Source organism: Schistocerca nitens, chromosome 2 (genome assembly GCF_023898315.1).
Source record: "Schistocerca nitens isolate TAMUIC-IGC-003100 chromosome 2, iqSchNite1.1, whole genome shotgun sequence".
Lineage (NCBI taxonomy): Eukaryota > Metazoa > Arthropoda > Insecta > Orthoptera > Acrididae > Schistocerca > Schistocerca nitens.
In genome coordinates, this window is record NC_064615.1 from 1,051,296,099 (window position 1) to 1,051,368,187 (window position 72,089).

Sequence of the window (72,089 nt, forward strand, 5' to 3'; positions counted from 1 at the left end):
CTTTCTCCTGATAACGATGTCCTCCTGAGCAGTCCCCGCCCGGAGATCCGAATGGAGGACTATTTTACCACCGGAATATTTTAAAGAGGACGCCATCATCATTTAATCATACAGTAAAGCTGCATGCCCTCGGGAAAAATTACAGCTGTAGTTTCCCCTTGCTTTCAGCCGTTCGCAGTACTAGCACAGCAAGGCCGTTTTGGTTAGTGTTACAAGGTCAGATCAGCCAATCATCCAGACTGTTGCCCCCGCAACTACTGAAAAGGCTGCTGCCCCTCTTCAGGATCCATACGTTTGTCTGGCCTCTCAACAGATACCCCTCCGTTGTGGTTGCACCTACGGTACGGCTATCTGTATCGCTGAGGCACGCAAGCCTCCCCACCTACGGCAAGGTCTATGGTTTTTAATTTAATAATTTATATTCAAAGATTTTCACATTACTTCCATCCAGGCATCCACATGTAGATACCTAATAATTTCCATAATTCTCATAAAGCAAGTGCTCTGATGGTTCCATCAAAATCATTAGGTTAAACTCCTTCCATATCCTTCTGCAATCCGCACTTGTACCCTATGGGGAAGTTGCCCCTAAGATTTCTCCATATTTCCAGTACTTGCTAAAGAAGATGCTTACTGTCGTCGAATTTTCGTATGGGCTAATCGAGCACGTGCCTCATATATACGAAAGAATAAACTCTGTTTACCCTTTATTCCATCTTGAAACAAGATGCAGTTCTCTGAACAGCATATTTATAATGGGATTCATCTCTTCCTCAGGAAATTTGATTGCGCTTTTAGTGAGGTTTGAACTCGTAATTAGTACTCATATGTTCCTTCATTAAATATTTCTGTCTTTATGCAGAATTTATTTTCCTAATGGAACCTGAAATGTTTGGGACGCATCTACAAGGAAGTGATACCTTGTCCAGTGCAGCAAATCTCCCATGGTGCTACGTTGTAGTTAACGTTTTACCGTATCCAAGAAAGCCTTTACATATTATAATCAGAATCAGATAAGAAGCGTTTGTATAATGATTGGAGAAATGTCCAAGTCATCTAATTACTGTACATAGCTTTGACACCAGCTTAAGAAAGTTCTGCTCCCTTGTCTGACTGTTAAGGCCAAATGATTAATAAATATTTCGGACACTATGATAAACAGTTCACGTATAAATAATAAATAACCAACTGTGATTATGAGTTAACGTACGTGCAGGGACTGTATCAGACGTCTGGAGACGCCCCGGACAGCTTTGGGATACCATCCTGATTGTCACACGTCATACTGAACGACTATTATGAGTGATTATCTTGGCCGGCTAAAGTCTGACATTTTCTATAACCTCGTACCTCGATTTTGATTTTATCCATTTATCTAGGCGCTTCAGTTTCCAACCGCGTGACCGCTACGGTCGCACGTTCGAATCCTGTCTCGGGCATGGATGTGTGTGATGTCCTAAGGTTAGTTAGGTTTAAGTATTTCTAAGTTATAGGGGACTGATGACCTCCGATGTCTCATAGTGCTCAGAGCCATTTGAATTTTGATTATCTTGGGTGCCATGTTATTTCATAGCAGGACCCTTTTCGTTGTCAGCCGCGGTATCCTTACAGCACATTGGTACGTTATTCTACACCCCGTTTTGTTGCACTTCACTGCAAGCCTGCCTGCGCTTACATTTCAGCAAGATAACGCCCGCCCGCTCGCGGAGAGAACTTCCACTCTTTGTCTCTGTGCTCCCCAAACAATAGATTCGCCAACAAGATCACCGGATCTTTCTCCAAATGAGACCTTTTTGAATATTATGGACAGTGCTCTTCAACCACGATGGGATTTTGATGATTTACTGCACCATTTTGATATAATTTGGCACCATATCCCTCAGAAGGACATCCAACAACACTATCAATAAATCCAAACCTCTATAACAGCTTGCATAAAGGCCAGGGCCAATGCGTTTTTACTTGCTCAATTGGTGAAGCCCTTTTTCCTTTAGTCATAAAGCTTTTTTTGAATGTTAATCATTCCTTTGTCTTTACATGTATATCACATCAACCGATATCTGTCCCATTCGGATAACTCCTTCGTGGTGTGCTGTTTTTTTTTCTTAGAGTGTATTTGTAATGACTTGCGAATGTATACTGGAACTGCATCGCACCCTAAACATTTGCCTGTCACTGTCAGTGTTCGCATAACAAAGTCATTGAAGCACATTCCACTAACCACAAAAACAGATGCCTCTGCAAAGACAAACTGCTTTTAGCGACAACAAACCTGTCACCACCAACTGTATCTATTCCACCCTTTCCGAATACCAATGGCAGCGTTGTCAGTTTAACGTAGGAGACAACCTAGTACTTACATTCTGATTAGTTATCGCAGATAACTTCTCGCAGCACATGTAATATGCAAATCAGTCCACCAGTCCACATGCGGAGCCGCTTGTAAATACTAAATTTATCTGCATTAAATAGACATATAAGTGCATATTACATGACGGAGAGCCACGTATAATGTAACTTAACCACGTATTGATCAACAAATCACGGAGAGTCCACATCATTTCATCTCGTCTTATCTTCCACAGGCAGGTTCCAGTACAAAACGCCAGTTCCAATGTAGGGCGAAAATGTTATAAAGACTTTAAACGCTACAAGATATTATCGATACGGCACACGAATGACATGTATTTAAATACACATTGGTTCATAGAGTAAAGAGCGGGGATAGTAAAATACCTAATTTCCAAAAGTGCAGTACACGTAACAGTGGTTACTAAGATATTGTTAAATAAACTTAATAATGACAATCAAAGTAATTTTGGATTACATACAGTGAGGAATATAAAGCCCACATATATACACTACTGGCCATTAAAATTGCTACACCAACAGGAAATGCATATGATAAACGGGTATTCATTGGACAAATATATTATACTAGAACTGACATGTGATTACATTTTCACCCAATTTGGGTGCATAGATCCTGAGAAATCAGTACCCAAAAGAACCACCTCTGGCCGTAATAACGGCTTTGATACGCCTGGGCATTGAGTCAAATAGAGCTTGGATGGCGTGTACAGGTACAGCTGCCCATGCAGCTTCAACACGATACCGCAGTTCATCAGACGAAGTGACGAGCCAGTTGCTCGGCCACCATTGACCAGACGTTTTCAATTGGTAAGAGATCTGGAGAATTTGCTGGCCAGGGCAGCAGTCGAACATTTTCTGTATCCAGAAAGGCCCGTACAGGACCTGAAACATGCAGTCGTGCTATATCCTCCTGAAATGTAGGGTTTCGCAGGGATCGAATCGAGGGTAGATCCACGGGCCGTAACATATCTGAAATGTAGCGTCAGAAGTTCAATGTGCCGTCAGTGCGAACAAAATGTGACCGAGACGTGTAACCAATGGCACCCCATATCATCACGCCGGGTGATACGCCAGTATGGCAATGATGAATACACGCGTCCAATGTGCGGTCACCGCGATGTCGCCAAACACGGATGCGACCATCATGATGCTGTAAACAGAACCTGGATTCATCTGAAGAAATGACGTTTTGCCATTCATGCACACAGGTTCGTCGTTGAGTACACCATCGCAGGCGCTCCTGTCTGTGATGCAGCGTCAAGGGTAACCGCAGCCATGGTCTCCCAGCTGATAGTCCATGCTGCTGCAAACGTCGTCGAACTGTTCGTGCAGATGGTTGTCGTCTTGCAAACGTCCCCATCTGTTGACTCAGGGATCGAGACGTGGCTGCACGATCCCTTACAGCCATGCTGATAAGATGCCTGTCATCTCGATTGCTAGTAATACGAGGCCGTTGGGATCCAGCACGGCGTTTCGTATTACTCTCCTGAACCCACCGATTCCCTATTCTGCTAACAGTCATTGGATCTCGACCAACGCGAGCAGCAATGTCGCGATGCGGTAAACCGCAATCGCGATAGGCTAAAATCCGACCTTTACCAAAGTGGGAAACGTTATGGTACGCATTTCTCCTCCTTACACGAGGCATCACAACAACGTTTCACCAGGCAACGCCGGTCAACTGCTGTTTGTGTATGAGAAATCGGTTGGAAACTTTCCTCATATCAGCACGTTGTAGGTGTCGCCACCGACGCCAACCTTGTGTGAATGCTCTGAAAAGCTAATCATTTGCATATCACAGCATCTTCTTCCTGTCGGTTAAATTTCGCGTCTGTAGCACGTCATTTTTGTGGTGTAGCAATTTTAATGGCCAGTAGTGTAATTCACATATAAAACTCCATGTATGTTGCCGGTGTCGAAAAATAAGTAAACTGCATGTATCTAAAAAACCTTTAAGCGTATATCCGTGTTACAAAACAATAAATGTGCATCTAACTCAGCTAATGAACAGGCAGTATGGAAATAGGAAAGGAGTGAACGTCATGACGGCCGAGAAGCCTTGTGTGACATAGCCCCAAAGCACAGAATCGCGAAGTACGTATCAATTAATGTTGCAAAACGTAAAGTTATAAAAAAGCTTATGCGTTAACAGCCCCTTCGTTGTGATTACTATGGGGTAATCTAAGGATATGTGGAAGATTATAGGAAACGTGGGGAGAGGAATGAACACATACCGAATGGTCAATCAAAGATGTAAACAATGTCGAGACATACATGATAAAGGTAAGAACATGATCCTACAGTGTCAACTCAAAGCAACAATAGCATCATTATATTCATAACGTGAAACAGAGCCTAGTATCACCAGGTACATGGGGAAATCATCTAGTTAAACAAAGGCCGAACGCATTTACACAAATTATCAAGAACGTCATTCGTACTCATGTAGCAAGCAGTGGTATAAACATCTGGGGTGGGGTATGGGATAGGAGGAAGAAGGAAGTGGGGACATGCTTAAGTGATTATACAGGAACCAGACTACGTTTTGAGATAAACGTCCATCACGGTGGAACATCATACTCATCTATGCTGACTACATGCATTCTCCATCAACTACGAAACTTTTACTTTTTTTTTAATTCTAGCTGTTACCAAACATGGTTGTTCGAAATTTCTTCACCGAGGAAGAGGAAGTATATATTCCATAACTCGAATCAAGAGCTCTTACCAAAATAACTTCGAAGTAGATATGCTCGGAGTAGTGAAGCAACTTCAATCACTTAATAAAAGCAAGTCTTCTGGTCTAGGCAGTATGCCAATTACGTTCCTTTCAGAGTATACTGATGCAATAGCTCCATACTTAACAATCAATACAGCCAGTCGCTCGTTCAAAGATCCGTATCTGAAGCCGGAGAAGTTGCTCAGGTCCTACCATTGCTCAAGAAAGGAGATATAAGTAGTCCACTGAATTAATACCCATGTTAATGACGTCGATTTTCAGTAGGATTCTGGAACATATAATGAGTTCGAACAATACGAATTACCTCGAAGAGAACGATCTGTTGCCACACAGTCAACACGGATTCAAAAATACCGTTAGAAGTGTCCAAGTGGTGCAGGAGCACGCTAGAAGATATGGAAACCCAGATAGCCAGGACAATAGAGCCTTATTTACTATATGAACAAACAGATCATCTGCACTCGCTACAAAAAATAAAACAATATTTCTTGGGTGCGTGGCTTGGTGATAGCATTGTTTCCGTCACTATATGATGGAATGTCCTTGGATTGGTTGTCGCTGATGTCCCTCGAAGTCGGTGGTGACGTCCAGTGACGTGGTGCAGTAGAGATACTCGATGAGAGCCTACGGTTTGGATACGACAGATGATGTACCCCTTGGACTGCGGATCCGGCAAACGTTCGTTAGGGGGGGGGGAGTGTTGGTCGGAAGGCGCGAAAAATAAGCGAAGTTTACAATTACTTTTTTCATACAAGGTTTGTTTTTATTACACTGTCGGTTTTACAACTTCATTATACAGATATTCGTGTATGAAAAAAAGTTATAACAAATTACAAATGGCAGCTGCAGCCCTTGTGAAAGTATGTGGCTCATGTCGCGTCATGATTTGCACGAAGTGTTGTAGAGACTCTTGGCTATTTCTGAAACCCATAGAAATTATATATTGGTAAATTATCTGGGGGCTATGACGATGGTGGTTTGGAAAATATCACAAAAAATGGCAGCTCTTTGAAAAAAATGTCAAATTTTTGGCATGTTTTTCTAAGTCAAAATGTTTTAAATAAGTATTTAAAATACGAATAATAAAAACGCTCGCTAAGGTACCCTAAATGTAATTACCTTTCATTTAAAAATAAACTAATGAATCGATCAGTCAGTCGAGGCTCTAGAGTGCTTGACGCTCTGAAAAATGGTGTTTCAAACAAAAAGCGATAAAACTTTGGAGAACCGAAAAGGACTTTCACATTCTTGCACGATACAGAAGTGAAATATATGATCCTTTGCTTCCTCGAAAGTATTATCTAGTGCTAAATTTCAATCGACTTGTCATTAACACCATACAAGACAAGTAGCTATCACACGATATCGCAAAACCATTACTTTTCTCATTACAGTTAATTGCTACGATGCTGATGAACTACCAGAGATAAGCTTAGATGCTAATCATATCAGCTAATCATCATGTCCGCCAGTATAATACAAGGTCACCAGCCATGGATTCAGGCGTGCAGATAAACCATCCAAGCTGTCCTGACCAGTACTCTTCAAGATGCTGAGACAGACGCTCCTCGTCTTGGCATTCGTTGCCTTTGTGTTGGGTGAGTACTTGCAGCTGAGCAGTACACAGCAATGTGATTAAAAGTCAGTGGGGCAGAAGCTGAGCTCAGCTTTTACGACAAGTTGAAACGGACAGTAAATCAGGTCTAAAGTGTTGGAAGAATCCTCTTGCGTACAGTGTTTCTGCAGTGAGGTCTTCGAGCAGGTCTCTAACAGTACCCTGCAAGATCATCAGGCACTGATTTGTTTCATCGCGTACATACACTGAAGCGACGAAAGTCGTGGGATAGTGATATCCATGTATACAGATTGTGATAGTGTCATACACAAGGAACCGCAAGACCGCTACGGTCGCAGGTTCGAATCCTGCCTCGGGCATGGATGTTTGTGATGTCCTCAGGTTAGTTAGGTTTAACTAGTTCTAAGTTCTATGGGACTAATGACCTCAGCAGTTGAGTCCCATAGTGCTCAGAGCCATTTGAACCATACACAAGGTATAAAAGAACAGTTCATTGACGGAACTGTCATTTGATGGGTTGGGTTGTTTTTGGGGAAGAGACCAAACAGCTAGGTCATCGGTCTCATTGCATTAGGGTAGGACTGCGAAGGAAGTCGGACGTGCCCTTTCAAAAGAACCATCCCGGCATTTGCCTGGAGCGATTCAGGGAAAACACGGAAAACCTAAATTAGGATGTCCGAACGTGGGATTGAACCGTCGTCTTCCCGAATGTGTCATTTGTACTCAAGTGATCCATGTGAAAAAGTTTCCTGTGTGATTACGGGCGCACGATGGGAAGTAAACGACTCTGAACGCAGAATGGTAATTGGAGTTAGTCACATGGAACATGTCACTTCGGGAATCATCACGGACTTCAGTATTCCGAGGTACACAGTTTCTAGAGTGTGCCGAGAATATCGCATTTCAGGCATTACCTCTCAACACGTACAACGCTGTGGAACGACGGTCTTCACTTAACGACCGAGAGCAGCGGCGTTTGCGTTGAGTTGCAGTGCGCTGCGTGAAATAATCGCAGAAATCGACGTCTGTCGTACGAGGAACGTATCCGTTAAGACTGTGCGGCGAAATCTGTCGTTAATGGGCTATAGCGGAAGACGACCAACGTGAATGCTTTTATTAACAGCACGACATCACTTGCGGCGCCTTGTCACCATACCGGTTGGATCCTCGACGACTGATGAAACCCGATTTCAGTTGGTAAAAGCTGATGGTATGGCTAGAGTGTGGCGCAGACCCCACGAAGCCGTGGATCCAGGTTGTCAACAATGCAATGAGCAAGCTGGTGTTGGCTCCATAATGGTGTGGCCTGCAAAGCTACTGATTCAGTTAAGCATCCCGTTTTTAATGGTGTGAGCTGTGTTTACACGGAATGGACAGGGTCCTCCGGTGAAAATGACCCGATCATTGACTGGGAACGGCTGTGTTCGGCTATGTGGAGACCATTTAAGGGTTCACGTTACCGAACAACGATAGAATTTTTAAGTTCCATGTCATCGGGCCAAAATTGTTAGCGACTGGTTTGAAGAACATTCTGGACAGTTTGAGCGGATGATTTGGCCACGGCGGGTCCATGCCATGTCTAATTGCTGTACTACGACTGGTAAAAGGAGGCCCGACGTGGAATTAGGAGGTATTCCATAACTTTTGTGACATCAGTATATAAGCCAAGTCAGTGTTCTACATTTACAAAAAAACTGCCTTGAGAAGGATGTGCTATATTTATAAAACATAGTCTGTAGATAGATTTTATTATATAATTTCCGAATTATTTTTTTAAATAGTTTTAATAATTCTTAAAAATTCTTTACCAGTTTCTCTAAGCAAGATCACAAATAGTATGACAACCAATAATCATTTGCTAAAGTGATATAAAAAGTTTTAAATATACATTATGTTTTATGAATGTTGCACGTGATTTTACAGACTGTTTCTTTGAACTGTTGAATACTGTCTTGGCTTTTATGTCATGATAATAATTTAGGCATATGTAGTTATATGGAATAGTAGGTCCGTACGTTAATCTAATGTGAGATGATAATATAGATTTGTACCACCACTACGTCATCTAATGTACTTATGTCACTAAGAGTGTTTACGCTAGGATCTGTCAGTTGTAAAGTAGTAATGAATGAGAGCAGTTGTAATTGGTGCAAAAACTGTGTGGCTATAGCTGTTATTGTAAAACTAACTTGTCAGCTTCTAATGTAGTTCACGATACCAACAGGGACATTCATTGTTTAGCATCACTTACTGTAAAAAGGTGAAGATTGTGTAATGATGTAAACCTAGGTAAGTTGTTATTCCATGCATTGAACATTTAGGACCTGATTATGTATGCTGTTTTGTTAGTTGCTGTATCATACCTCTTTTGGTCCCATCTTTTGCAGATCCGAAGACGGAAACAAAGAATTACCGAAACAGGTAATTTGTATAAGACGATGATTTTATCGATCTTCGCCGGCCGGGGTGGCCGAGCGGTTCTAGGCGCTACAGTCTGGAACCGCGTGACCGCTACGGTCGCTGGTTCGAATCCTGCCTCGGGCATGGATGTGTGTGATGTCCTTAGGTTAGTTAGGTTTAAGTAGTTCTAAGTTCCAGGGGACTGATGACCTCATAAGTTAAGTCCCATAGCGCTCAGAGCCATTTGAACCATTTATCGAACTTCGCAGCTGAAAATTTATTCAGTTTTAGCAACCTACAGGATCACCCCTCACTGATTTTTTCTATCGTATTCATCGTTTGCATTCGAACGCGTCTCCCTACGATGCTTGTCTCATCCACTGTGATAGACCGCCAGGGGAGGCTGGGTGGAGTGGGCAGGAATGACCGGCAGACATAACTGTTGTGTTGATTGCTGAAGCTTACTTCAACGGTTAAGTTGCAAGAACGCTTCCCTTTAAGATTCCTGCTCTGATTTCCGTTCAGTTTATTTTTAAGTTAGTATAAACACTACGTAGACTGCGTTTGGTGGTTGATTCAGAGTCTGAAGAGTTCGCTAAGCGATGGGTGCTTTGTCTGCAGGTGGGACACTGCCAGTGCGTCGTCTGCCTCACACTGGACCCAGCAGGCGCTTCGCTGTCTCCAGGGGTCGCATCGTCGGGGGATACGACGCCAAAAGTGGTGAGCTTCCATATCTTTAGGCACTCCCCCCTGCGACAACCCGTCAAGTAAAGCGCAGGAGGCAGGTTATACAGGACAGTGCATCCGACTACGTAACTGCGATCAGTAACATAGCAAAAAGCCGGTGTTGCCGATTCGATTTTGTCACTAGAATATCATCTGCTGGCCTCCATATACTACGAGGGTCACTAAAAAAAAAAGTACACTATTTTTTAATCCATCTTTTATTCTACACGTTTGAAAGTTTTACAGTGTGTAGATACTTCCTTCAGGAACAATATTTTCACTTCTCCACATAATTTCCATCCCTCTCAACTGCCTTACGCCATCTCGTAACCAGCGCATGTATACCCGCACGGTAAAATTCTGGACCAACCTGTTGGAGCCCGCTTTCATCACGTAACCTGCTTACCCACCGACTAACGGTACTGCGATCGACAGCAGAATCTCCATACACCTTTTCCAACCTCTTGTGGATGTTTCCCACTGTGGTGTGCGTACTGTAATACCTTCGGTACACACACCATCAGATTATTTGACTTGTCGCTCTAACGAAGTAGGCGAGTGTCAGCAATATGTCACGTAGTCTTATCGTGGCGTGTTTATCTTCTGCCGTTAGGTCAGACGATAGAAATGCCACTTGCACGCTTGGAGTAGCAGAATGACGGTGACCAACTTTTAGCAGAACTTGATTAATTTTCACACACATTTATTAAAATAATAACAAGCATAAAAATAACTTAACTTGGTTCTGGATGCTATTTACAATTGACAATCTGAAGTTACTTTGGTCTTATACGTTAATCTTATCCTCACATATCTCTGATACTTGACAAAGTATCTATACATTTATCTTCATGGCTATGTACAGGAATATGGTAATCTTATTAGGTGCAGACTGATCCTTGACTATAGACTGGTACAGACAAATGCCGACTAATGCAGCTGAATCAGACTGACTACTCGGAGGTCTGTACACTCGTTATAATACCTCGAGCTTTCAGGTATCACTGCGCGAGTGTGATCCGCGAGGAGAAAAGGTCCTACATTAGCAGCAATCTCATTGGCTGCGTTACATATTAATACGCGGATCGGCGGAAGCGGAATTTGGTCCGTCTCTAAGACAGCGCCATCTCGTAGTGCGGAGACGGACGAGCGCTGCGCCTGCGCTGTTGTGCTTAGCGGGGCGCGCTCTATTCGGAAAGTTGTGTACGCGCTGACTACGGGGAACTATGTACACAACAACCACTGTCTCGTTTTCACAGCACAGGAATTCTATGACAGAACGTTGCTTGTGACGAACGTCAAGTGTAGCAGCCATCTTGAAGACATGATGTAACGGCGCCACTCACGGCAACAGGTTGAACTAAGTTTGAAAACAAGCGGGAAGGATGTATCTACACACTGCAAAACTTTGACACATGCAGAATGAAAACTGTATTTTTACAAAAATAGTGTGCATTTGTTTTGGAGTGACGCTCGTAACTGCAAAACACTGCTCAGTATCTAGTAACGGAATCTAAGTCACACACATGCGTCGTACTTGGGCTGTTAAACGTAGGAGGGTTTTGCGGCAAGTAATAAAATAGATTTTTTTTCTGAAAGCAGATTGGTTTTATTCAGAATTCGATTGCACCATATTATTCCCCAGTGATTGGCTACAAACTCCCATTTTTCAACACAATCTTCGTTTGATGAGACGTTCTTACGTCTCCTTACTGAGAGAGCCTGTATGCCCGCTGGTACCACTTTACCGGTCGTCGCTGTAGCCAATGTCTTGCTGCATTATAAACCTCCTCATCATCTACTTACTGCTTCCTGTGGAGTCCCTCCTTCATTGGGCAAAACAGTGTAACAGTTGTGTTACTAAATGTGACACTTCTGTCACTAAATGTAACTGGGTTTTCTCTTTTGATGCAAGTCAATTGTCAGGATGAGCATTCTAAAGCATTCTGTCAGGGTGAAAATATTAAATAAATTAACTTTTCTCTCTTAACAACATGTGGGCAGGGTGGGTTCTTCCTTGGCTCGGGTATGATGTCGAATGAAACATCATTTTTACATAAGATAACTTTTATTGAAGATTTGTACAACTGTATCTTACAGAATGTTCTGGTTCGGAGAGCGGCAGCTGTGTCGTTTGTGAAGTCTTCTGCTGCGGCAGCGGCGGCGGCGGCGTCTGATTACGCGTAGCGGTGTGTATCTCGTGTCACCGTCTCGCCCAGTTGACTGGAGACGCGCAGCGCGAGGTGGCCCATTTAATTATTGCGAGCGAAATCGTGCATCGGATGATACCTTGGGTGTCGCGTCCCAGTGTTTCTCTTTTCTAAGCGGCCGCGTGTGTTCTGCGTCGGCCAGCGGAGCGGCGCGGCGGGGGAAGGCCAGTGTGGCGGACTCGAACCACGGACTCCCGCTTGCCAGTCTTCGGCTGTCAGGTCTTCATCCCAGCTCACAGATGACTACTGATGTGAGGCCGTCTCCTTCCCGTCCTCACGAGTCACCCGGGTATGTAAAAACCAGACTTCAAATACCTTTTAACTTCTGTCTTCTGGCGCCGCGGCTGCTGCTTGCTATTCCATTACAGCGGCGGACTTGGTGCGTCTGTGCATGATGTAGACTCTTCTTGCATGTCGGTCTTTAGCACCGAAACTGACTGAAAACTACTGCTACTTCTTCGTCTTCTTCGTCTCCGTCTCCGTCTCCGTCTCCCTCCGTCTTCATCTCCGTCTCCGTCTCCGTCTTCGTCTCCGTCTTCATCTGTCTGGCCCACTGCGTCTCGCGTATTTATTCACTTCAATTTACTGGAGGTGAACGACTTTACGGCCATTGCCTCTTCTGTCACGTTGAGAAGCTCCTCGAAGAATCTTCTTAACGTCGGTCATTGGCTCTTGGAATGTAGGCGAGGGCCTTTGATCCCATGTGACGACTGAGAAACACGTGAGCCGGTCATTGCCTCTTCTGTCACGTTGAAAAGCTTCTCGAAGAATCTTCTTAACGTCGGTCATTGGCTCTTGGGATGTAGGCGAGGGCCTTTGCTCACATACGACAACTGAGAGACACGTGAGCCGGTCGGGCGATGCCCTGACGGCTAAATCGACAGCGCCCACTTATGTGGAACTTGCTGACTTCACGGTCATTGTCTCTTCTGTTCTGCTGTTCTGCCCGCTGTTTGCGAGTATGTAACTCTCTAAACTAAACCAAGTTTTTCATTTATATTCTAATTTCTAGTTCACTTTGATTTCACTAATTTATTTACTTAAGTACCACTCAACAACAGATGGAAGTGGGAAGGTGCGAGGTCCGGGCTGTAGGGTAGATGAGGAAGAACAGACCAGTGAAGATTTTTGAGCTGCTCTCGAGTGCACAGACGTATTTGAGGCCTTGTCGTGGAGAAGGTGAACTTCTTTTGCATTTTTTTGTGGGAGCGAACACACTGCGTAAGTTACGGTAGAGGTTGAAAATACTGCTTCAGTTGTAAATTACTTTATTTTAACACGACCGGTTTCGGACTGTTATAAGTCCATCCTCAGGTGTCGTAGCTGTGCTGTGGTCCCCGAGCGCCGCGTATACGAGGCGCGGTGTGCTGCCTATGAGCACATTTACGACACCTGAGGATGGGCTTATAACAGTCCGAAACCGGTCGTGTGAAAATAAAGTAATTTACAACTGAAGCGGTACTTTCAACCTCTGCTGTAATGCTCAGTTGCGGATGTTCTACCAACAGGATTGTTTGCGTAAGTTTCAGCTGTGTGCGACCGGCCGGCACGCGGAAGATGGGATACATTTGCACAGCCTTTCTGCGGTGCTGACTAACGCTTAGCCCAACAACTCACATGCTTTCGTTCACTACCAGCTCTCCGTAGACATTCTGCAAGCAGCTATGAATATTTGCCGTGCTCTGGCCTTCTGGTAAAAGAAATTCAGTGGCAGCTCTTTCCTTGTAATGCACCTCCATTACAGACGTTATGTTGAAGGCTGCGTATAGTGCCGCCATCTGACGGAAATTCATGAAACTACACAGACTGAAGCGGGATATTCCACGATGTCCCACAAGAAATTCCGGATTTTTCCAATCGAAAACAGCCGAGGCAGAAAAGTGTTGGTTTACATACTGAACGCTAGTCATGCTACTGAGGCAAGTTTTATGGGACAATTTGCGACGCTTAAAATGTAACTGATATGCCGTGTTAAGAGCGTCACCGTGAGTAGTACCTAATAGACATATTTCATAGTTGTTGTTATTTACGCACTGAACGGACAAGCCCATGATCTCTAACGTGGGATTCTATGGTACAATCTGAAGACTCGATGGGCGAATGGAGTCGCGTAGCAGGCCTTCGACGGTTACGTTAACTTGTGGCTTACACCACTGGTGAATGGGTTGCTAGAATAACTGGTCACATGCTGTTCACAATTTCTTACTTATTGACGTGTCTCGTGCACAACAAAACTGACTTCTGATGCTGACGGGTGATACATGTGACTCTATACTCGGCTTTCCTATGTTCTCATGATCAATTTGGCTGTACGAAAGCTAAAGATAAGAGAGAGGCAATTCTGACGTTGCAGTTGACAGTGGAAGCAAGGCTAAAGAAAAATCAAGACACGTTTATACGATTTATCGACCTGTAAGAAGTGTTCTGAGAAAAATAGGGGTTAGTTGCAGAGAGGGTCGGGTAATATACAATATGTACAAGTGTCAGGAGGCATAATAAGAGCAGACGAACAAGAACGAAGTGCTTGGATTAAAAAGGGTGTAAGACAGGGATGTAGTGTTTCGACTCTACTGTTGAATATGTACATCGAAGAAGCAATGATGTAAATAAATGAAAGGTTCAGGAATGGAAATAAGATTCAAGGTGAAAGAATATAAATGATACGATTCGCTCAGGACATTGCTATCCTGATTGAAAGCGAAGGAAAATTACATGACCTCCTGAATGGAACGACAGTATAATGAGTAGAGAATATGGATTGAGACTAAACTGAAGAAAGACGAAAGTAACGAGAAGTATCAGAAACGAGAACAGCGAGAAACCTAGCATGTGAATTGATGGTCACGAAGTAGATGATGCTACCTAGAGAGCAAAATAACCAATGATGGACGGAGCAAGGAAGACATCAAAAGCAGACTAGCACTGGTAAAAAGGCCATTCTTGTTCAAGACACAGGTCTTAATTAGAGGAATTAATTTCTGAGAATGTACGTCTGGCATACAGCACTGTATGGTAGTGAAACATGGACTGTGGGAAAACCGGAACAGACGAGAATCGAATCATTTGAGATGTGGTGCTACAGACGAATGTTGAAAATTATGTGGACTGATAAGGTAACGAATGATGAAGTCCTCCGAAAAATCGGAGAGGGAGGAATATGTGGAAAAAATGCCTACAAGGAGAAGGGACAGGATGATTTGACAAGTGTTAAGACATCAGGTAATGAATTCCATGGTACTAGAGAGATATATTGAAGGCAAAAACTGCAGAGGAAGACAGAGATTGGAATACACCCAGCAAATAATTGGGGACGTAGGTTACAAGTGCTACTCTGAGACGAAGAGGTTGCCACAGAAGATAAATTAGTGACGAGCCGCATCAAACCAGTCAGACGACTGACGACAAAAAAAAAAAAATCTGATGATGTGCTGTGCCCGATTTGCGTCAGTGAGCGGTAGCGTTCTCGCTTCCCACGCCCGGGTTCCCGGGTTCGATTCCCGGCGGGGTCAGGGATTTTCTCTGCCTCGTGATGGCTGGGTGTTGTGTGCTGTTCTTAGGTTAGTTAGGTTTAAGTAGTTCTAAGTTCTAGGGGACTTATGACCACAGCAGTTGAGTCCCATAGTGCTCAGAGCCATTTGAACCATTTTTTTGCGTCAGTGAATAAGAATTTTTGAACAGCAAGTTATAAGTAATTCTAGTGATGTATTTAGCAGTGGCGTAAGTTTCCTCACAGTCAAAAGAGCAATAAACATGAACCAACAAAGATGCAATTGAATGCATTTACACGATCTATCTGAAAGTCTTAGACACCAAGAGAGGAAAGACGTTCGATTAAAGAAAACACCCAAACAAATAAAGTTGCCCCTCCGCAATAAAGCTCAACAAATGAACATAAAGTATACGAGCTCTTCGTTCAGGTCCTGAAGACCCAAGGGATGTCGACCGGTCGCCATGTCATCCTGTGCCATTCTGCGGCACGAGGCTGCGATAGGGAAGGGCATGTGGTCGACATACCGCTCTCCCTGCCGTGTTGACGACTTAACAGTCCTTGGAGACGTTACTTCACATTCAGATAGCTCCTCAGTATCGTAAGTCATGGCATATGCCGTAACAGTCCTCTGAACACGGAAGAAGCCTTGGCAGTACCGGAAACCGAAATCGGGTCTTCCGCATGTTAGCCATAAACGCTGAAAAATCAGCTGCGGAGGCGATTGTAGGGGTTCACCCTGTGAATATAGATGATGCCTATCGGGAGGAGATTTATTCAAAAGATGTCATTTCCATTCTGTGGCTAGAAGGCGGTACACCACGCTAGATGTGTGTTTTCAATGATAGCAGTTTTCCCCATCACTACATCTCCTTCGAATGCAGACGCAAGTTTCTCCACTGAGTGAAGGTTACACGTTCCAACAATTTGCCACTTCAGAATAGCTGTGGTGCTGCATCTACCATTCTATTGCCTTAAATTCTCATGTATCAAGTGACCATCACATTATCACATCATGACTGGAAGCCACGGTATAGTGAGTTCGAATGAGAGTATCAAACACAGGGTTATTCTTCTTGTAACTAAAATTATGAATAATTGTCCGCACTTAAAATCACTCAAACTTCTGTGTTAATCTCATTGAGACAAAAATTAGGTGTCGAGAATAAAATTTCCAGCAGATAAAAATACATCACTGCATGCAGCAGTGAAATCGCTGTTATTTGTAACTGGATGTTCAGTTTGATAAATGCGTAGTTTTTTTTCCTTTCAAGGTTAATTTGAGGTGTATTATAACGGCGGAGGGTCATCTGTGGGACAATTTGTGGTGTGGTAATGCGTTTGGAGTATTCGTGCCAATCACCCAGAAGGAACACACTGCGAACACTGTGTTGAGAAATGGTTGGATACCCTACCTTAGTAAGTCCCACGAAGACCTAGCAAGCAAGCTAGTGACTCCATGTTGTTGTCATCCTATTTAACAAATTACAGTGACAACAGAAATGACCAACGCATCCTCTGCATTCAAGCACAGGTATTGCACCTCATGTGACGCGGATCTTTTTTTCGCAGGTGAGTATCCATACATGGTATCACTGCAGCTCGTTGTGTCGGGTTCCCGGTTCTACAACTGTGGCGGCTCTATCATCTCTGAGAGCGCCGTCCTCACCGCAGGACAGTGCGCTGTTGACAATGGATACTACATCGTGAGTATGTCTACAACAGAACGCTACGCTGTAACCGCGTTATGTTTCCTCCTCAGAAATTCGCTAGTGTTAAGGCTTTATACAGACCTAATGAACACCATGTTCTGAAATTATGGAATATTATTTTATTATTCAGAGAAAATACGATACCACTTACGATTTTATACAGACGGTAGTACTTGTGAGCAATTTCACGTTCTCCATTAACTTGGGCGTAAATACGGGTTGACAACAACTGAATTACATGAAATAAAATCCTTCTAACTTCTGAACTGTTTATGTTAGGACGTTCAAACTGCGCGTTTGGCCTCGGGGCATGATGGGGATTAGTATGGACATGTGGATTTGGTTTAGCGCCGAAGCCCACTTTCATTTGGAGGGGTTCGTCAGTTACCAAAATTTGCGCATTTGAGGGACTGAGAATCCGCATTTCACGATAGAGACGTGTTTTCATCCCCAACGGGTGACTGTGTGCCGTGTAATGTCTTTTCACGGAATTACCGTTGATATATTCCTTGACGACACAGTGACTACCGAACGCTACGTGAAGGTTTTGGAAGATGATTTCATCCCCGTTATTGTAAGTGTCCCTGATTTCGACAAGATGGAGCTTAGATTAGATTAGATTAGATTAGTTTTTCGTTCCATAGATCCGGGCTGAGGAGATCCTCGTGGATGTGGAACATGTCAATTTTTTTAAAGCTGAAATAACAATACTAATAGTATGAATATATACAATACATCATTTGTTTCTATTAAAAAATTCGTCAATGGAGTAGAAGGAGTTGGCCACTAGTAAGTCTTTCAGGCTCCTTTTAAACTGATCTTTATTTGTAACTAAATTTTTTATGTTTACTGGCAAATTATTGAAGATGTGTGTTCCTGAGTAATGGACCCCTTTTTGAACTAAAGTAAGTGCTTTTAAGTCCTTGTGCAGATCATTTTTGTTCCAGGTATTGTATGTATGAACTGAGCTGTTTGTTGGAAAAAGAGATATATTATTTAGGACGAATTTCATTAAGGAGTAAATATACTGAGAGGCAGTAGTTAGTATACCCAGTTCTTTGAAGAGGCTTCTACAGGACGTCCGTGAATTTACTCCACAAATAATACGTATTACACGCTTTTGGACTCTGAAAACGTTTGTTTGACTTGAAGAGTTTCCCCAAAATATTATACCATATGACATTATGGAATGAAAGTAGGCAAAGTATGTAAGCTTTTTCATTTTTATGTCGCCTATGTCTGCTAATACTCGAATTGCAAATACAGATTTGTTAAGGCGTTTCTGCAGTTCTGTGGTGTGCTCTTCCCAACTGAATTTATTATCAAGTTGTAATCCCAGGAATTTAAGACTGTCAACCTCTTCTATCTGCTCTTCTTCGTATTTTATGCATATGCTGGGTGGAAACCTCTTACAGGTTCTGAATTGCATATAGTGAGTCTTTTCGAAGTTTAATGTCAGTGAGTTGGCTTTAAACCATTTATTAATATCCATGAAAATATCATTAGCAGATCTTTCTAGAACTACACTTGACATACTATTTATTGCAATACTTGTGTCATCTGCAAACAAAACGAACTCTGCTTCTGGCAGTGTAACTGATGAGAGATCATTAATGTACACAAGAAAAAGCAATGGCCCTAACATGGATCCTTGTGGGACACCACATGTAATTTCTTCCCATTCTGATGATGACTGATGACTTAATTCACCAGTCCCTTGCACTGACACCCTTTGTTTCGTGTTAGTGAGGTATGACTTGAACCATTTTGCAGCACTGCCCGTGACACCATAGAATTCTAATTTACTTAAAAGGATGTTGTGGTTCACACAATCAAATGCCTTTGACATATCACAGAAAATACCTGCTGCTTGTAATTTGTTATTTAATGAATTAAGTACATTTTCACTGTAGGTGTAAATAGCCTTCTCGATATCAGAACCCTTCAGAAATCCAAACTGTGTTCTTGATAATATGTTATTTGTGATCAGATGGTTGAGCAGCTGCCTGTACATTACTTTTTCTAAAATGTTTGAGAATGCTGGCAAAAGTGAAATCGGTCTGTAGTTTGATGGTATCTCTTTATCCCCTTTCTCGAATAGAGGCTTAACATCTGCATATTTTAGCCAGTCAGGAAATTTCCCAGTTATAATTGACCCAGTTATAAGTTACACAAGTAACTTAGAATTGTACTAAACTCACAAGAACATGCCTTAATTAACGTTGTTGATATTTCATCGTACCCACTACGATGCTTTGTTTTTAAAGATTTTATTATGGAAGTTATTTCTTTTGGTGAAGTGAGTGATATATTCATGTACTTGAAGCTATTTGTGAAGGCTAGTTTCAGATATTCAATGGCACTATTTACTGATCCTGAAAGTCCCATTCTATCAGTGACGGATATAAAGCTCCACGCCATCGGAGCAGGAGAGTGTTTAACGTCGTGGAGGAGTACTTTGGGGACCGCATCTTGTGTCTGGGGTACCCAGAGGCCACTAGCATGGGCCTCAATTGGCCGCCATATTCTCCGGATCTGAACACACACGAGTCCTTTTTGTGGGGCTATATTAAAGACAAGGTGTACAGCAATAACCACAAAACCATTTCTGAGCCGAAAACATCCATTGAGTAAGTCGGCGAAAGCATCGATGACTCGACACTTCAGGGTCATACAGAATATGGATATTCGACTGAGCCACATCATCGACATTGATGGCAGGCATATCGAACATGTCATAATCTAAATCCCAATATCTCTAGTGACGTTAACATGTTGAATAAAGTGTGTGCATGCAGTAGTTTGTAACTAATTTACGGTTTTTTTTCATGCAGTTCAATAATTACCACCCTGTATCTAACGGTTTACAATTTTTTTATCCATTTGTAAGATGTATTCCAGTTTTTAGACCAACGACCAACTCTATCTTGTAAGTTAGTTTCTGTTTGTTGGCAGTGGGCTATTTTAGTGATGATAGAGTACTGAAACGAAGAGTTAAATAACAATAAAGGGAAAGAGGTAGAAGGTTAAGTGTACACTTACCAAACATCCTTTAGTAATATGCAGCCCTGCCAGCCTACACTAAGTGACATAAAACTATTACCTGATTGTCGGTGTAACATTTCATTCACAGGCAGTGGCCGGAGAACTCGACATGAGTGTTGACGAAGGTAGCGAGCAGGAAATTCGAGTCTCGGAGCAGATCGTGCATCCTGACTATCCTGGGTGAGTACGCTACATGGGAACTATCTCTAAAAGGTCGATGACAAAATTTCGTTATTTTCATATTCTATGAATGATTGATCGTGAAAACTACCTTTTGATACATTTGTCGATACAAATCAATGCTTTAATGCCACTTCATCATTTTAGGGTCACTGCAGGGAAATACACCGATGTCCAACATTAAAGAAACGAACCACTATTTCCCCGTCCTGCGTGTAAGGCACGATATAATCATATCAACGGATGCCCGTACGACCGTGTTCTGCACAGCAGATGACACTCCCGTCAACAGACAACCTCGCCAGTGATGACGTCACGGCGCCCAACAAACGGGGTAGTACTTGTCGGGTAGTCCCACATTCACAATCGAGTCGTACACAGTCACAGTCAGTGCCGTATAGCACAGAGAAGGTGCCTACAAGAATCCCTGTAGTGGGGAGCCATAGGAAGAAAGAAAGCAGGATAGTCATAAACTGATATGGCGCGATGGCTTCATGTGAATCGTTCTATTGTTTCTCGATTGTGTCGACATGTTGTAGAGATGGAAACTGAACCCCAAAGTGCAGGGTCGATCACACACGGTATCAGAAAGAGAGGGACGTTATTTGACTGTAAGGGCACAGCGGTGCCACCTTAGTACAGCACAGACACTGGGATCTGACCTCGCAGACTCCATTGGACGCCTTGTACTGAGCCAAACGGTGTAGAGGAGCCTTCGGCAGAGTGGTCTTCAATGTCGGAGACTTCCTGTAAGTGTACCTCTCACGCGTCTTCTCAGAAGAGGTCTACACTGGAGTCGTCAACATGCCACCTGGACTGTTGAACAGTGCGCCAATGTTCTTTTCACAGGTGAGTCATTTGGTCTGGAGAGTGATTCTCGACGTATTCGCGTCTGGAGGGAACGTGGAACACGATTTCCGGACCGAGACTTTGTGGGAAGACACCGATATCGAGCAGGGTCCCTAATAGTGTGGGCAGGGATTATCTTGACCACACGAACAGCACTTCCTGAAATTGTACGGGTGAATCGGCAAGGCTTAACTGCTGTAGGGTATCGTGACGAGATCTTGGGATCTCGTTTGCAGTTGCGGCGAGGTGCTGTGGGCCCGGACTTTGTATTAATGGACAATAATGCCCGACCTCATAGAGCACGGGTGGTTGAGGTTTTCTTAGAAACAGAAGGTATTGCCTGTAAGGCGTGGCCTGCTCGCTCATCTGATTTGACCCCATAGAGCACGGCTGCGATTCACTGTGGAGATGGGTTGCTTCACTTCAGCATCCATCAACCACTCCCCAAGACTTGCGAGCAGCTCTGCAGGAAGAATGGGCGTTATTGCTTCAACATGAGATTAATGAGATTTATTACATTGTTCACCGCATGACCTGTGTTGCTGCCAGAGATGATCACACCCCATACTGAACATTTTAACCAGTTAGCAGAATGTATGTGCAAATCCTTTAAGTTGGAAAACTCGGAGAACATTATTGTCTATGGTTACGCGTGTAGAAGCTGTTTACCTTCTGTATTTTTTACTTTATTTCTACTTTATTATCACCCTTTTATACAGTTTTCGTGGCAAAATAAACCCAATCTTGCAAAATTGTATATTGTTCCACTTAGAGTAGCGATATTATACGTCATGTGTTGAAAACATAAGTGATGAATGTCAATACTTCTACATCAACATTAGAAGGCCCAATATTGTCTACATCTACATCTACTTCCATACTCCGCAAGCCACCTGACGGTGTGTGGCGGAGGGTATCTTGAGTACCTCTATCGGTTCTCCCTTCTATTCCAGTCTCGTATTGTTCGTGGAAAGAAAGATTGTCGGTATGCTTCTGTGTGGGCTCTAATCTCTCTGATTTTATCCTCATGGTCTCTTCGCGAGATATACATAGGAGGGAGCAATATACTGCTTGACTCCTCGGTGAACGTATGTTCTCGAAACTTCAACAAAAGCCCGTACCAAGCTACTGAGCGTCTCTCCTGCAGAGTCTTCCAATGGAGTTTATCTATCATCTCCGTAACGCTTTCGCGATTACTAAATGATCCTGTAACGAAGCGCGCTGCTCTCCGTTGGATATTCTCTCCCTCTTCTATCAACCCTATCTGGTACGGATCGCACACTGCTGAGCACTTTTCAAGCAATGGGCGAACAAGCATACTGTAAACCACTTCCTTTGTTTTCGGATTGCATTTCCTTAGGATTGTTCCAATGAATCTCAGTCTGGCATCTGCTTTACCGACGATCAACTTCATATGATCATTCCATTTTAAATCGCTCCTAATGCATACTCCCAGATAATTTATAGAATTAACTGCTTCCAGTTGCTGACCTGCTATATTGTAGCTAAATGATAAGGGAACTATCTTTCTATGTATTCGCAGCACATTATACTTGTCTACACTGAGATTCAATTGCCATTCCCTGCACCATGCGTCAATTAGCTGCAGACCCTCCTGCATTTCAGTACAATTTTCCATTGTTACAACCTCTAGATATACCACAGCATCATCCGCAAAAAGAATCAGTGAACTTGCGATGTCATCCACAAGGTCATTTATGTATATTGTGAATAGCAACGGTCCTACGACACTCCCCTGCGGCACACCTGAAATCATTCTTACTTCGGAAGACTTCTCTCCATTGAGAATGACATGCTGCATTCTGTTATCTAGGAACTCTTCAATCCAATCACACAACTGGTCTGATTGTCAATCTCACATGTTCGTTTCAACATAAATATTTGTTTGTGACACGTACACTGATAAAGCAGTGTTCCAGGAAATCACTTCACAAATTGATGTAACCAGGAAACAATTATTTCTTTTTTAGCGGTACCGAGGTAGCTGAACACGACATCGCTGTCTTTATGTTGGAGTCCCCACTGACTCTGAACGATTACGTCCAAATCATCGGCTTGCCCAGCGCCGATTCAATCCCTGAATGTATGTAAAATAATAACCGTTATTCTAGGAACTATACTGTTCTGATCTTAGTTTAGAATATTTAAAACAGTAATATGTATGTAGCTGGGAGGTTCAAGTCAAAGATTGTCTTTAGAGAAGAGTTTGTATTGAAGTACGCAATTATTTCAGTTACGTAAAGAGTCCCATTAATATGATCTAGGTACACGAACTACTGACTGTATGCTATAGACGTTACGATTTCCTTTTCCGTTTTTTTTTTTTTTTTTTTTTTTTTTTTTTTTTTTTTTTTTTTTTTTTTGCAGCTGGATCTGAAGCGGTCGTTACTGGCTGGGGTAAAACGTATACCGACGACACTCCTGATATTCTGCAGACTCTCGACGTCAGCATCGTTTCCTACAGCAAATGCAAACTAGACATAGACAATCTGGATATCGGAGAACAATTTCCGCCCGATAATCCGCTTACGGAGACTATGGTCTGTACGGGTCCTGTCTATGATGAAATCTCCGTCTGCGATGTAAGTAACTAGTTTCCGTGTTTCTTTTCATTTGTTCCACAGTACGTCATCCTTATTCTAATTTTGTAATGCCAGTCTAACGATTCTACGATTACTTTCCTTCTAATGACGAAGAATGTGGTTATGCCTGTATTGACATTCGGTTCAGAACATAGGAATTATTTTAATCGTGACGCTATATGATGTCTGATGTTTGTGCCTATAAAATTTGCTGAGCTCAATTTTTCTAGAAATATTGAAATTTTTCACCTGCACTCTTCATCTCTTGGTTCTGTGTGCTCAGGGTGACCCCGGCAGTCCACTGGTGATGAACAACGAGGTGATCGGCGTGGTTTCCTGGGGAATAGACCCGTGTGGATACCAAGGCGCTCCGTCCGTCTACACAAGAGTGTCTGCCCACATAGACTTCATCAAACAAAATCTCTGAACGGGCACTTTGCGTGTGTAAAGCGACTTGCGTGCTGTGAGACATGTACCTTTAATAAACCGCCACCCACAAGCTGAAATTCAGTTGAACTGTACTTTATCAGCGTAGGAACTATCATGGAACTTGAGACAATTGTAATAAAATTACCATTCTTGAACTGCTCTTCATTTTTTGCTGCATTTTTAAATTTCCTACAGACACCTAACGATTGTGCAACATAAGACGTAACTCGTACTTAAAAAAACTTCCACATAGAAGTTTTTTTAGTAGTATGATGCGTATCATTAGATATTTTTAATAGTATTTGTTGAATTTGAGACAGACAAGTTAAAATATTCTCATTGTGCCTCTTCTCTAACACTAAACGCATGAACGTAGGAGGGAAAAAAACCGTGTCCGTTTAGCATATATATATAAACAAAAGACGAATACAACAACTGCTGCAATTATGACTATCAAAATCTTGGAGCAGGCATTTCCTAACTTGAATACAAGAGACTATTGTTAACTCTTTATTAGAGGTATAGCAGGGACAGTAACTTTTAAACAAGGCATAAGCAGCATATCCACTCTCGTCGGAAGGATAAAACCAGTCATTCCATATTTGGAAACACTTAACAACAGAAAACACATCACAGCAGAAATATAAAGTAAGACTTAAACAACATTACATAATTTAGTTACAATGAATGACCTATCTGTGGTGTCACCGCCAGACACCACACTTGCTAGGTGGTAGCCTTTAAATCGACCGCGGTCCGCTAGTACACGGCGGACCCGCGTGTCGCCACTGTCAGTGATTGAAGACCGAGCGCTGCCACACGGCAGGTCTACAGAGACTTCCTAGCACTCGCCCCAGTTGTACAACCGACTTTGCTAGCAATGGTTCACTAACAAATTACGCTCTCATTTGCCGAGACGATAGTTAGCATAGTCTTCAGCTACGTCATTTGCTGCGACCTAGCAAGGCGCCATTATCATTTGCTATTTATCTTGTGATGCATGTACCGTCAGACCGATGTTCACCAATTATGGATTAAAGTTAAGTATTCCAGAAGCTATGTACTATTTTTGGCTACTATAATTACTTTACCTTGTTCCAGACCTCACGCCAGTCTGCGTGAGCTTAAACGCGTGCCTTTCGGCTTCCTCCAAACCCCGTGAATTGGCTCCTGCCAATTCACAACACTATCCTCAAGCATGAGAAACTCTATATTTCTAAACAGCCGTAACTGGCAGCTAGCAAATGCTACACCAAGTAATAACTTACTAATGAACGTGAAGATACACTCCTGGAAATGGAAAAAAGAACACATTGACACCGGTGTGTCAGACCCACCATACTTGCTCCGGACACTGCGAGAGGGCTGTACAAGCAATGATCACACGCACGGCACAGCGGACACACCAGGAACCGCGGTGTTGGCCGTCGAATGGCGCTAGCTGCGCAGCATTTGTGCACCGCCGCCGTCAGTGTCAGCCAGTTTGCCGTGGCATACGGAGCTCCATCGCAGTCTTTAACACTGGTAGCATGCCGCGACAGCGTGGACGCGAACCGTATGTGCAGTTGACGGACTTTGAGCGAGGGCGTATAGTGGGCATGCGGGAGGCCGGGTGGACGTACCGCCGAATTGCTCAACACGTGGGGCGTGAGGTCTCCACAGTACTCGATGTTGTCGCCAGTGGTCGGCGGAAGGTGCACGTGCCCGTCGACCTGGGACCGGACCGCAGCGACGCACGGATGCACGCCAAGACCGTAGGATCCTACGCAGTGCCGTAGGGGACCGCACCGCCACTTCCCAGCAAATTAGGGACACTGTTGCTCCTGGGGTATCGGCGAGGACCATTCGCAACCGTCTCCATGAAGCTGGGCTACGGTGCCGCACACCGTTAGGCCGTCTTCCGCTCACGCCCCAACATCGTGCAGCACGCCTCCAGTGGTGTCGCGACAGGCGTGAATGGAGGGACGAATGGAGACGTGTCGTCTTCAGCGATGAGAGTCGCTTCTGCCTTGGTGCCAATGATGGTCGTATGCGTGTTTGGCGCCGTGCAGGTGAGCGCCACAATCAGGACTGCATACGACCGAGGCACACAGGGCCAACACCCGGCATCATGGTGTGGGGAGCGATCTCCTACACTGGCTGTACACCACTGGTGATCGTCGAGGGGACACTGAATAGTGCACGGTACATCCAAACCGTCATCGAACCCATCGTTCTACCATTCCTAGACCGGCAAGGGAACTTGCTGTTCCAACAGGACAATGCACGTCCGCATGTATCCCGTGCCACCCAACGTGCTCTAGAAGGTGTAAGTCAACTACCCTGGCCAGCAAGATGTCCGGATCTGTCCCCCATTGAGCATGTTTGGGACTGGATGAAGCGTCGTCTCACACGGTCTGCACGTCCAGCACGAACGCTGGTCCAACTGAGGCGCCAGGTGGAAATGGCATGGCAAGCCGTTCCACAGGACTACATCCAGAATCTCTACGATCGTCTCCATGGGAGAATAGCAGCCTGCATTGCTGCGAAAGGTGGATATACACTGTACTAGTGCCGACATTGTACATGCTCTGTTGCCTGTGTCTATGTGCCTGTGGTTCTGTCAGTGTGATCATGTGATGTATCTGACCCCAGGAATGTGTCAATAAAGTTTCCCCTTCCTGGGACAATGAATTCACGGTGTTCTTATTTCAATTTCCAGGAGTGTAGATTGAATGCAATGTTATTATGGTCGCAAAAGCGGTGATGGGGTGCTTTTTTTTTTAAAAAAAAAAGAAGAAGAAAGAAGGAAAGAAAAGAAAGAAAAGACTTCGAACTTCGTTGGGTGCACAATTTATTTGGTCTCATCGCGAAAATTTGCCAGAAGTTGCTCTGGGGAGGTAAAGCATTTCGTATCAGTGCTGATTGTGCTTGGTATCGCCTTTGCTATCATGTTGAAACGAACAGCGATGTATAGGTGATAGCAACACTTTGCATACAGCAGCGTGAAAGGAATAAAACTAATTGCAGAATGAGATTTTCACTCTGCAGCGGAGTGTGCGCTGATATGAAACTTCCTGGCAGATTAAAACTGTGTGCCCGACCGAGACTCGAACTCGGGACCTTTGCCTTTCGCGGGCAAGTGCTCTACCAACTGAGCTACCGAAGCACGACTCACGCCCGGTACTCACAGCTTTACTTCTGCCAGTACCTCGTCTCCTACCTTCCAAACTTTACAGAAGCTCTCCTGCGAACCTTGCAGAACTAGCACTCCTGAAAGAAAGGATATTGCGGAGACATGGCTTAGCCACAGCCTGGGGGATGTTTCCAGAATGAGATTTTCACTCTGCAGCGGAGTGTGCGCTGATATGAAACTTCCTGGCAGATTAAAACTGTGTGCCCGACCGAGACTCGAACTCGGGACCTTTGCCTTTCGCGGGCAAGTGCTCTACCAACTGAGCTACCGAAGCACGACTCACGCCCGGTACTCACAGCTTTACTTCTGCCAGTACCTCGTCTCCTACCTTCCAAACTTTACAGAAGCTCTCCTGCGAACCTTGCAGAACTAGCACTCCTGAAAGAAAGGATATTGCGGAGACATGGCTTAGCCACAGCCTGGCAGAAGTAAAGCTGTGAGTACCGGGCGTGAGTCGTGCTTCGGTAGCTCAGTTGGTAGAGCACTTGCCCGCGAAAGGCAAAGGTCCCGAGTTCGAGTCTCGGTCGGGCACACAGTTTTAATCTGCCAGGAAGTTTCATATCAGCGCACACTCCGCTGCAGAGTGAAAATCTCATTCTGGAAACATCCCCCAGGCTGTGGCTAAGCCATGTCTCCGCAATATCCTTTCTTTCAGGAGTGCTAGTTCTGCAAGGTTCGCAGGAGAGCTTCTGTAAAGTTTGGAAGGTAGGAGACGAGGTACTGGCAGAAGTAAAGCTGTGAGTACCGGGCGTGAGTCGTGCTTCGGTAGCTCAGTTGGTAGAGAACTTGCCCGCGAAAGGCAAAGGTCCCGAGTTCGAGTCTCGGTCGGGCACACAGTTTTAATCTGCCAGGAAGTTTCATATCAGCGCACACTCCGCTGCAGAGTGAAAATCTCATTCTGGAAACATCCCCCAGGCTGTGGCTAAGCCATGTCTCCGCAATATCCTTTCTTTCAGGAGTGCTAGTTCTGCAAGGTTCGCAGGAGAGCTTCTGTAAAGTTTGGAAGGTAGGAGACGAGGTACTGACAGAAATAAAGCTGTGAGTACCGGGCGTGAGTCGTGCTTCGGTAGCTCAGTTGGTAGAGCACTTGCCCGCGAAAGGCAAAGGTCCCGAGTTCGAGTCTCGGTCGGGCACACAGTTTTAATCTGCCAGGAAGTTTCAAAACTAATTGCACTACAATCAACATTAAGCTCTTCTGTGGTGGAAAGAGCATCTAATGGAAATAACTGTGCTCTTACTGGACATGGTTTTACGAAGGGGTTTAAGCTTCAGAGTTAACCAAAATGCTGTCATTGGGATTTAACTACTCAGTTAATGTACATCTATATCTACGTTTATACTCCGCAAGCCACCAAACAGTGTGCGGCGGTGGGCACTTTACGTGCCACTGTCATTACCTCCCTTTCCTGTTCCAGTCGCGTATGGTTCACGGGTAGAACGACTGCCGGAAAGCCTCCGTGCGCGCTCGAATCTCTCTTAATTATGCATTCGTGATCTCCTCGGGAGGTATAAGTAGGGGGAAGCAATATATTCGATACCTCATCCAGAAACGCACCCTCTCGAAACCCGGACAGCAAGCTACACCACGGTGCAGAGCTCTTCTCTTGCAGAGTCTGCCACTTGAGTTTGCTAATCTACGTAACGCTATCACGCTTACCAAATAACCCTGTGACGAAACGCGCCGCTCTTCTTTGGATCTTCTCTATCTCCTCTGTCAACCCGACCTGGTACGGATCCCATACTGATGAGCAATACTCAAGTATAGGTCGAACGAGTGTTTTGTAAGCCACCTCCTTTGTTGATGGACTGCATTTTCTAAGGACTCTCCCAATGAATGTCAAGCTGGCACCCGCCTTACCAACAATTAATTTCGTATGATCATTCCACTTCAAATCGTTCCGTACGCATACTCCCAGATATTTTACGGAAATAAATGCTACCAGTGTTTGTTCTGCTATCATATAATCATACAATAAAGGATCCTTCTATGTATTCGCAATACATCACATTTGTGTATGTGAAGGGTCAGTTACCACTCCCTGTATCAAGTGCCTATCCGCTGCAGATCTTCCTGCATTTCGCTGCAATTTTCTAATGCTGCAACTTCTCTGTATACTACAGCATCATCCGCGAAAAGCCGCAGTACCAGATATAACTCACACATGCGACTGTGCTTTTGTCCTACCTTCAGTGCTGAGCATGGTCGTTATGAAGGTATTCCTAACCAATACCAAGGCAGCTAAAGAAGGAGGAATAAAGAGGCCAAAGCCCTGTCAGACCGTAAGCGCACACATATGATGGTGTGACAAAAGTCATGGGATAGCGATTTGCACGTATACAGATGGCGGTAGTAACGCGTGCTCACGGTGTGAAAGGATAGTGCATTGGCGTAGGTGTCATTTGTACTGGAGTCATTCCTGTGAGAAGGTTTCCTACTTTTTTGTACCCACTCGACGGGAATTAACAGAATTTGGAGTGGTACTTGGATCTAGACGCAAGGGACATTAAGTTCCGATAATCGTTAAGGAATTCAATGTTCCGAGGTCCACAGTGTCAAGAGTGTGCCGAGAACAGCAAATTTCAGGTATTACCTCTCACCAAGGACAACGAAGTGCCGACTGCTTTCACTTAATGACCGAGAGCTGCGTCATTTTCGTAGAGTTGTCAGTGCTAACAGAGGGGTAACGGTGCCAGAAATAACCGCAGAAATCAATGTGGGACGTCGGACAAACGTGTCCGTTAGGACAGTGGGGCAAAGTTTAGTTTTACTAGGCTACGGGATCGTATGACCGACGCGAGTGTCTTTGCTAACAGCACGACATAGCCCGCGGCGCATCTCCTGGGCTCACGACCATATCGGTTGGACCTTCGACGACTGGAAAATCGTCCATTGTCAAATAAGTCCCGATTCCAATTGGTAAGAGCCGATGGTACAGATCGAGTGTGACGCAGACTCCACGAAACTGTAGATCCAAGGTTCAACTAGACACTGTGCGCAATGGTGTGAACTGCTTTTACGTCAATAGACTGGGTCCTCTGGTCGAATTTAACCAATCATTGACTGCAAATGGTTATGTTCGGGTACTTGGCAACCATCTGCAGCCATTGATAGACTTTATGTTTCCAAACTACGATGGAATTTTTATGGATGCTAATGCGCCATTTCAATTAGAAATTTATATTTGAACCAGAGAACAAGAGTAAGAATAGGAGGTGTGATGAGTGAAGAAATTGAACTGGGAAGAGGTGTAAGACAAGGTTGTTGTTTATCACCAACACTGTTCAGTATATATCTGGAGGAAATTATTAAGTGAAAGTTTTGATGGAAGGAGAGGAGTTTGTATAAGGTATCGGAGAGTGAAGTGTATAACATTTGCAGACGACATGGTTCAGATGGCAGAGAGTGCAACAGACATGGAACAAATGTTAGATGATCTAAACACAAAATTAGAAGAATATCGAATGAAGATTAACAAGAAGAAAACGAAAAGCATGGTAATAGGAGGAAAGGGGATAAAATGCCGTATGAAAATAGAGCAAGTGAATAACTTCAGTTACTTGGGAATTGTAATAATGGATTATATGTATTGCTCAACAGAAATTAGGAAAAGAATTGCAATGGCAAAGGAAGGATTCAAGAGGAAACAGAAATTACTTAGTTGACCATTAAACAAAAATCTGAGGGAAAGACTTGCAGAATACCATATTACTAATGCGCCATTTCAACGGCCATAATTGTTCGTGATCGATTTGAAGAATACTCTGGACAAGTCGAGCGAATGATCTGGGCACCCAGATCGCTTGGCATGAATCCAATCGAACATTTGTTCAAGCAACACTTTCGCAGATATGGACGGCTATAGAGGCAGCTCATTATTTCTGCAACAAACATCATTCGACTTGTTGAGCGAATGTCATGTCGAGCCACTGCACTACGCCAGGCAAAAGGAGGTCCGACACAACGTTATAAAAGATGGAGCATGATGCCATGGGAACGTGGAGGCCAACGGTAAAGAATTCTGTCGAATTATCTACCATGAGATGTCCAACGATCGTGGACTTCGGCGTTAGAACTCTCTCATTCAAAGAGTTGCCAATGGGCAGCGTCTCTATCTTGCTACCAAATGACGTACTAATGATTACCTTGCAATTGGGGATAGTGTCACTTTTCCAACATATCCAGATAGGCCAACCATGTTATAGCAGTTTGAACGAAAAAAAAAGGTCTGGTCTGTACACCTGACGTTCGGACACAACGCAGAAAAAGTTTAATTTTGGGAACCTCTTTCTTTCTGTGCCGGTTTACGAGGATGTTATGACCGCAAATACGAACATTACTGGTATTTACTTTTCCAGTTAGATGAATAGGTGCCTCATCACTGAACATCACAATGTCAAAAAAGTCATCTTCCCATTGCTACACTGGTTAAGTTATGAAGCACATCAGAGTCATCTAGCGTTATACGATGTGCCAACTGTAACCGGTATAGACACATGTGTAAACGGTTTCTTAAAAGCTTCCATTCTGTCAGGTTTCGCAACTGAATTCAAGATCTACGTTCCAAACAGACTTCCTGGGACTACGAAAGTAAGGTGTTATGACACAATCAAGATCTCCTTTGGACACCTTTGATCGTCCCATGATTTTTCCATAAGGCGTTTGGCAATTAAATTTTAAACGAAAAACACTCTGACTCATATTAGAAATTGACTGCTATCAAAGTGCAGAACAAAAAATGCCGTACGCTCAGGAAACGTCAATTTGCGTACGTGGCGCTGCACGCGGCAAAACACCCAAGCACTCCTCGCTCAAATACTTATCTACACTACTGACCATTAAAATTGCTACACCACTAAAATTGCTACACCACGAAGATGACGTGGTACAGACACGAGAGTTAATCGACAGGAAGAAGATGCTGTTATGTGCAAATGATTAGTTTTTTCGGATGAATCCGGGTTCTGTTTACAGCATCATGATGGTCGCATCCGTGTTTGGTGACATCGCGGTGAACGCACATTGGAAGCCTGTATTCGTCATCGCCATCCTGGCGTATCACACGGCGTGATGGTATGGGGTTCCATTGGTTACACGTCTCGGTCACCTCTTGTTAGCATTGACGACACTTTGAACAGTGGACGTTACATTTCAGATGTGTTACGACCCGTGGCTCTACCCTTCATTCGACCCCTGCGAAACCCTACATTTCAGCAGGATAATGCACGACCGCATGTTGCAGGTCTTGTAAGGGCTTTTCGGGATACAGAAAATGTTCGACTGCTGCCTTGGCCAGCACATTCTCCAGATCTCTCACCAATTGAAAACGTCTGGTCAATGGTGGCCGAGCAACTGGCTCGTCACAATACGCGAGTCACTACTCTTGATGAACTGTGGTACCGTGTTGAAGCTGCATGGGCAGCTGTACCTGTACACGCCATCGACGCTCTGTTTGACTCATTGGCCTGGCGTATCAAAGCCGTCATTACGGCCAGAGGTGGTTGTTCTGGGTATTGATTTCTCAGGATCTATGCACCCAAATTGCGTGAATATGTAGTAATATGTCAGTTCTAGTACAATATATTTGTCCAATGAATATCCGTTTATCATCTGCATTTCTTCTTAGTGTAGCAATTTTAATGGCCTGTAGTGTAATTGTGACCTAGAACCATCACTCTACGACGTTTTTTAGCTGATCCAATTGAAATTAACAGCTCGACATCTTGTACTACAGATTAGTTTGGTCCGGATTGTATGTTGTGTGGTTCGCGTTAGTTTGGATATTCGTACAGGTCCATAATGCAACAATATACTTCAGTACAGCCTTGCCCCACACCTCGTTTCATGAGAGCTGTTACAGGTGAAAATTTGTCATCTTTACATATCCACCACAAAATTTCTGTGCCAACCTGTTTTACACATCTTCGTCTGTCCGTAATATTTTTTCTTCTTCTGCTTGCTCGATTGCTAGCTTCTATGTACTTGTTTGCTTTGTTACACGCCCTATTAATCTAGCGTGTTTTTTTTTTTTTTTTTTTTTTTGTAATGGTCTTCTATATGCTTTCATTGTTTGTTCTATCTGATATATTTTCATATTATACTTTATCACTAAACTAAATTTTTAGCATACTCCTATAATGTCACAGTAAAAATTCTTCCAGTTTCATCTTGTAAGATTTTGTGAACTAGATGTTGTGTCTAGACCATACAGCCTAGACACAATGCTGTAGCCGATAGGGCACGCAAGGCTAACGCAGACGGGCGTGAAGTCTGGAACATGAGAACTTATAAATGAATAAGAAGAAAAGTACGTAGATGCTTGTTACTTAACTTTTAATTAGTCCTTGGAATACATCTCTCTTGAATATTAGTAAGCTATAGGCACTGATACAAATGGCGCCTTGCTAGGTGGTCGCTAGTTAACTTAGCAGAGGGCTATTCTACTGTCTATCTCTCGGCAAATGAGAGCAAGGCTTAGCACGTCCAATCGCTAGCTATGTTGTCCGTACAACTGGGGACGAGGTCTCCTCAGTCTCTCGAGACCTGCCTTGTGGTGGCGCTAGGTTTGCGATCCCACAGTGGCGACACGCGGGTCCGACATGTACTACAGGACCGCGGCCGATTTAAGTTACCACCTAGCAAGTGTGGTGTCTAGCGGTGACACCACACTAGATATATAGCAAAAGGAATTTTTCCCCAATTTTCACATTGGTGGAGGTCTTTTAGTGAATGAAGTTATGTTCCCGCAAATATTTATTCTTCTATATACACTGCTCAGAGAGAGAGAGAGAGATAGAGACGATTGATCATGTTTTATTTTACCTTCACATTAAAATTGACCTCCTGCGTAAGTGAATAGTTAGCATCACTGCACTCATTCCTGAAGGATCTGTTTTCGATTCCCGTGCCTTCTCAGATTTTTCTGGGGTAGAGATGTCTGGAAACCTGTAGTCGAAAAAGAGAGACGTCTTGCAATCATGTAAAAACCTCCATTCCAACTGTGAATTTTTTGTCGAGGGAAATATTACATCTGCTAAGGTCAATGACCACAATACTTCCCCAAAAAAAAAGTAACGCTTCTTTGGAAATTTGACTTAGTAATTAATGTAGCTTCTCCCCATATCAACGTTCCAACAATGATTTCACAGCCCTGAGGCTGAAAGAGAAATGATCTTCGGCGGTCTAAAATGTTCTTGTGAGCAGTGGGTGAGCGTACGAGGGAAGCTAGTTATCTTCAAAGCAGGTGCGAGTTATCTTATCCTCTCTCAAGGATGCAGTACCTCGGTGTCACACACGCAGAACTACTGCCTGTGACGATACATTACAAAGTGTGTTACAAAAGAAATTGGAATTAACTCAAGAGACAGAAAATTTCTTGATGTCAAATGTGGTACATCATCTTGATGTGGTCATTGACTAATTCCGTGGAATTCTTTGTTTAAACATTGGATTTCGTTGAGGTTTGTATATACAAGTAACTGTTAAAAAACTTCTTTCAACCCGTTATTTTAAATTACAAGAAACGCTGTTGGAACCTTGCCTGTTTCCTGTCTCCCGGAGAAAAACAAGTTTCTCGTATTCCTGTCTGTTTTCTGGTGTTCGTGGGAAACTGTCGTTTCCTGCGAAAGTGCTTAGGTAATCCCTGATCCAGCGCACGAGATAACAAGTCTCTATTGACCCAGCAGGAACGTCGCTTCGAGTGCTCTAAGTTGATGTCGTGCCGTCGGGGACGAGTCACATTACGGAGGAAGGGTAGGGTTATCAGTTGTGAGTTGAGAGAGCAGTGTCGGAAACACGGCATATATAAAAAAAGTGTGAGTGTTATCGTAGCTTATCCAGTCTATAGACATTCCGTTTGACGTATCTATGAATACATTCTGTTTCTCATATCCATGGATACGTGTTCTGCTTCTAAAGTTACAGAATCTGTGGTCCTCCACTGTACTGTTCGGAAGGTATAAAAAGCAGAGAATCCAGCTTGGAGATGTCAATCCTCCTTATCTCGGAAGCTGTAAACATCTGTTTTGAGCTCCTGGGAAATATCTGAAAAAAGGGCTTACAGCGTTTTCCATACTAGAAAGAAACTCACAGTCGAAAATTAGAGGAGGTAGAAAAGTATCATATTCCCATGGAAACTATCAGTCAATCATTCTGTTTGTCATATCTACAGAGGGTTCAAAAAATGTATCCACTGTTTAAAAGTCCATAACTGGCAAACTAATTGACGGAGTTGTTTCATCTTTGGTAGCGTAATAGTTTGTAGTTCCGGCAATCGCCACACAAGCGTTGTACTGCGTTGTTTTGTTTTGCCAGATGACAGTCGCCAGATAGTCAGTGTTTTGTTCTTAGTTGCACCTAGTTACTCGAGTAAACATGGCTGGTGCAAGGCTTACATTCGATGAAAGGAAGTCAGTTTTGAAGTGGTATTTTAAGTACGAAAACATTAATGAGGTTCAACGGCAATGGCGAAATGAGTATCTAACAGAGCCGCCGACACGTCTATCGATTCGTCGCATTCGAGACAAATTTGAAGCCGAAGGCTGTGTTAAAGATGTACAGAAACAACGATCTCGACGAAGTACCAAGTACCAAGTACCAAGTCCAGCCAACTCCCGTCTTGTGTTACAACAATTCACTCGCTCACCACAGAAGTCTGTGAGAAAGTGTGCCCGTGAAACTGGAGTGAGTCACTCAAGTGTTCGGCGAATTTTGAAGACAGCAAAGTGGAAGTGCTACATCCCACGATTGCTACACGCAATGAACGAGGACGACCCAGATTGTAGAATGAAGTACTGCGAGTGGTTTACTAACGTGGTGCGCAACGATGAAGAGTTTGCAGAGATGATTGTGTGGTCTGATGAGGCACAGTTGAAACTCAGTGGTACAGTAAGTAAATCGCCACAATTGCATCTACTGGGGCCCCGAAAATCCGACCGTGCATGTAGACAAAGCCGTGAATTTGCCAGGAGTGAATGTGTGGTGTGGGCTGTCTTACCGGGACTTGATTGGGCCATTCTTCTTTGACGGCACAGTTACCGGTGAGGTGTACTTTCAGAAGATTTAGACACCCACTTTACGTGCATTCCAAGACTTGTATACAGACGGTAGAGTTTAATTTCAACCGCCGGTCGCGGTGGTCTAGCGGTTCTAGGCGCGCAGTCCGGAACCGCGCCACTGCTACGGTCGCAGGTTCGAATCCTGCCTCGGGCATGGATGTGTGTGATGTCCTTAGGTTAGTTAGGTTTAAGTAGTTCTAAGTTCTAGGGGACTGATGACCACAGATGTTAAGTCCCATAGTGCTCCGAACCATTTTTTTTTTTACTTTCAAAAAGTTGGTGCCCCAGCCCACTACCAAAATCGTGTTATGGCGTATCTCGACGAAAATCTACCAGGAAGATGGATAGGCCGTAGAGGTGCTGTGGAGTATCCACCACGTTCCCCAGACGTAACTCCTCTGGACTTTTACCTGTGGCGAACACTAAAGGACGTCGTTTATCGACAAAAGGCACGCATACTGGATGACCTTCGAGAATCCGTCGTACATTCATGTGCAAATATCCAACTGAACACGTTGCAGTCAGTAGGTCGTGCTGAAGTTCGGCGGCATCGTTTGTGTGTGGATTTTAATGGTGACCATTTCGAACACCTGCAGTGATATCTGCACATTCACCAAAAGTGAGACAACTCCGTCAATTAGTTTGCAAGTTATAGACTTTTAAACAGTGGATACATTTTTTTGGACCCCTCTGTATGTATAGATTTTTTTATCATTTAATGTTACAAAGTCTGAAGTGTGATACTGAAATTGCGAAGGTTTCGTTATTTTTGTGCAGCGCATACAGTCTCACATTTTGGCAAATCAATATTCTACAAGGAATCCCTCTGCACAATATTCTGCAGTATATAAAAAGCCAATTCTCATCTCGCAGAAGCCATTCTTGCTTTATCCTTGTAGCTGTGAACATCTGCTTTTTGGGCTTCTGGAGCAGCTGGGTTCAAAATGGCTCTGAGCACTATGGGACTTAACATCTGTGGTCATCAGTCCCCTAGAACTTAGAACTACTTAAACCTAACTAACCTAAGGACATCACATACATCCATGCCCGAGGCAGGATTCGAACCTGCGACTGTAGCAGTCGCGCGGTTCCGGACTGAGCGCCTAGAACCGCTAGACCACCGCGGCCGGCGAGCAGCTGGGAAGAATCTGCAAAGAAGAGAGAGAACAGTTTTTTTTCCTGCAACAGTTGGAGGTCAGAAATTCGAGAAATAAATAATGTAAATTTTCTTCTTTTTGTTTTGATGTTTACTATCAACAAACATTCTTTTCTGCTAGTCCACGAATATATGTTTTTCTCATTTAATGTTACAGTATCCGCAATCTTCCTGATCGAGCAGCGAAGACAATCGGTGGGCCATACTGATCGATCAGCAGCCTGATCGAGGAGCAGAGAAACAAACAAATAATCTGCAAGAAGCAGAGGCAAAAGAAGAGGAAAACCGTCGCTTCTGGTGGGCTGACCTGATATTATTATTAACAAATTCTCCCAATAAGTGGAAGACGTTAAACAAATAACGCAGTCAGCTCAACTTTAGGTTCTTCTATTTGTTCCAACAGGCTTTCATTCCACCGGAGAAGGCTTCTTAACGTTCTTCCGTCTACTTTTATCTGTACTGTTTTTGTTTTGATTGCTCTGATGTTATTTCCCATTCGTTTGTGTCTGAAAGTGTCCCATTCCAAAATGTCGCTTAGTCTTAAGTCTGCGTTTTTGAGGTCTATTCGAATTTCATTCAGCCAAGATGTTGAGCTCCCACTCTCGGCAACTGACATCCAGCACGGAGAGCAGTGTGCTGACCACATGCCCCTCCATATCCGGATTCGGTGAAGCCTAAGGTCTGAGGATGACATAGCGGCCAGTCGGTACCATTGAGCCTCCATGGCCTGTAAGTGCAGAGTTTAGTTTTTTTTTAAATGTTGAGTTCGTAAGCGATTGTGGGGCGGTGGGTGGAATAATTGTTAATAAATGTTTTGTTTATTTATGCTGTTGTTTGCCGTTCTCAACACTGGCTCTCTAACTACAATATTGGCAACCAGAAAGTGATTAGCAAAACGTGAAGCCTGTAATTAGAATTCCTAGTGCCCACTTCATCTGAGAAATACATTTATAGCTACAGCTTATAGCTCTGAACATAATCAATTTTCTCTAAAATGTTCACTATATTCTGAAAGTCACAGACCAAAAAGGGTCCACACAATCCAACTACCAGAGCAGTTCAGAGTCTAATGCGCTGATGCAACTATAACTGTTCAAATTAAATGTTTAAGCGAATGCTCGCCATAATTTGATGATAATGTTCATCAGACGCCACGCTAAGTAATGGTAGAATGTCTGTCCCACGGCGGCACGTGAAAATACGACATACACAAACTGAAGATAGATCATTAATGTCATCCCAGAATTAACACTTCACTCAAAAACGATTTCATAGTTACGCGTATCCCGAGTAACTAATTACGGCATCCGAGGCTGTTTATAGCAATGATAGCGACGCGACGCGACTCCCGGCACAGGTGGTGCGCTAATCAGCGTCTGGAAGAACTGGGGCCTTTTTCTCTCGCGCAGCATTCTTATATATAAAGCCGCGGTGCGGACAGCTAAGGGAACGTCTGATCAAATCCCCTCTCCCGACTAGCCGCTGGGCTAGTAATGCACCACTTTAAGTTATCGAATAAATTATTGCTTCCTTTGCTGATGGCCGATGAAGATCTCAATTTAAATGTGCAATCACCACACAAGTAAGTAATCATAATAAAAGTCTGACGTGGCTAAGTCAAATATTTTGAGCGAGAGAATTAATTTAATTACATTACATGCAGTAGACGAGCTCTGAACTTGCCCTTTGGAGATACACTATCGCTATAGTTTTATAGTTATTCAGTTGAAACTTCTCACATCTTTATGATTATAGCGGATCTCCCTTCTACTTAAATTTAAATATCCTAGCTTTATTTATTCGCCTACTTAATCTATCTCGCTTCCTTAATTCTTAAGAGAAAAACCAGAAAATCATGAATTGCAACTAAAATTTTAATTTGTGAGATCCAGAATACTGTTTCTACTAAATTATTATGCAAAAGGAATCTAAATATAAAATTTTAGGTGTCTAGCTCTTTTCTATTGCGCCAATGATTTTTACAGAAAACATCCAAATTTCGAAAATGGTTAAATTTATTGAACTGATATTCAACACATATTGATTTAGCATTACTCCTGACATGCTAGAAACGTTTCAGGTTATTTACTTGATTTTTAAAGTATTGCGCAACATTTATGACGTCAGAGCTAGTTACAGTGGACTGGCTGGCAAACAATGGAAAGACTGATGTGAATTTTATAAGGCGTGAGTATGCTGCTTCCCTACACGATGTTATATAGTTTATTATCCTTTTTTGTTAATCACCTTTCTGGTACTCTCTTGAGATGATCAAAGACTTTTATTCGCCTTTTCTCGGTGTCAGTTGTGATTTTTGAAAACTTTCCTCTTGTTTTGATTGATTTGTAGCCTATAACTATCCCTGTTATATCTTGCTCCTAAGATTTACCTTGTGATCTTTATCTCTTCTTTCTTGATTTCTCCAAGATAGTGCTTTCTGTTATGTGTCAGTGTTTCGCTTGCGTAGAGGAATGTTGGATTTGTGACTGTATTGTAGTGTCGAATTTTTGTCTGTCTTGACATGAATTTTTTGTTGTAGACCTTTTCAAACGTAATGCTTTTTTGACTTTTTAGAGTGGAGTTCTGCTGCGAGATTTTCTCAAGGCCTGACGGTTCGAATAATTCTCTTCGGTATTTGAGGTACACCACCGTGTTAATTTTACCGTGTTTTGTTTTCAGGCTCGTAATTCCCGTTTTTATACATAGGCATTCACTTTTCTCGAATGACATTTGTAACCCTACTGTTTCTGTATATTCCTTCGAGCTGTTTGATGGCACTCTCCGTAATTGTCGCCACGTCCTCCGCAAATGCGAGGCATCGCACCTGGAGGTTGTTTTTAGGATAGCCCAGTAGGATTGGCTTCCGAAAGCCTCATCTCTGGAGTTCTTTCTTCTTCCATAACATTGTCTAGGACAACGTTGAACAGAGTACGGGAGTGTCGATTTCCTTGCCTCATATTTGTTTGACTGTCATTAGGGTCTGAGATTTCCCACATAAATTTTGCTGTAGATTTCATGCCAGATATTGGTTTTCTATGAGTTCTCGTATTTTGGGACCTAGAAACTGGAACACTTAGGGCATGTCTATCAAGTCGTAAGCCTTTTCGAAACCCACTAATGTGCATAGTCTCAGTTTTTGATTGAGGGATTGGGTTTTAATTGTGGTTTTGAGGTTAAAAATTTATTCTGGGCATGACCTTTTCTGTTTGAATTCTGCTTGATATTCTGCTAGGTTGGATTCTAATTCCTTTTGTAATTTAGTCAAGAGACAAGTTGATAGAATGTTACAGATGACTGTTAAGAGGGAGAGGTGCTTTTTTTTATGTAGTAGATAAATTGGAGTCTTCGAGTCATCTGTAATATTTCGGTTTGACAAATGTTTCGTATACTTGTGTAATTTCATTGATTGAGTTTGGGCCTAAGTTTCTCAAAAGCTCAGTTACATTTAGTTCTCCTCTGATGCTTTGTGGTTTTTAAGTTTCTTGATGGGTAAATAAACTTCTTTTTATGTTGGTAGTGACGAACATTCCGTGGCTATATCAGGATGTATTTTTCTGGAATCTCTCTTTGGATTACAGGCAGTTTGAAGGACCTGAAAAATATCTTGCTGGTTCATGGCAATTTTCTTTATTTCTCAAAGCTAGTTTACTGTCTTGTTTCGGAAAACAGATATACTGTAGTGGATATACCCTGATTTGGTTCGCAAAGCTCTTGCCAAAGTCTTGTGTGTTGCAATTTTTTACGTTGTTATTTCTTGATTCCAGTGGGTCATTGTCATATCTTCGTTTCTTTTGTCTTAAAATCTTGAGTGGTTGTTTGCGAACTCCAAGGAATTTCTTCTGTGATTCTTATAGGTTGTTGTAATTATAATTTGGAAATTCCTGCTCTCTTTAATTTAATGTGTTCTTACGTGATTGATTCTGCCAAAGGGGTTTTGGTTTTTAGTGAAGAGGGATCAGATCTTACGCGGTTTTCATGACTTTAGTTTGAAATTATCTCTATTCTTCTGCAGGCTGTTGTTCGCACTTTTCTGATATTTTAGAGTCTTTCATTTTGCACAGATTAAATTTTGGGATCGCCGGTAGTTTCCAATTGAGTTTTCTTCTAGATATGAATTTAATTTCTGATTCTGGTTCAATAATGATCAGAATCAAAGTTTGCATCTCTGCGTTCTTGCACATCCTGAATTTCGTTTTGGTAGGTGTGCTGTATTGCGACATGATCAATCTGAAATTGTCCTGAACGACTGATGGGTGAGTGCCATGTACTTTGTTTTTTGGGCTTTTTCCGAAGTGAGGTTGCATTATTATAGGTTGTATTGTTGCCATAACTCAACACGTCGTGTTTCATTCCTACTGGTAAACTTGTGTGCGGGACCGTCTCTCACTGTTCTCTTGAATTTGCGTTCCCCACGAATTTGGACATTAGAATCACCGAGTAGAATGTTAACCTCATCTTTTTTTAATTTTGACCATCTCTTTTTTGGGTTCTTTTTTATTGCCACTATTTGTTGGTGCATGCACTTTAATGAAGGTGTAGTTTTTGTTTTTCGTTTGATTCTTAAGGCCATAAGTCGGTTGCAGATGGGTTTCACATATTTTACTGAAGCCGAAACTCTTTTATATTAGATTAGGTTCATTGTACGCCCCACAGACCCAAAAAACGACATAATTTTCTTGGGTTTCGAACAAGTCAGAAAGTATAAAGCAAGAAACATAAAACATTTGAATATAATACTCACTACCCTGATCATCTGTCAGAACAATGTCAAAATATGTGAACACATTACAGTAAACTGGAACTGCTAATATTTTCAGAATTGACACACTGACAGAATGACACACAGATACGCACTTTTAATAAGTGTGTCATCCACATTATACCTAATCGTGACTATTGTGATCAAGTGCTGTCAGAACTGAAATCTAAAAGACATTTTTATTTCTGGGTTGTCTAACAGTCCCTGTTAAGATATTCATCTATAGAACAGAAGTAGTTACCTGTCAAAAAGTTTTTCAAACTCTGTACGAACTGTATTTTATCTGAAATCAAGTTTTTACTGGTTGCTGGCAATTTATTGACAATGTGTGGCCCTGAACATTGGACCTTTTTTTTGGACCAAGGCTAGCGATTTTCTTTACATAGATTGTTCTTATTCCTAATATCGATAATAGGTTTGTCTACAACGAAGGCCATGCCAAGTAGTGCTGCTCCTTCACCAATTTTCTTGTTTCTATCCGTTTGGAAGATTCTGTAATTATCAGAGTCCATCGTTTCTGAATAAGTAAAGCGTGGTTCTCGCAGGGCGAGAAACTGGATTTTCTGCATGGTGAGTTCTGTAGTGAGATTCTGTAGTTTTCCTGGTCGATCGAGTCTCTGAATGTTGAAACCGCCAATATTGTAAATGCTTGCTTTTATTGTTATTATTATTATTTATTATTATTATCTTTACTTTCTCAGACGTTAAGTCTGGTGAGGAATGGAGTGACGCGGACCTTTATCAAGCGTCACTTCCTTTTTGCTGTACGGTATATGTTATATTGCATTTAGGAACTTTCGGGTAATTGAACATGTATCAATAATTACGGATTTCTGTAATTGTATATATATGTTTGGATGTAGCTGTATTGCATTGATGTATTGGTGGATATTGTGTGGTATGACTCCTGTAGTTGATAGTATAATTGGTATGATGTCAACTTTATCCTGATGCCACATGTCTTTGACTTCCTCAGCCAGTTGGATGTATTTTTCAATTTTTTCTCCTGTTTTCTTTTGTATATTTGTTGTATTGGGTATGGATATTTCGATTAGTTGTGTTAATTTCTTCTTTTTATTGGTGAGTATGATGTCAGGTTTGTTATGTGGCGTTGTTTTATCTGTTATAATGGTTCTGTTCCAGTATAATTTGTATTCATCATTCTCCAGTACATTTTGTGGTGCATACTTGTATGTAGGAACGTGTTGTTTTATAAGTTTATGTTGTAAGGCAAGCTGTTGATGTATTATTTTTGCGACATTGTCATGTCTTCTGGGGTATTCTGTATTTGCTAGTATTGTACATCCGCTTGTGATGTGATCTACTGTTTCTATTTGTTGTTTACAAAGTCTGCATTTATCTGTTGTGGTATTGGGATCTTTAATAATATGCTTGCTGAAATACCTGGTGTTTATTGTTTGATCCTGTATTGCAATCATGAATCCTTCTGTCTCACTGTATATATTGCCTTTTCTTAGCCATGTGTTGGATGCGTCTTGATCGATGTGTGGCTGTGTTAGATGATATGGGTGCTTGCCATGAAGTGTTTTCTTTTTCCAATTTGCTTTCTTCGTATCTGTTGATGTTATGTGATCTAAAGGGTTGTAGAAGTGGTTATGAAATTGCCGTGGTGTAGCCGATGTATTTATATGAGTGATTGCCTTGTGTATTTTGCTAGTTTCTGCTCGTTCTAGAAAGAATTTTCTTAAATTGTCTACCTGTCCATAATGTAGGTTTTTTATGTCGATAAATCCCCTTCCTCCTTCCTTTCTGCTTAATGTGAATCTTTCTGTTGCTGAATGTATGTGATGTATTCTATATTTGTGGCATTGTGATCGTGTAAGTGTATTGAGTGCTTCTAGGTCTGTGTTACTCCATTTCACTACTCCAAATGAGTAGGTCAATATTGGTATGGCATAAGTATTTATAGCTTTTGTCTTGTTTCTTGCTGTCAGTTCTGTTTTCAGTATTTTTGTTAGTCTTTGTCTATATTTTTCTTTTAGTTCTTCTTTAATATTTGTATTATCTATTCCTATTTTTTGCCTGTATCCTAGATATTTATAGGCATCAGTTTTTTCCATCGCTTCTATGCAGTCGCTGTTATCCAATATGTAATCTTCTTGTTTAGTGTGTTTTCCCTTGACTATGCTATTTTTCTTACATTTGTCTGTTCCAAAAGCCATACTTATATCATTGCTGAATCCTTCTGTTATCTTTAGTAATTGGTTGAGTTGTTGATTGGTTGCTGCCAGTAGTTTTAGATCATCCATGTATAGCAAATGTGTGATTTTGTGTGGGTATGTTCCAGTAATATTGTATCCATAATTTGTATTGTTTAGCATGTTGGATAGTGGGTTCAGAGCAAGGCAGAACCAGAAAGGACTTAATGAGTCTCCTTGGTATATTCCACGCTTAATCTGTATTGGCTGTGATGTGATATTATTAGAGTTTGTTTGGATATTAAGTGTGGTTTTCCAGTTTTTCATAACTATGTTTAGGAACTGCATCAATTTAGGATCTACTTTGTATATTTCCAATATCTGTAGTAACCATGAGTGGGGTACACTATCAAAAGCTTTTTGGTAATCAATGTATGCGTAGTGTAGTGACCTTTGTTTAGTTTTAGCTTGATATGTCACCTCTGCATCTATTATCAGTTGCTCTTTACATCCTCGTGCTCCTTTGCAACAGCCTTTTTGTTCTTCATTTATAATTTTGTTCTGTGTTGTATGTGTCATTAATTTCTGTGTAATGACTGAAGTTAATATTTTGTAGATTGTTGGTAGGCATGTTATGGGGCGATATTTAGCTGGGTTTGCTGTGTCTGCTTGATCTTTAGGTTTCAGATAGGTTATTCCATGTGTAAGTTTATCAGGGAATGTGTATGGGTCTGCAATGTAACTGTTAAATAATTTAGTTAGATGTGAATGTGTTGAGGTGAACTTCTTTAGCCAGAAATTTGCTATTTTATCATTTCCAGGGGCTTTCCAATTGTGCGTAGAATTAATTGCTCGGGTGACTTCATGTTGCAAAATTATCACTTCAGGCATTTGTGGTATCATCTTGTATGAGTCTGTTTCTGCTTGTATCCACCGTGCATGCCTGTTATGTTGTACCGGGTTTGACCATATGTTGCTCCAGAAGTGTTCCATGTCTGTTATGTTTGGTGGATTGTCTATTTTAATGTGTGTGTTATCTATTGTCTGGTAAAATTTCTTTTGGTTTGTGTTGAATGTTTGGTTTTGTTTCCTTCTATTTTCACTTTTTTTGTATCTTCTAAGTTGTTTGGCCAATGCTTGTAACTTCTGCTTCTTTTCATCTAATTGCTCCATTGCTTCTTGTTGTGAGATTTTACCTAACCTTTTTCGTTTTTTGTCTGATATTTCATTTCTTATAAATTGTGTTAGCTGTCCGATGTCTTTTCTCAGTTTTTCTATTCTGATCTGTAGCCTGTGTTGCCATGCTGGTTTTGTGGGTTTCTTCTGTGTGTTGGTTGGTTCTGATCTCTGCCTAGTGTGTATATTTAGTGTAGTGAGTGCTCCTACATAAACCAGTAGTTGTAACTCTTCCATTGTTGTATTTTCATTTATTTTGTTGTGTATGATTGTGTTGATAGTTGTTATTGTTGTTTCGACTTGTGGGTTATTTGGTGGTCTATGCAAGAATGGTCTAATGTCTGTATTTGTGTCTTTGTATTCTATATATGTCAGCTGAAATTTCTCTTCTATATCTAACATGTGTGTCACTTCGTGTTCTATTTGTGCTTGTTCTGGTGGCTGTCTTAAGATGTCGTTTTCCTCTGATTGTTTAATTGATGTGTGTTGTTCTTTGTTTGTTTGCTCTGGGATGTTTGAGTCCATTACTGTATTTTCTTCTTCTTCTTCTGATTGCACATTATTTTGTTCTAGTATTTGTTGTACTTGTTGTTTGATGTTTTCTAATTCTGACTGGGGTATCCTGTTATTTTTGATTATTACACGGATCTGATCAGCTAGTCGTTGTTCTGTTAAAAATTTTAATTCTGGGTATCTGGTAATAAATGTTGTGTGTACTTGTGATCTGTATCCAGTTGTGTTGGTTCCTAGGTTTGTTGCTTGGTAATAACAGAACATGAGGTGTCGATTAACTTCATCTGACCATCTCATCCTCTGTCTTTGTTTTCCTTCTAGGGTGGTTGCAGGAAGCATATCCTGCAAAACACCTCTATTTGGATTTACATCATTTTCCAGTTGGCTAGCAGTGTCGTTACCATTGTGGACGGGCATAGGGTTCAAGCGTCGTCCCCGACCATGACGGCGCTTGTCCGAGGCTTCTTTAGTTCTGTCCTGAACCAAGTAATCACACTAAAAGGGGGGTTAGCCCTATTAGTGGTTTGTTCTTTTCGTCGCCTTTTACGACTGGCAGAACATACCGGAGGCCTATTCTTTTCCCGGGCCTCCACGGGGGTTATTATTATTATTATTATTATTATTATTGTGTAACTACAGGAGCACTCTCGTGGTTATCCCTCTGTACGTTGTACGTCAATCTGGTGATTCGACCTGTACCCCAGAAAGTGTTTGTCAATAGGATAACGATCACTAAGATACCACTCTTGTAAACCAACATGCTGTACAGACTATCTACACGTTGCCTTGGCCTACTTGATCACCATATCTGTCTGCAATCGAGCACATAAGGGGCGTCATCAGACGACTGATCCAGCGACATTGACTAACAGCATAACCGTCCCTGTATTGGCCGACCAAGTGCAAGAGGCATGTCACTCTATCTCACAAACTGACATCCAGCACCTGTACAACAGATAACATGCACATTTGCATGCTTCCTTGCAGCATTCTGTGGGTTACATCGGTTACTAATGTACCAACATTTCACATTTGAAATAGCTTATCTCGCGCTTACGTTAACCTATGATTTTGCAAAGTTACTCACTTGAATATATTACTTGGAAAAATGTATTGCCAAAATTTCATTGTTCTACATTAAGCATTTTTTGGTGTTGCTGTATTTTTCCGTTAGTGTATAAAGGGATACAAATTACTGCAGCGTTCCATTATATCGAATGTGCTCAACAGGAAAATTCTGCATCGCCATAGGTAAAGAGAAATAAACATAACAAAAGAGTTAACATTTTTAAGCTAGAAATGTAACCTCACATTAACGTACATCAAAATACAACGCATTGTAGGTGGGGCGCCAGAAAATGTGAAGGTAATTTTCTAGAACAGTAAGTGGCGCCGGGAGCACGCGTTGTGTCGCTCCTCACTGATATCAATCTACAGCAGTTATTCTCTTGTACCTGCACCTGTCATGAGCCTTCTCAATCATCGGCAGGTGGCTGCTTCTTCGACGCCCTGCGGCTTCGTAATGTCGTTTCTATGCAAAATGACGTTGTAGATGACAACACGTTGGCTGAGGAAAATATGCAACGGGAATTTTTGACTGCGGATTATTTGTACGTTCCGCAGGCGGCGTTTACGGAACCATCGTTACCTTGTAGATCTTTAATGGTTTATGTCATAAATAGTCCTTGATGATCGCAAGTTAGTCGTGATGGTCAACTTACAATACACAGGAGTGTTATGGACATTGTTACTAATTACTAACATTGCCAGTGACTTTGAAACGTAGCCAATGCACAAGCGAACAATCCTTTCGCCATTTGCTCAGTTTTCACTATGTAACTCCTACACAGAAACTTATGGAAATTAGGCAAGGTGCCGACTGCAGAATTACTTTAGAAGGTATATATCCGTCCTGGCAGGATGGAGTATTTATTAACTACTTCCTCACAATAAACTGGAACACTGCGATGCACAGATTGTAGAGATAGACAACTCAAGCTGTTTTGATTTGTTTTAAAATCCTTAATGTCCTTAATGGCGTTGCCGTTTAATGTCTAGAAGTCCGCAGCTCGTGGTCGTGCGGTAGCGTTCTCGCTTCCCGCGCCCAGGTTCCAGGGTTCGATTCCTGGCGGGGTCAGGGATTTTCTCTGCCTCGTGATGACTGGGTGTTATGTGATGTCTTTAGGTTAGTTAGGTTTAAGTAGTTCTAAGTTCTAGGGGACTGATGACCATAGATGTTAAGTCCCATAGTGCTCAGTGCCATTTGAACCATTTGAATAATGTCTAGAATTTGAAGCAGTGTTGAAATATTATGAAAAAATATAGAGCTACGTGTCTCTAACACCGCAGAAGTATTCTCTTGTCTTTTAAATGGTTCTACTTTAAGGCATTTTAATTTTCAAACGGAAAATTCTTTTGGTTCAGACGAAGGATCCTGGCAATGTTAATGAAATTGGACGGACGCCTGTATGACTTCGTTATTGCAGTTTTCACATATCCGTGGAACAATGCTCTGAATTTATTTAATTGAAATTTGCTGGCTTTGAAAAGCATAGCGGAGCTGGTTACATATGTGGTGCAAGAAACGCAGGGCAACATTTCATTTCTAACATTACTCTCTGGGTTGCTAGCAGGACTATTGTCTAGTTATTTCATTGTAGACACTCGGTACCGCGATTGTTACCTCGACTTATTCTGCGAATTTTGAGGCGCCTTTAAAAAATTTTTGAATTTATGACAGCCAGCAGACAACATGAATCAGCAAAGGCTAAGTGTAGCGGTGGGCACTGCAGTGTATACAAACAGCCATTGGGTATTCCTATCCAATGAAAGTTAGTGAGTAGCGTAAATGATCGTTGAGGGCTTATGATCCATCCTACCTCTGACGTGCCAAAAATTTACAATTTACACCGATTAACTTCTCTAACCCATGTCCCATTAGGGCTGTAGCAGGTCTAAAGATCAGTAAGTCTTCAGGAGTAATATTTAAGTCTAAATATACATATTGAGCACACAAAGATACTAGCACTGTTCTTCCAGTGTCCGTCGCTTCATCGGCAAGAACAGCAAAGAATTTACAATGTTTCATTCTGTGGGCAATTTTCTCTTTTATAATATCACCACATGTTTCTACCATGTGGTTCTGAAAACCAGCGCTCATGTTATACGAGGTGTGACAATAAAATAATGAGACTGATTTTCTTTGCAAGATGTGGCAACCTTGCAGGCTTGTGTAGGCACAATATCTTTGACCTTGGTCTACAAGCTGCTTCTAGTCCAAGCGTCACATCGATGGAAGTCATGAGTTAGACTGTAATAAGTTAACGTGTTTGTGACTCTCGTCACGGAAATGGAACCACAGGATATTGCGCAATGGTATGCCATTTCTTTTTGCGTTAAATTGGGTGAAAACACGACGACAACTTACCGTGAGCTTCAGAAGGCTTTTGGAAAGGAGGTTACGTCAAGAGCTCAAATTGTTCGTAGGTATAAAATGTTTAGTGAAGGCAGAACGAATGTTGAAGATAAAGACCACAGTGGACGACCATCAACCTCACAAACGGATGTCAACTTGGCCAGGGTGCGTGAACTCACACGATCTGATCGAAGATTACCCGTGAAAATGATTGCGGAAGAGCGTAACATTAATCGAGAAACGGTTCGTCTAATAATAACTGAAGATCTTGGTATGAGAAAGATTTGTGCAAAAATGGTTTCCAAAAACCTCACACCACAACAGCGAGAAACATGGAAACAAGTGGCAGACGATCTGTTAGAACAAATGGAGGTCAATCCAGAATTGTTGAGCCGCGTTATCACTGGTGATTAAAGTTGGTTTTCTCAGAGTTCGCAATGGTGCTCGACGGGATCACCACTTGTCAAAGTCAGAAGTGAAATGCATGCTTGTGTGCCTCTTTGATTCCAAGAGAACTGTTCATAAAGAGTGGGTGCCCCCTGGACAAACAGTTAACTAATATTACTAAAAAGAAATTTTAGAAAGACTTCGTTAAAGAGTTCTCTGTGTCCGTGCCAACACTGCTGATAATTGTATTCTATATCACGATAATGTGACATCCCATACTGTTCTGTCAGTACAGCAATTTTTAACTTCAAATCAAATTTCAGTACTACCAAAGCCACCTTATTCACCACATATCGCTCCGTGCGACTTTTTTCAATTTCCAAGAGTCAAAACGGCAGTCAAGGAACACGGTTTTCAAACAACACAAGATGTCCAAAAAGCTGTGGCGACGGTCTTGGAGGATATTACAGATGATGAGTTCCAGAAATGTTAACATCGATGGCAGAAGCGCTGGAAAAAGTCTGTGCAATCAGAAGGGAACTACTTTGAAGGAGACAACACTAAACTTGACAAAAACGGTAAGTAAAATTTTTTTCACATCAGTCTAATTACTTTATTGTCGCACCTTGTATACGTCCTTAAGACCAATTTTAAGATACTTTTGAAAAACTGCATCGGCGCCGTCAACTTGAAACTTCAGTACAGATTAAATATTCCCATCACATTATTTTCCGTCGTGCGGCAGTAAATTCGAGATATGTGTTTGTCTGGAAAAGCAATTTCCTGCTGGGCACACAACATCAGAGTTTTTCTGCGGTTAGCAATGTTATGTCCCTTTTTTCTGGCCATTTGATACACAAAAGACTTTTATCCCAGTTAGTGTATGGCTGTGTCCCTAAAAGACACAGATGTTGATGTCTACTTTTCCAGACACTGCGTGTTTTAAACAGAAGTCATCAATCGAAGTTCCCATGCCGAGAATTTCCCACTGGTTACAGCAGTGATCGCAAGTTGTTGCCCTAGTCAACAAGTTTAAACATGTAAACACATTACCTTGCAGTTGAATTATTTACTGCAATGTCCAGCCAGAGCCACGAGCTTGGAAAGTTTCACTGATTGAGTACCATTCATTTATTTCACCATCAGACAGCGGCAGATGCAAATTGCCTCTATTGAGGAACATCGGTACTTCCTCACCTTCCTTGGGCAAGAGGTAGTTGCAGACTAGCGATGAAGTAATCGGTTCGTTAATTTCGACTCTCGAAAATGGGAAGAGAGACGTCCAAGAACCATCTGGGGTTTTAATTCCGTGCCTTATTATCTATAGCACCAGTACACATTCGTCTTCTAAATGCAGAGACGGCATCGAGCTATCAAGATTTCCAACTGGTTTCAGCAATAATAATAATAATAATAATAATAATAATAATAATAATAATAATAATAATAAGGGACGGTTATGCTGTTAGTCAATGTCGCTGGATCAGTCGTCTGATGACGCCCCTTATGTGCTCGATTGCAGACAGATATGGTGATCAAGTAGGCCAAGGCAACGTGTAGATAGTCTGTACAGCATGTTGGTTTACAAGAGTGGTATCTTAGTGATCGTTATCCTATTGACAAACACTTTCTGGGGTACAGGTCGAATCACCAGATTGACGTACAACGTACAGAGGGATAACCACGAGAGTGCTCCTGTAGTTACACAAAATCGCACTCCAGACCATAACAATGTGTCTAGCACGCAGACAGGATGCAAGTTGCCTGCTTCTAACCAACACACTGCGAGAGTGTCCACACGGCTCCTTTCTCCAGGACCCCCCACCGGTAAGGTCATTGTTCTGCAGTAAGGGGCCGCCACCGTTGCCGTTAAACAAATGATAACAAGAGATGAAGGAGCAGCTGAAAATACTCACTATTCAAGAAATATCGAGCCTAGTAATTATTATAGCCACAGACACTCGAGAATGATTTGGCTAGACAAAGCAAATAGTGCGAGTATAAGGTAGGTGCGTAAAAGTAATTGCTATGTTTTCTATCTCGATCAAGTATACTCATTGTTATGGTCATTAAATGAAGTCAAACTGAATTGCAATAATATTAGTATTATTATGCCACATTTACTAGATTAGCGTACAGGTAACGTGTTATAGACAAAACGAACAAAAATACTCCAAGGAGCTACTTTCACTTGAGGCAGAGATGCCGTCAGAGAGAATTTCCATAACGACCATTGCGTCTGTAAGCGAATTTTCTCCCAAATTTAAATCGCTTATGTAATGTCTGCACGTTTGTAAGTCAATTACTCTGTTTGTAGAATATCACGAGTGTTGGCTGACGCCGTTTACGGCATCCAAACATGCAGCTGATTCTGCTTCTAAAATTAAACTGCTTTTCGTAGTAATAGACTGGTAAGTCAGTCAAGTCGCTTGATCAGGCATTTGTGAGCCCTTACGCGTTTCATAAGTGAATACTAGCTGACATAGGCATCCATCGGTGTTATGTCTGGGTATGGTTCAGAGGTACATCCATTCACGTTAGATCGAGACACGGTAGGGAAGTGCCGGCCGAAGTAGCCAAGCGGTTCTAGGCGCTACAGTCAGGAACCGCGCGACCGCTACGGTCGCAGGTTCGAATCCTGCCTCGGGCATGGATGTGTGTGATGTCCTTAGGTTAGCTAGGTTTAAGTAGTTCTATGTTCTAGGGGACTTATGACCGCAGCAGTTGAGTCCCAAAGTGCTCAGAGCCATTTGAACCATTCGGTAGGGAAGTATATCCAAACACATGGTTCGAATGTGGATCCACCAGTGTTAGATGGGGGATATGGTCTGGGACCCCAGTGACAAATCGATACAACAAACAAAATAGATTAATAGGGTTAGGTTCCACACCTGGATTAGTAGACTTATCGAAGCATTATTTCCCTCTATTACATACACCTCGGATCTTTTGAGTATTTACGAAGCATTGACAGCTGCAGTCGACCAGTACTCCACGTAATCAACATAAGAGAAAGCGACAATGGCTGTCACCTTTGTTAGGTGGCCATATAGCGAGATTTAGTAAGAATCAGTAAGCACAAAGCTCTGTTTAAGATAGCTCAAGTTAGATCACTTACGTATGACGTGCTACGTAGCGTTATAATGCGCTCCACCTCCACCTCAATCCAACTGCTCTGCTGCATATAAGGGTTGGCTTTGGCAGATAGCATTGTGAGTTTATGGAAGCTTTTCTCTGGGCAGACACTTTGCTCCTGGAATCTCAGTCACTGTTGGATGCTGAAGAAACCAAACCATGCAAGGTATGGAGGTGAATAAAAATCTATACATTCTTCGAGAAAATTTTTTATTAGTTTGCGTATATATTTACACACAGACTATGTTAAAATCCAGGTACGAAAGAAAATGCAAAGATATCTGCATTCGTTGTGTATGTTAATGCAGAGTGATCACACGTTGGTGAACTGGTCACTAATTTTGCGCTTTAGGGCATTTACTGCTTTACAGGATATACAAAGGTTCTGTTTATAAGCCTCTATTCTCAGTTAAATAAGCTTAAAAAAGATGGTACTATTCTATCAACACGTGGTGGAGTGAGTGATGTGGATCTGGTTCTTGCATAGGTTTTAACGAAAAAAGTACCATAAATCGTAACTACTTCCGCAAATAATATATTTGACAAAAACAAATGCCATGAAGGAAAACTATAAACCGCTTCTTGAAGAAGAGCAGGGTATTTCAGTATGCTTCTGAGTTTTACAAATTTCTTTGGATACAGTTTATGGAAGAAATCTAGATAAACAAGATGAATACAATTTACTTTAAATACTAATGGATAGTGATCACACATTGGTGCAATTGCCAGAATAGATGTGTTCGAGATTGTTTATTATCTCAGTAGATATGTGAAATGAGTCTGTTTGTAAAAATCCATTCCCAGTTGAGCCTCACACAAAAAGTATGAAATAAAATCAAAATTAAAACCAATAGATGCTCTCGCATACTAGCAAGCATAGTGTACTCACTCTCTTTGGTAGATTTGTTGCATTTTCTAAGCATCCTGGCAATAAAACGCACTACTACCGTTATACACACATTAGTTTATGTGATTGTTTGGACATGAGAGACCTGGAGAATAAGTAGAAGTATTGCATATTCTGTGTAGTTTGTGAGTCACAAATCCTAAATTTTAGTTCGCGAAAGAATAAACCTGTTATTTTGTGCTAAAGTGATATATCAAACATCAACATTCTACAACATCGTGGATAATACATAGAGTCGCCATGTCTTAATGTCCCTTGCTTCAAAAAAAAGAAACTGAACAGCATTAATGCATCATGATTTCAGTGTGAAACTGTAGACCTGGTAGACACGAGTCTGCGCAATATCATCATTTGTCGACATAGACAATCTCCCACAGGGTTAAAAACACCATTCTGTTCTCTGCAGATTACTACAGTTAAGAGATTCATGTCTTTCCTACACAGTTCTGTATCACCTGTAACACTTGCTTTCCAACTAAGGAACCAGGTGTAATTTGTACACTCCACAAACTTAGTGCTGACTTGAAGCTGCAATGACATGTGCACCATGGATAATATTCAACACCAGTACATAACAATTATGAGTCGTTACCTACATTCATATCTCAGAATCCTTTATAATCCCCATACTAGTAATATTACACCAATGCTTTATGAACATTTATAAAAATGCATTATACAGTGGAAGTAGCCAGAACCCGCAGCAGTAGCTGTTGGTGTTGAACGTAGGTTCTAGATATAAGAAGTAACATGCTATAACTCTAACTGAAGTATAAGAAAGTCAAAACATTCCAGAGACATAATGGCAAGAAACGACAACTATTTCACCTACACAGAAGAAATACTGTGACACTGGGATGAATTTGGAAAAAAAGTTGAAGCAAACACTGGGAACAGTTCTGAGGAAATACCAAAATCCTGTGGCTATACTGTATATAAAGGGATTGGCTGACACTGAAACGGATATGGTAGTGGACCATTTGCATGGACTATTGCAACATCTTGGTGTAGATAAATATTGCCCAATTGATCTGGGTGTGACACAAGATATCTCTAGAAATTTAATTAAAATGGAGATGTGGGACTACTTAATATCAAACCACAATGTCTGTGTAAGAACGGTTGAAACGTTTTGTGGTACAGAACTAATTCAGACCATGTAAAACTTTAGGGTGATTGTCTCTTTTCCAAATTGATTCTTTTTATACAATACTCGCTGGTAATGAATCGTTTGATACGGCATTTGGTAGACATTTCCGTAGTTTTCGGCTTGTGCTGGCGAGCTAGTTCTTTTGTTGTATTTATCCAGTTATTTCATTTATTCATCGTAAAGGATAGTTATGGAAATACACTCCTGGAAATGGAAAAAAGAACACATTGACACCGGTGTGTCAGACCCACCATACTTGCTCCGGACACTGCGAGAGGGCTGTACAAGCAATGATCACACGCACGGCACAGCGGACACACCAGGAACCGCGGTGTTGGCCGTCGAATGGCGCTAGCTGCGCAGCATTTGTGCACCGCCGCCGTCAGTGTCAGCCAGTTTGCCGTGGCATACGGAGCTCCATCGCAGTCTTTAACACTGGTAGCATGCCGCGACAGCGTGGACGTGAACCGTATGTGCAGTTGACGGACTTTGAGCGAGGGCGTATAGTGGGCATGCGGGCGGCCGGGTGGACGTACCGCCGAATTGCTCAACACGTGGGGCGTGAGGTCTCCACAGTACATCGATGTTGTCGCCAGTGGTCGGCGGAAGGTGCACGTGCCCGTCGACCTGGGACCGGACCGCAGCGACGCACGGATGCACGCCAAGACCGTAGGATCCAACGCAGTGCCGTAGGGGACCGCACCGCCACTTCCCAGCAAATTAGGGACACTGTTGCTCCTGGGGTATCGGCGAGGACCATTCGCAACCGTCTCCATGAAGCTGGGCTACGGTCCCGCACACCATTAGGCCGTCTTCCGCTCACGCCCCAACATCGTGCAGCCCGCCTCCAGTGGTGTCGCGACAGGTGTGAATGGAGGGACGAATGGAGACGTGTCGTCTTCAGCGATGAGAGTCGCTTCTGCCTTGGTGCCAATGATGGTCGTATGCGTGTTTGGCGCCGTGCAGGTGAGCGCCACAATCAGGACTGCATATGACCGAGGCACACAGGGCCAACACCCGGCATCATGGTGTGGGGAGCGATCTCCTACACTGGCCGTACATCACTGGTGATCGTCGAGGGGACACTGAATAGTGCACGGTACATCCAAACCGTCATCGAACCCATCGTTCTACCATTCCTAGACCGGCAAGGGAACTTGCTGTTCCAACAGGACAATGCACGTCCGCATGTATCCCGTGCCACCCAACGTGCTCTAGAAGGTGTAAGTCAACTACCCTGGCCAGCAAGATCTCCGGATCTGTCCCCCATTGAGCATGTTTGGGACTGGATGAAGCGTCGTCTCACACGGTCTGCACGTCCAGCACGAACGCTGGTCCAACTGAGGCGCCAGGTGGAAATGGCATGGCAAGCCGTTCCACAGGACTACATCCAGCATCTCTACGATCATGGGAGAATAGCAGCCTGCATTGCTGCGAAAGGTGGATATGCACTGTACTAGTGCCGACATTGTGCATGTTCTGTTGCCTGTGTCTATGTGCCTGTGGTTCTGTCAGTGTGATCATGTGATGTATCTGACCCCAGGAATGTGTCAATAAAGTTTCCCCTTCCTGGGACAATGAATTCACGGTGTTCTTATTTCAATTTCCAGGAGTGTAGTTGGTATGCATTTTATACAAAAATATGCACACTACAGAATGCTAGTCATCCATGTACTTAACCAAAATCGGATAAAAATAATTACTAATCTTAATTCAAATTACATTTTCCATATTCCATAAATCTCTACTTTTGAAAAATACGAAATTAATGTCACAATATAGACCATTGTAACTTTCTTGGAAATTTTCTTTAGTATATGAAGGTCTTTGGTCATAAATAGGGGCCATATATAGCAGTCTGTGTTTAAAGGCTGAAGTTATTGCTCTACTCTGTCAAGGTACCTTACACATCTCTTTTATGAAGTTAAGGCATATTAACATTGTGTTGTGACCGTTCAAGACACAAATCTCATTTGAAGACATGTAAATGATAGAATTCCCACATGACAAAAAGTGTGGCAAGGAATAGGTTTGTACTCAAGATAAACTGCAAAATAAACCAGCATCAGCAAACAATATTTTCAGAAAACAAAACCGCAGACTCCATGTCACAAAGTATTGATAAACGAATTTTGCCGCTCAACCACCTCAGATATAAAAAGATAAGTAGAAGTGGATTTTTATGTAACTAACACTCAATAGACTCTACTTACTTTTGCAAGATTGTGATCATTCCATAAAGTGCATGAGGCATAATTTTTCTAATTATTGTCAGTAACAAAATTGTGAAAATTCAGCTGGCGTCAAGGGATTTTTTGACTGGAATTCTTATGTTTATTTCGTTTTTCAGCAATTTTATATCTGAATTTCATAATGTACGAAAGTATGGATGATGGCTATAAAAGAATATTGTGACTGGAACTTGAAAGCTTCCAGATGGTCAGAGGAGGGATATTATACAATATTGTCGAAAACAATCTGGACTGGAACTTGTGCAGATAAATACCTTTTTCTGTTATTATAAACAGTGTAGAGTTTTTTCAATTACTTTTTCTAGTGTGGTAAATGAAAGTTTCTTTCTGAACATGGTATAAATTTAGGAAACAGTGGGGTAGAGTGAGAAACGCTAGATCAGTCTTTAGGTGATTCAGAATAAGTAAAGAAATTAGGTATGTCAGAAATGTGCAAAATGCTGGTGGCACAAATGAAAGAGAACAGTGCTAATCCGGTAACAAGAATGGAGTACTTAACTCTACCTTTGGCAAACAGTGTGAAGTATATAATGCTGCTTTTTATGAAAGATTTAGGGAGTTCAATGTAGAAAAGTAAAATACTTGATGATATTGAAGGGAAACCTGCAATGAAAATCTATCAGGTAGAGAAGATTAGAGGTTTGTCAGAGAATGAGTGAAAGTGAATGGAAATTCAAGGAAATTAATTCTCTTATTAAAGAAGAAGATGATGAAATATAAGTTGAACTGAAAGATGTAAAGAATTCCTTAGAAAATTAAATAACCGGTTTATTTATGCAGAAAGAAGGGAAATTTAACAAAATGTAAAATCAGATAATGTTAAAGAGAATGTAACTAGTGATGTTATCATCATAGGAAATGAGTTGCTTGATGTTGAAAGAAAGCTAGCAGAGACACAAAAAGGTATGGTGTCTGGTAATTGTATCCCAACGGTGGCGTTATGTGGGTCAGCCAGCGAATGAAAGGTTTTCCGGGTTATAAGAGTCACACTACACATTTTCGTCAGCACTGTAAAGATATTTTTGTGACTGGAATGACAGATGAAAAAAGCTCTTATTGGGGAATCTTTACCTTGGGTAAACCAGTTCTAATAAGTCGGAAAATCTCTTGATTTTGAAAAGGATTTTCTAATAAATGTTGGTCATAGTCGGAACAAGCAAGAATAAAGAGTGAAACATGAAATGGACCAAGGAGAGGAAATGGGGCTATACAGAATTTTAAAAAACCAGTTGAAAATATTATACTTTGGACAGGCCTTTTGATGAAATAACGCAAATTGGTGCACTTACGAGGAGATTACCTGGAAGGTATAATGGGATTTAGTCCAGGGGCCTGATGACCCAATTCATCAATTTTTAGAGTATGTTGTCAAGCTGGATAACTCGTCTGAGGAGAGAAACAGACGAAACTTTGGGTAGGGTAATCATTAATATGGAAGTTGTAAACCAAAATTCATTGGGTGAAATCAAGAAGAATAGAATTTGGAAATTATAGGAATTAAACTCACCACAGCACAATGAGAAGGGATTGCCAGGAGAATGGTAATGACTAGGGAAGAGATTTTGATGGTAGGAATAGCAATAGGAAGAACTGGACACTCATTTTGGAACAACTTAATCAAATAAAAGCTGGACCACAGAATTTTGTACAAATGTTAAAAGAGGATCATGTCAGATGAGACAAGAACTTATCAGTGAAACAGTAATCCAGGTCAGTAACTTGGAATTTGATAGTAAGTTTCAGAATGCGACGAGATAAAGTAATTCATTAAAAATAATAGGCAAAAAGATGTTTAAAACTTAGATTTTAACTGAAGCAGTAGAAAATTTTATAGTTGGCCCGAAAATTAATCGCATAGTAAGGAAGTGAGATACATGACTAATGTTGGGCGTGACTTGAGGAATTTATTTAATGAGAAAAAATATGAACCAGTGAATACTAAGGCCGTGGACTTGACTGAACATCAATTATTGGGTGTATCCAGTGCAAATATGGAAAGTGAAATGGGTCGTTGTGCTGGAGTTTCTGAATATGTTGAAATAAATGAGGTAGTGGTAATGAAGTTTGATGATGAAGTTTTATTTGAGGATAGGTTTACTAACTAATTTTTGTCTGATAAACGGATTTGCCTGTTGGTGTTCCTAAATTACTGAACATAGGGAACTGGGAAAGAAAAGTTACTATTATCTGGAACACTTGAATTTGTATGTAGGTATAGAAGAGAAGAGAGAAAGACTTTTAAGACTACTTTGGGATTACTATGAGAGCAATAATAGTAATATGTAAGAAGTGGGAAGATCTGTCAAATTCTGAATCCAGTATGTTGAATAACATTAATCTTGCATTGAGGGAAGAGGGTGTAATAGGAGATGAATCTTGTTGTAACCAGCTTTGTCAGGGAGATGTAGTGAAGATCCTGATGTAACTGTGAACTTGTTGAAACGTGAAGGGAAAGTAATGAAGGAGACAGAAAAGACAACAGAATTTGGTTTTAATGAAATCTAAAGTGAATTGCTATACACGAAAATTCTGAACGGAAGGGGAAATATAATAAGTGAGGATGCCCATCTAAAAATGTCAAAATGGAAGAATTGGAATGGAAATGTTCAACTGGCACAAGTAGATACAAAGTTCCTATATTTAAGAAGGAAGTAGTGGAAAGAAAAGTACAGAAAATAAGTAGGGATGTAATAGATATTCAAAATCTAGAAAACTGAAGGAAAACAAAGAAAACTTTTCACTACCAATTAAATTTAGTAATCTTTTGCCAAAAACTTAGGAAAGAGATATAAAATTTAGGTAAACTTAGTTTTAAGTGAGTAGATGCATCTACTTACACTTTACTTGTTTACCTTTGTCAGTATTTTTTTTAAAAAAAATTATTTATCTAATAAAAATTTTGTAAATAAGATACCATATCGCAAAATTTTCTGATAATTTTCCTATCACGTTTATGCCTTAAACATCGACTCTTTTGTATTTTATTAAATATGAAGTGGAAAGTTAGTTATACCTAACTTCAAGTGGTTGGAACTTAGTGTTGAAAGCACTGTTCTGTGGCGAGTGCTTTATGGGGCAAATAGTGTTTTCCCAAACAAATGAATTCTCTTTTCATTTTCTGATTTATCTTTATCTTCTACAACTGTTTCGCTTTACTTCCCAAAGAGAAACTCATCTGGTAGCTGTAGACATATTGCTGCACAACTGTTCTCTGTATTCACTTGAAAAGTAAAATACTTGTGCTAATATTAACACATTTTCAGTAATCTTAAGATGATGTAGACTAATGAAAAATCAACTTTATGCAGCACATCTTGTTATTACTTTCAAATTTTGTTCTCAATACTCATATGATGTCTTTATTAAACTGTCCATTTAATTTTTTCAATTACTGTATCAGAACGAAGACCCTATTAATTATTTGAAACAATTGCAAACATTGAATTTCAAAATTTGGTTAAAAAGTAAGCAGTCATGTTTGTGGAAGAGGTTATTCTAGTTTTCTGTATAGATTTGTCATTTAGTTTTTGAAAGCCATTTATTGTGAGGGAAAGAATTTTCTAAAAACTGTTATTACTGGTTTCTGAACTGATGTAATAGCCAGTGGAATTATTAGTCCTGACACTTACTTGTTATCTTCTGAGTACTTCACTTATTCCCAATGTCATGAACTGAAGCAGCATGTTTAGATCAAATAAAATATATAAAGATAGGATATATTAATTACAATTTATAATCATTGTTACGTTTTCAAACAAAAATACCTTTGTAAACTGTAAATGGAACATGTGTGGAGCAAACGTTCCTTATGTTCTGTAACTGAAATTCTTTCAGAAACTGTAAACACTTAACCTATTAAAAAAATCTCTTATTTCTGTTATTAGCAGTCTTAACTTTCATGCACAATCTCTTTACTTCATTAACTGTTCATTACAATTTAGGATATATTACTTTTTTGTGTAGCAGAGTTAAATGCCTCCACAGACAGCAAAATATTATCATGATCAGAACTGTATCAGGCGGTACATGTAGCACACGTCAAATGGATGACCTGAGTTTCTAATTCAGAAAACATTTCAGATTGTAGAATTTCCAGATCGAAAATAAGAATATCAAATTTCTGAATTTGGGTACTGAATACCAATGTCTGATAAACAGAATTGGATTCTTGTACACAGACCATTACTTGATTTCTTAAAAATGTTGACTTGTGCTCATACTTTTAAATGTACAGTTTTGTACAGATTATTTTTCTATGTCATGTTCACATTTTTGGGTGTTAGGAATTATGATTAATTTCGCCCTGTGTAAGTTTAAAGAATCTGGAACACGTAGTTGTAAATTAACTTACATTTTATTATGTAAACCAGTTTCTGAAGCAGTATTACAGGTATAAAAATGTTTCAGCTTAATGAGAATGTAGCTTGGAAAAGAAGATTGTATTACAACCAGATTATAAATCACTGAAAACGAATGCAACAAGAAGGCAAAGTTGTGACTAACAAATGGACTTCCACTGTGAGGTAGAGAAACAGATGTGCAGAATAAATAAAAATTTGTGTTATAAAAGTGCAACTGAACTTCATCTAAAAGCGGTCTGTGAAAGACAAACAAAATAATACCTCTAAACTTATGGAACTTTATAAACCATTTTTGAATTCTTGATAATGTTTTTAAAGATTTTTCCTGAAGTATACAAAAGACAATTTTTAATATTAAATACTGTTTTCATAAAACTATGTACTACCTTAGTTATCATACAGGTTGTCTAAGCTGTCAATCAGTAGCTACTAAACTGCACACAACATTTAGTTAGTAAACAACTAAGAAATAGTGATTTCATACTTTTATTGTATCAGATATGTCTTATAGTAAGCTAAGTTATATATCCAATTTTGCCACACACACACACACACACACACACACACACACACACACACACACACATATATATATATATATATATATATATATATATATATATATATATATATATATATATATATATATATATATGACACAAATGATTACTGGCAATATCCCATCTGCCATGTTAGAAGTATAAAACAGTATTTGAAAAAATTACTTCACTAAAGAAAGCAAATAATTTCAGTTGTAGCTTACACATAAACTGGTTTCTGAATAGAAATGTTTTGCATGCTCATTGGAAGTTAATTTCTGGAAATATTTTGTGTATAAAAACGTATTTGTCATTTACCAAACATAGGAAACGTCATATTGTCAAACTGTGAACAATTTGAGACATAGTTTGTTACCAAGATGTCTCAAATATTATTTGTTATTTATGACACAGCCAATGAAGCACCAGCTTTACAAAAAATAAGGTTAATTTTCGTCACAAAACAGTTGATTGGTACAACTGCTTTTAAAACATATTATGCTACTGAAAAATACTTACATTCTAAATTACAAGTAACATATATTTATTTTTTAGTTTACTGAATGGATATAGTTTTCAGAGTTGTAGGTCCCTTATGATACCACTTTCGTCCACTGTGTGTCTAAGTCTTGGCTTTTGCTAGGAAGCTAGATTTTTATTGTATATATCGTATTATTTCCATTTCTTCTTCCTACTGAATAGGTATGAAAATATTTTGTACACTTTTTGTAAAAAAATGTGTCCACTACAGAAAGCAAGACAGACAGGTATTTTTACATTTAACTTAAACAAAAGCAGATAAAAGTAATTACCAATGTTAATAGAAATAATATTTTACAATAATATATGAATCTCTTTTTTTCCAGTGTAATAATTTATTGTATAGACCAACGTAACTACTTTGAAAATGTTCTTTGGGCTGTAATGGTGTTTAGTTATAACTTGGTGCAAAGTAAGGTAATCTGCATTGAAAGTTGTTGTGGCTATTGGTCTCATTTGCTCTGCTCAGTTTATCCAAGCAATAGCAACCCATTTTCAATTATGTACATTATCAAGTTGGTAGGTTCTTTATGCCCACCTTAAAAAAGTTAAAGAACAAAATTTGTTGTTTGTTGCTGACTGTATTAACAATATCTTTTTAAAGTGGTAGAAATGTGTAAGTGTGATCCAGGACATGAACATTTCTTTTAGCACTCTTAGCAATCTCAACAAAGTTACTGTAATGAGTATTACAAAGTTAGTTGTACACCATGACCACCACAAAAATGCAAATTTTGTAAACAGATGTTGATTTTTACTCACAACACTCGTTTTAAAGAGATATTGATGTGTAAGTAAGGTCATTAAAATACTGAATGTGATATTCATTGTAAAAAGTGACATCAGTGCTAAGACTTAAATATTGGGCTGTGTTTAACTGAAATATTGAAATCATTAATGGAACCTGGTAGTATAATCCATTGAAAACATCAATTTTTCCAATATTTCAAATACAAAGTAGCTGACTGGATTACAATATTTTTAAAAGGTATTGTAATGGTGAAGTTATTATACATATTTGTTATGTGATCTTTTGTTGTGACTGTTAAAGATGTGAATTTAACTTTAGGAGCTATGTAAATGAAAGAATTGCTATGCAGTGTAAAACGTTACATTGAAAATATTTGCATTCGAGAAAAATGGGGAAATAAGTCAGCAAAAATAAACAATCACTGTTCAGTCTATTACACAGCAAAACCCAGGTATCCTTGCTGCAACGTTTTGATAAACAAATTTTAGTCCCTGGATTACTGAATCCACCAGAAAAGGTAAGTAGAGATCGAAATTTTATGTAATTACCACTCAATAGATTTCCGAACATCTACAATGCCACTATGCTATTCTGCAGCCCAATATGCCTGTCCTGATTGGTGTAATTCAACTTGTGCCAAATAGGTGGATTTAGCTTTTAACGAAACCTGCAGAATTATAACAGATCACTTGAAATCCACTCCAGTCGAATGGCTTTACCATCTCGCGGGAATAGCACCACCACCTGCTCGAAGAGAGATAGCCGCAAACAAGGAAAGAAAGGCAGTGGAGAAGGAAATTACTTATTTCTGTATGGACATGAACCGCATCTGCACCAACTGAAGTCAAGGAATAGTTTCCTTAGGACATCAAAGGAAGACCTACCTTCCCCCTGGTTGGAAAAGAATTGTTGAAGCTGTACCTCCAGGCCATGATGGGGAGTGAAAAACTTGGAAGTCCCTGAATAGAATGAGATCCAGAGTTGGAAGATCAAAAGTTAACTTGGCAAGATGGGGATACACTGACCCAAATGATATTCGATGTGATGGTGGAGAAGAATGGACAGTTTGGCGCATGCTTCGGTGTCGATTGTGCCCAGTCTCCTGTACAGAAGATAATCTTCAAAAAGCAACAGAAAATGCACTGAAAGTGGTCAAGGTATCTTTCAAAAGTCATTAATCATAACTGTGTAAAATGTATGTAAATGAACCAGTATATTTCTGACACGAAAATAATAATAATAATAGATATTCTCACTTTTAGAAGAAAGCAAGAATTAAGTATGGTGCATGACACTCAATTTTTCCATTTAATGTAACACCATTGTGAGAGGTGGTTACAACATGACCTACATCTTTAATTGAGCGATGATCGTGGTTTTGGAATATGAATATATGGTCCATTTCTCCTGGTGTGTGGCGCAGAAACAGATGTCACACTGACTATGAAGGTGTGCCAGTGGGCTCACAGACCATGCTATCAATCACACTCGAGTTAGGTTTCAGTGACAGCCTCGTGGCTATGTACCAATGGACGTTGCAGAAAGGTTCCTATACACAGATCTACATCAACATCTACATTTATACTCCGCAAGCCACCCAACGGTGTGTGGCGGAGAGCACTTTACGTGCCACTGTCATTACCTCCCTTTCCTGCTCCAGTCGTGTATGGTTCACGGGAAGAACGACTACCGGAAAGCCTCCATGCGCGCTCGAATCTCTCTAATTTTACTTTCGTGATCTCCTCTGGAGGTGTAAGTAGGGGAAGCAATTATTCGATATCTCATCCAGAAACGCACCCTCTCGAAACCTGGACAGCAAGCTACACCGCGATGCAGAGCGCCTCTTTTGCAGAGTCTGCCACTTGAGTTTGCTAAACATCTCCGTAACGCTACCATGCTTACCAAATAACCCTCTGAGTGGTGGAGGCCCAAATGGACACAAGTTTCTTATTATAGTATCAAGTATGATGGTGGTTAAATGAAGGAACTATTCCACAGCACATATTATAAGGTGGTATACAACTGATTTTTGTTGCAGTCCGTGTTAGCATACTCTGTGTGGTGTCACCGCCAGACACCACACTTGCTAGGTGGTAGCTTAAATCGGCCGCGGTCCATTAGCACATGTCGGTCCCGCGGGTCGCCACTGTGTGATCGCAGACCGAGCGCCACCACACGGCAGGTCTAGAGAGACGTACGAGCACTCGCCCCAGTTGTACGACGACTTTGCTAGCGACTACACTGACGAAGCCTTTCTCTCATTTGCCGAGAGACAGTTAGAATAGCCTTCAGCCAAGTCCATGGCTACGACCTAGCAAGGCGCCTTTAGTTACTTCATGAATCTAAAGAGTCTCACTTGTATCATCAAGAATGCTGTATACCAAAGGACGATATAAAAGTTAAGTGTTCTAGTAGCTACGTTCTTTTCTTTATCACATTCATCACGTATCCTGTTCCAGACTTCGCGCCAGTCGGCGTGTGTGTACGTGTGCCCTTTCGGCTACCCGTCTCTGTGGACTGGCTGCCTTGTCAGTCCACTACACTCTGAGAAAAGATTTTAAGAATATACATGTGACGTTATCTACTCGGAACATTATGGGAGTGCACGTAATGGTTATGAAGAGGTATACTTCCATAAGGAGACATCAGGACACTTTGCCAATCAGTCAGTGATTTGTGTACGGGATCAGAATTATCAAAGCTTTGCAAATATATTTAGGTATAGTAGTGTGTATCACTTTACTTATGAGTTGTGTAAGGCTATAATATAAATATCACTTTAGTACATATGAGTCGCTAAATTTCCTCCCTAAACAGGTGTTTTGGGAAAAAAAGTATGTTTGCAAAACACACACAGGTTGCTTATGACAACATATAAGTACAATTACATATCTATTATTATGAATGAGAAAACATATGACATTGTGTTAAAAATAAAATGCCGCAATTATTAATTTTATCAAAATACATAATTTTTCGTTTATAAACATATGTGTTACTACAGTCGTAACTTCTTTGTTTTATAAAAGTAATAAAATACACATGGATCACATAATGGCACTACATGGCTGAAACTTCATGGCTGACCTACAAAGCGGCCATATCAATGTAAATAATCCAGTGTACAATATCAGAAGCAATGTCAGAAGTTCCATGAGACTGCTTGGACCGTACCATGTTAGTATAACCCTTCAAAAAATGTAACACCAAATCCCAAGGAGTCATTGGAGTAAAACAACGCACTTCTCATGAAAAGCTATTGTGTAAGTGTAAGCAATTCTGAGAATAGGGTGAAAGAACTCAGGCATGTACAAAGGCAAATAGAAAATAATTTTCTTCCTTGACCTCTACATACATGGAATAGAAAATAAAATCAGTAATACTGTGCATGAAATCTTGTGGGTGATTGAAAATTGCAGCAGAGGGTGGGAGTTGGGGGTCGAATGCATGGATATGTAACTGTTGCACATAAATTGGTGAAGAAATCTAGTACTGGACAATTACACTACTGGAAATACGCTAGTGGCAACAGTAACTACCTTATATTACCTAGGAGTAACTGTGCAGACCGACATAAATTAGAATGACGACGTAACACCATTTTTAGGCAATATAGGGGACATTGTGAGAAATTAGGGGTATGTGGTAATGCACTAAAGAAGTTATTTAGAAAATAGTTGTAAGACTGTTCTTTTCTGCGTATTCATCATCAGTCTGGAACCTTTATCAAGTTGAGTTAATTAAAGAGCTAGCGAAGATCCAATCAACAGCGGTAGGTTTCGTAATGGGATCATTATGCAGAAGCTGAACAAATTCCAGTAGTAGACATTACATGACAGGTGGTTCTTTTTTTTCATTGTATTATCAGCCCAATCATCGGAAGGTAGTTGAGACAGAACTTCATCTAATGGAATGGTACTGTTGCATTGTGACTGGATTCGAAGAGAATCACTGAGAATATTACCTTAACCAAATTCAAAATGGATAGATGAGAATTAGGATGGGAATTCCACATGCAGCTGTCAGTACAACTCTCAAGTCGACCTGTGTGTAGCAGCCAAAATGAAACGAATACCGTGCACATGTCACCTAAATACTCTAAGTGACAAATTCGATTCCATCTTCAGAAAAAGTGTAAGTAATGGGTTCGTTTTGAAAATAACTTTTTTCTTTCACCATAACCCTCATGAAAATTATCTATGAGGGTTGAAATACGTGCTATCATAGACTAAATCTGGCATCAGTTCACATGGCTCCAAGTTCTATGGAACTTAACATCTGAGGTCATCAGTCCCCTAGAACCTAGAACTATGTAAACCTAACTAACCTAAGGACATCACACACATCCATACCTGAGACAGGATTCAAACTTGCGACCATAGCAGCCTCATGGTTCCGGACTGAAGTGCGTAGAACCGCTTGGCCACAGCGGCTGGCTCTGATATCAGTATCAGTCATAACAACCATTATCCTTTTGAATAGCATGTAGGACACATGAACAATGGGTGTGTTAACATTTAAATCCTTTCATACTCTGAAAGTAGCTCTGTATGGTGTAGGTGTGTGTTACTACACTGCATTATGGTACTGTTGTAAGAGGGAATGCTGGTCTGCATATACTATACTATGTAATGTATAATTAACACTAACTTAAATTCCTATCTAATATATTACTGACTAGATGATATACAGTTAATGAAAAGAAATAACATCTGTGTTGCGAATCTGATTCTATTTGGTACCTCACAACCTTTCTTGGTCCTGGATGCAATAAAAATATTTATTAGAGGTGAAAAATTCTGTATGCAACCCATACATCAAAATCGAGATGATATTGATGCTGATGCCATGCAGACGCTAGTTGCAATATCTGAGCTTGTGCAGGGACTGATACTGACATAGTGTATTTATATCATATGTAAATATAACACTAAATGATGTAAGTGCATCTTGTCAAATGGGTTTATGCTATTGGGTAAGTGGAATATGATATCACACACAAACACACTCACACACACACACACACACATACATATATATATATATATATATATATATATATATATATATATATATATATATATATATATATAGGGTGTACATAAAGCCTGGGAACACATTCAATTACTTATTGAACAAGAACCAAACATTTTACGGATATCACACATATGTCATTTTGAAGAGATATCCTGAATGTTTTTTTCATGTATACCGCCACAGCGTAGTTTGGTAATCTTCTGATAGTGACCATAAGTCGCAAAAACCGAGCTGCCGCATAGCTGGATCGGCCGTGCTACGGAAGGGGACAGCTGTTTCATGAAATTGCCTCTCCAATCACCATATTTCACTCCGTGGACTTTTCTCTGTGGGGACCGATCTGGTCTATGTACTGCCTCTACCACGTGGTGTAGCAGAGCTCCAGGAGAGGATACGGGAAGCGACTGGCTTCGTCAGCGATGCCATGCTGGGATGGGTATGGCAAGAATTCCATTACCAAATTGACGTCTGCAGGGTCATTCATGGTTCGCATATGGAATGTTTGTAAAAAAAACTTCCAAAGTTTCTCTTCAAAATGCAATATGTATGACATCTTTACAGTATTTAGTTCTTGTGCAATAAATAATTGAAAGTGTTCTCAAACTTCATGTACACCATATATATCAGGGTGCTGGAATGTCAATAAACCTTATCCCTGGAAAGATCCCAGATATCTATTGCACTAGTTATAAAATTAGAGCATGTTTAAGACTGGCAACTCCTCACTACGTCTGGTGGATTTGGTCGCCTGCAAGACGAGAGGTTTTGCTGCGGTGTGAGGGAGCACTTAATGTTTGTTAACCCAAGTGTCTGGCAGTACTGCTTGCCAGACGTCTCTGTGGCCAGCATCGTCAAAGTGCAGACAAGGTCACTTATAGAGTGGATCATAAGAGATGCCGTCCCGCACTACGTTTCTTCACAACACGGAATTAATTACAAAGGTTCAAATGTGTGTGGATTCTTAAGGGACCAAGCTGCTGAAGTCATCGGTCGCTAGTCTTACACACTACTTAAACTAACTAAGGACAACACTCACACCCATGCCCGAAGGAGGACTCGAACCTCCGGCGGGAGGGGTCGCACACTTAATTATATGTATCTTATCCGAGGGCTAATGGTGACAGCGTAAACACATAACAAAATACCTGCGGTAATTCTTAAATACACTGAAGAGCCAAAGAAACTGGTACACATGCCTCATATCGTGTAGGGGCCGCGGGAACACAAAGAAGGGGCATGGACTCGACTAATATCTGAAGTAATGCTGGAGGAAACTGACACCATGAATGCTGCAGGGCTGTCCATAAATCCGTAAGAGTAAGAGGAGCGGGGGGGGGGGGGGGGGGCATCCCAGATATGCTCAATAGTGTTCATCTCTGTGGAGTTTGGTGGCCAGAGAAAGTGTTCAGACTCATAAGAGTGTTCCTGGAGCCACTCTGTAGCAATTATGAACGTATGGGGTGTCGCGTTGTCCTGCTAGAATTGCCGAAGTCTGTCAGAATGCACCATGGACATAAATGGATGCAGGTGATCAGACAATATGCTTAAGTACGTGTCACCTGTCAGAGTCATATCTAGACGTATCAGGAGTCCCATATTACTCCAACTGCACACGCCGCACACCATTACAGGGCCTCCATCAGCTTGAATAGTCCCCTACTGATGCAGGGTCCATGGATTCATCAGGTTGTCTCCATACCCGTACGCGTCCATCCGTTTGATACAATTTGAAACGATACTCGTCCGACCAGGCAACTTGTTTCCAGTCATTAACAGTCCAATGTCGGTGTTGACGGACTCAGGCGTGGCGTAAAACTTTATGTCGTGCAGTCATCTAGAATACACGACTGGGCCTTCGGTTCCGAAAGCCCATATCGATGATGTTTCGTTGAATGGTTCGCACGCTGACACTTGTTTATGACCCAGCACTGAAAACGCAGCAATATGCAGAAGGGTTACACTTCCGTCACGTTGAACAATTCTCTTCAGTCGTCGTTGGTACCTTTCTTGCAGGATCTTTTCTCGGCCGCAGCGACGTCGGAGATTTGGTGTTTTATGGGATTCCTGATATCCACGGTACACTGTCGTACGGGAAAATCTCCTCTTCATTGCTACATCGGAGATGTGTCCCATCGCTCTTGCGGCGACGTAACACTACGTTCAAACTCACTTAATTTTTATAATGTGCCACTGTAGCAGCAGTAACCGATCTAACAACTGCGCCAGACATTTGTTGTCTTATATTGCCGTTGCCCACCGCAGTGCTTTATTCCGCTTGTATACGTATCTCTGTATTTGAGTAGCATGCCATATACCAATTTGTTTGGCGTTTCAGTATATGATATGAAGGCTCTCATTGTAATTTGTATACATCTACTTAGTGTAAATTAGCGATTTCTCCTGTGTGAAGTGATATTTTAACATATGATGCGATGATCAAAAATTTTCAGTTTGAGGCCGTTGCAGCAGTATACAGGGTGGTCCATTGATCGTGACCGGTCTAAATATCTCACGAAATGAAAGTCAAACGAAAAAACTACAAACAACAAAACTTGGCTAGCTTGAAGGGGGAAGTCAGATGGCGCTATGGTTAGCCCGCTAGATGGCGCTGCCATAAGTCAAAGGATTTAAACTGGGTTTTTTGGAATAGCAACCCCTATTTTTATTACATATTCTTGCAGTATGTAAAGAAATACGAATTTTTTAGTAGCACCACTTTTTTCGCTTTGTGATAGATGGCGCTGTAAGTCACAAACAAATAGCTCACAATCTTTGACGAACAGTTGATAACAGGTAGGTTTTTTAAATTAAAATACAGAACATAAGAACGTTTGAACATTTTAGTTCGGTTGTTGCTATGTGATACATGTACCTATGTTAACTTATCATTTCTGAGAACGCATGCTGTTACAGCGTGATTACCTATAAACAACAAATTAATGCAATAAATGCTCAAAAGCGGTTCTGGCGCTGCAGTCCGGAACCGCGGGACTGCTGCGGTCGCAGGTTCGAATCCTGCCTCGGGCATGGGTGTGTGTGACGTCCTTAGGTTAGTTAGGTTTAAGTAGTTCTAAGTTCTAGGGGACTTATGACCTAAGATGTTGAGTCCCATAGTGCTCAGAGCCATTTGAACCATTTTTGCTCAAAATGATGTCCGTCAACCTCAACGCATTTGGTAATACGTGTAACGACATTCCTCTCAACAGCGAGTAGTTCGCCTTCCGTAATGTTCGCACATGCATTGACAAAGCGCTGACGCATGTTGTCAGGCGATGTCGGTGAATCACGATAGC

At 41.3% G+C, this 72,089-nt stretch overlaps 1 protein-coding gene across 1 annotated transcript; it reads left to right on the forward strand.

Annotated features, from left to right (window-relative positions):
- Window positions 1-6,623: 6,623 nt before the first annotated feature.
- Window positions 6,624-24,485, forward strand: LOC126234779 (trypsin-1-like). The gene is made up of 7 exons (XM_049943528.1): window positions 6,624-6,711; window positions 9,711-9,809; window positions 17,085-17,218; window positions 20,358-20,449; window positions 23,290-23,402; window positions 23,687-23,901; window positions 24,185-24,485. Exons 1-7 carry the CDS (start codon window positions 6,663-6,665, stop codon window positions 24,326-24,328), a joined length of 846 nt encoding a protein of 281 aa, XP_049799485.1. The 5' UTR covers window positions 6,624-6,662; the 3' UTR covers window positions 24,329-24,485.
- Window positions 24,486-72,089: the final 47,604 nt, after the last annotated feature.

Bases quoted from the DNA above. Each gene is read 5' to 3' on its own strand.
- LOC126234779 (XM_049943528.1), top strand. From the start codon at position 6,663: ATGCTGAGACAGACGCTCCTCGTCTTGGCATTCGTTGCCTTTGTGTTG. The intron at 6,712-9,710 runs GTGAGTACTTGC...CTTTGTCTGCAG, and splicing joins ATTCGTTGCCTTTGTGTTGG to GTGGGACACTGCCAGTGCGT. The intron at 17,219-20,357 runs GTGAGTATGTCT...TTTCATTCACAG, and splicing joins TTGACAATGGATACTACATC to GCAGTGGCCGGAGAACTCGA.